The sequence below is a fragment of the Lolium rigidum genome, chromosome 1 (assembly GCF_022539505.1).
Source record: "Lolium rigidum isolate FL_2022 chromosome 1, APGP_CSIRO_Lrig_0.1, whole genome shotgun sequence".
Classification (NCBI taxonomy): Eukaryota; Viridiplantae; Streptophyta; class Magnoliopsida; order Poales; family Poaceae; genus Lolium; species Lolium rigidum.
In genome coordinates this window covers 223,210,245-223,282,333 of record NC_061508.1, presented here as the reverse complement: position 1 = coordinate 223,282,333, position 72,089 = coordinate 223,210,245, and the positions used below count along the sequence as shown (strand labels likewise).

At 43.5% G+C, this 72,089-nt stretch overlaps 1 protein-coding gene across 1 annotated transcript; it reads left to right on the top strand.

The window, feature by feature from the left end:
- Window positions 1-42,804: 42,804 nt before the first annotated feature.
- LOC124683215 (ACT domain-containing protein ACR8-like) lies at window positions 42,805-44,839 on the top strand. Its single transcript, XM_047217774.1, has 3 exons — window positions 42,805-43,113; window positions 43,220-43,402; window positions 43,497-44,839. The coding sequence occupies exons 1-3, from the start codon at window positions 43,015-43,017 to the stop codon at window positions 44,505-44,507; spliced, it is 1,293 nt and encodes a 430-aa protein (XP_047073730.1). The 5' UTR covers window positions 42,805-43,014; the 3' UTR covers window positions 44,508-44,839.
- The last annotated feature ends 27,250 nt before the right edge of the window (window positions 44,840-72,089 follow it).

Sequence of the window (72,089 nt, the reverse complement as noted above, 5' to 3'; positions counted from 1 at the left end):
CATAACAATGCACATACATATATCATGATGAGTACTATGAGATTTAATCGAGGGCATTACGACAAAGTACATAGACCGCTATCCAGCATGCATCTATGCCTAAAAAGTCCACCTTCGAGGTTATCATCCGAACCCCTCCAGTATTAAGTTGTAAACAACGGACAATTGCATTAAGTATGGTGCGTAATGTAATCAACACAAATATCCTTAGACAAAGCATCGATGTTTTATCCCTAGTGGCAACAAGACATCCACAACCTTAGAACTTTCCGTCACATCGTCCCGCATTTAATGGAGGCATGAACCCACTATCGAGCATAAATACTCCCTCTTGGAGTCACAAGTATCAACTTGGCCAGAGCCTCTACTAGGAACGGAGAGCATGCAAGAACATAAATAACATATATGATAGATTGATAATCAACTTGACATAGTATTCAATATTCATCGGATCCCAACAAACACAACATGTAGGATTACAAATAGATGATCTTGATCATGATAGGCAGCTCACAAGATCTAACATGATAGCACAATGAGTAGAAGACAACCATCTAGCTACTGCTATGGACCCATAGTCCAGGGGTGAACTACTCACACATCGATCCCAGAGGCGATCATGGCGATGAAGAGACCTCCGGGAGATGATTCCCCTCTCCGGCAGGGTGCCGGAGGTGATCTCCTGAATCCCCCGAGATGGGATTGGCGGCGGCGGCGTCTCTGGAAAGTTTTCCGTATCGTGGCTCTCGGTACTGGGGGTTTCGCGACGAAGGCTTTAAGTAGGTGGAAGGGCAGGTCAGGAGGCGTCACGAGGGGCCCACACAACAGGGCCGCGTGGGCCCCCTGTAGGCCGCGCCGCCCTATTGTGGCGGCGCCTCGTGGCCCCACTTCGTCTCTCCCTCGGACTTCTGGAAGCTTCGTGCAAAAATAGGACCCTCGGCGTTGATTTCGTCCAATTCCGAGAATATTTCCTTACTAGGATTTCTGAAACCAAAAACGACGAGAAAACAAGCAAGCTGGCTCTTCGGCATCTCGTCAATAGGTTAGTGCCGGAAAATGCATAATAATGACATATAATGTGTATAAAACATGTGAGTATCATCATAAAAGTAGCATGGAACATAAGAAATTATAGATACGTTTGAGACGTATCAAGCATCCCCAAGCTTAGTTCGTACTCGCCCTCGAGTAGGTAAACGATAACAAAGATAATTTCGAAGTGACATGCTATCATAATCTTGATCATACTATTGTAAAGCATATGAGATGAATGCAGCGATTCGAAGCAATGATGAAGATAATGAGTAAACAAATGAATCATATAGCAAAGACTTTTCATGAATAATACTTTCAAGACAAGCATCAATAAGACTTGCATAAGAGTTACTCATAAAGCAATAGATTCAAAGTAAAGGCATTGAAGCAACACAAAGGAAGATTAAGTTTTAGCGGTTGCTTTCAACTTCAACATGTATATCTCATGGATAATTGTCAACACAAAGTAATATAACAAGTGCAATAAGTAAACATGTAAGAATCAATGCACACAGTTGATACAAGTGTTTGCTTCGGGATAGAAAGAATAGGCAAACCGACTCAACAATAAAGTAAAAGATAGGCCCTTCGCGGAAGGAAGCATTGATTACTATATTTGTGCTAGAGCTTTTCATTTTGAAAACAAGAAACAATTTTGTCAACGGTAGTAATAAAGCATATGTGTTATGTATAAGATATCCTATAAGTTGCAAGCCTCATGCATAGTATACTAATAGTACTCGCACCTTGTCCTAATTAGCTTGGATTAACACGGATTATCATTGCATAGCATATGTTTCAACCAAGTGTCACAAAGGGGTACCTCTATGCCGCCTGTACAAAGGTCTAAGGAGAAAGCTCGCATTGGATTTCTCGCTTTTGATTATTCTCAACTTAGACATCCATACCGGGACAACATAGAAAACAGATAATGGACTCCTCTTTAATGCATAAGCATTCAACAATAATTAAAATTCTCATAAGAGATTGAGGATTGATTGTCCAAACTGAAACTTCCACCATTAATCATGGCTTCAGTTAGCGGCCCAATGTTCTTCTCTAACAGTATGCATACTCAAACCATTTGATCATGAAAATCTCCCTTACTTCAGACAAGACGAACATGCATAGCAACTCACATGATATTCAACAAAGGTAAAATTGATGGCGTCCCCAGAAACATGGTTACCGCTCAACAAGCAACTTATTAAGAAATAAGACACATAAGTACATATTCTTCACCACGATAGTTTTTAAGGCTATTTGTCCCATGAGCTATATATTGCAAAGGCAAAGAATGGAAATTTTAAAGGTAGCACTCAAGTAATTTACTTTGGAATGGCGGAGAAATACCATGTAGTAGGTAGGTATGGTGGACACAAATGGTATGGTTATTGGCTCAAGGATTTGGATGCACGAGAAGAATTCCTCTCAATACAAGGCTAGGCTAGCAAGGTTGTTTGAAGCAAACTCAAGTATAAAAGGTGCAGCAAAGCTCACATATGAACATATTGTAAGCATTATAAGACTTTATATTGTCTCCTTGTTGTTCAAACACCTTAACCAGAAAATATCTAGACTCTAGAGATCAATCATGCAAACCAAATTTTAACAAGCTCTATGTAGTTATTCATTAATGAGTACAAGGTACATGATGCAAGAGCTTAAACAAGATCTATATGAGCACAACAATTGCCAAGTATCACATTATTCAAGACATTAAACCATTTACCATATGCGGCATTTTCCGTTTCCAACCATATAACAATGAATGAAGTAGTTCAAATTTCGCAATGAACATTAAAGATGAAGCTAAGAACATATGTGTTCATACGAAACAGCGGAGCGTGTCTCTCTCCCAAACAAAGAATGCTAGGATCCGATTTATTCAAACAAAAACAAAAACAAAAACAAACAGACGCTCCAAGTAAAGCACATAAGATGTGACGGAATAAAAATATAGTTTCACTAGAGGAACCTGATAAGTTGTCGATGAAGAAGGGATGCCTTGGGCATCCCCAAGCTTAGACGCTTGAGTCTTCTTAAAATATGCAGGGATGAACCACGGGGGCATCCCCAAGCTTTGACTTTTCACTCTTCTTGATCATATTGTATCATCCTCCTCTCTTGACCCTTGAAAACTTGCTCCACACCAAACTCGAAACAAACTCATTAGAGGGTCAGTGCATAATTCATATATTCAGATGTGACATAATCATTCGTAACACTTCTGGACATTGCACAAAGCTACCGAAAGTTAATGGAACAAAGAAATCCATCAAACATAGCAAAAGAGACAATGCGAAATAAAAGGCAGAATCTGTCAAAACAGAACAGTTCGTAAAGACGAATTTTAAAGTGGCACCAGACTTGCTCAGATGAAAATGCCCAAATTGAATGAAAGTTGCGTACATATCTGAGGATCACGCATGTTAATTGGCAGATTTTTTTGATTTTTCTACAGAGACTACTGCTCAAATTCGTGACAACAAGAAATCTGTTCCTGCGCAGTAATCCAAATCTAGTATTGGCTTTACTATCAAAGACTTTACTTGGCACAACAATGCAATAAAATAAAGATAAGGAGAGGTTGCTACAGTAATAACAACTTCCAAGACTCAAATATAAAATAAAGTGCAGAAGTAAAATAATGGGTTGTCTCCCATAAGCGCTTTTCTTTAACGCCTTTCAGCTAGGCGCAGAAAGTGTGAATCAAGTATTATCAAGAGATGAAGCATGAACATAGGGATTTGGAGTTTTCTCAACTATGCATTGTATCTTATCTATGTAAGTTTCAGAGGCTCCTTTTTCTTATTCTTAGGCTAGCTATCCTCGTCAAACAAATTTTCAGGAACAAGCCAACCATAGTTATTTTCTAGAGCGTCATGCATTCCTAGAGCTTACAAGGTATTTTTGTCTTAATCTCCCCACCATCATTAACATTATTAGTGTACCTTATTCTATCCATGTCCATCTTTTCAAGGGTACTAGCAAAGTTAGTATAAGAGCCAAGCATCTTATATTTAATAAAGACCTTTCTAGCCTCTCTTGCTACACCACCAAATTCTTTAAGAAGGGTTTCTAAGACAAAATCTTTCTTTTCTCCTTCCTCCATATCACAGAGTGTGAGAAACATGTGTTGAATTATAGGATTGAGATTAACAAATTTAGTTTCCAACATGTGTACTAAAGAAGCAGCAACAATTTCATAAGTAGGAGCAAGTTCTACCAAGTGTCTATCTTCAAAATCTTCAGCGGTACTAACATGAGTGAAAAAATCTTATATATTATCTCTCCCAATTATAGACCCTCGTCCTACCGGTATGTCTTTCAGAGTGAACTTAGGAGGAAACATGATGAAATAAACTAAAGGTAAATAAAGTAAATGCAAGTAACTAATTTTTTTGTGTTTTCAATATAGAGAACAAGACAGTAAATAAAGTAAAACTAGCAATTAATTTTTGTGTGTTTTTGATATAAGAAGCAAACAAAGCAGTAAATAAAGTAAAGCAAGACAAAAACAAAGTAAAGAGATTGGAAGTGGAAGACTCCCCTTGCAGCGTGTCTTGATCTCCCCGGCAACGGCGACAGAAATTTGCTTGATGCGTGTAGTTGACACGTCCGTTGGGAACCCCAAGAGGAAGGTGTGATGCGCACGGCAGCAAGTTTCCCTCGATAAGAAACCAAGGTTTAATCGAACCGGTAGGAGTCAAGAAGCACGTTGAAGGTTGATGGCGGAGGAGTGTAGTGCGGCGCAACACCAGGGATTCCGGCGCCAACGTGGAACCTGCACAACACAATCACAGAACTTTGCCCCAACGTAACAGTGAGGTTGTCAATCTCACCGGCTTGCTGTAAACAAAGATTAGATGTACAGTGTGGATGATGATGTTTGTTTGCGAAGAACAGTAAAGAACAATTGCAGTAGATTGTATTTCAGATGTAAAGAATAGGACCGGGGTCCACAGTTCACTAGCGGTGTCTCTCCCATAAGATAGCAGATGTTGGGTGAACAAATTACAGTTGAGCAATTGACAAATAAAGAAGGCATAACAATGCACATACATATATCATGATTAGTACTATGAGATTTAATCAGGGCATTACGACAAAGTACATAGACCGCTATCCAGCATGCATCTATGCCTAAAAAGTCCACCTTCGGGTTATCATCCGAACCCCTTCCAGTATTAAGTTGTAAACAATAGACAATTGCATTAAGTATGGTGCGTAATGTAATCAACACAAATATCCTTAGACAAAGCATCGATTTTTTATCCCTAGTAGCAACAACACATCCACAACCTTAGAACTTTTTCTGTCACTGTCCCAGATTTAATGGAGGCATGAACCTACTATCGAGCATAAATACTCCCTCTTGGAGTCACAAGTATCAACTTGGCCAGAGCCTCTACTAGGAACGGAGAGCATGCAAGAACATAAATAACATATATGATAGATTGATAATCAACTTGACATAGTATTCAATATTCATCGGATCCCAACAAACACAACATGTAGGATTACAAATAGATGATCTTGATCATGATAGGCAGCTCACAAGATCTAACATGATAGCACAATGAGGAGAAGACAACCATCTAGCTACTGCTATGGACCCATAGTCCAGGGGTGAACTACTCACACATCGATCCGGAGGCGATCATGGCGATGAAGAGACCTCCGGGAGATGATTCCCCACTCCGGTAGGGTGCCGGAGGTGATCTCCTGAATCCCTCGAGATGGGATTGGCGGCGGCGACGTCTCTGGAAGGTTTTCCGTATCGTGGCTCTCGGTACTGGGGGTTTCGCGACGAAGGCTTTAAGTAGGCGGAAGGGCAGGTCAGGAGGCGTCACGAGGGGCCCACACAACAGGGCCGCGCGGGCCCCCTGTAGGCCGCGCCGCCCTATTGTGGCGGCGCCTCGTGGCCCCACTTCGTCTCTCCCTCGGACTTCTGGAAGCTTCGTGCAAAAATAGGACCCTCGGCGTTGATTTCGTCCAATTTCGAGAATATTTCCTTACTAGGATTTTTGAAACCAAAAACAGCAAAAAACAACAACTGGCTCTTCGGCATCTCGTCAATAGGTTAGTGCCGGAAAATGCATAATAATGACATATAATGTGTATAAAACATGTGAGTATCATCATAAAAGTAGCATGGAACATAAGAAATTATAGATATGTTTGAGACGTATCAATGGCGTTGTCGCCGCCGCCGTCTCCTCAATGGCAGCCGAGGAGGACGACATACTCGTCCTCCTCGCACTCTTCTTCCTCGGGACCGGCGCGATCGACGCCGTCCTCATCGTACCGGTCGGCGCCCTACACCATCCCCAAACGGGAGGTCAAGGAGGAGCCGGCGACGCCCGTCAACACGAGGCGTGGCGGCAGCGGCAGCCGGCGGCAGCAAGGGAGGCGTGGCGGCGCCCTCCTCATCCCGAAGCCGGAGGTGAAGGAGGAGCCGGAGGAAGTGATACGTCTCCAACGTATCGATAATTTCTTGTGTTCCATGCCACATTATTGATGTTATCTACATGTTTTATGCACACTTTATGTCATATTCGTGCATTTTCTGGAACTAACCTATTAACAAGATGCCGAAGTGCCGATTGCTGTTTTCTGCTGTTTTTGGTTTCAGAAATCCTAGTAAAGAAATATTCTCGGAATTGGACGAAAAAAAGCCCGGAGGCCTATTTTCTCACGAAGCTTCCGAAGTCCGAAGGAGAGACGAAGAGGGGCCACGGGGCGCCAAACCCTAGGGCGGCGCGGCCCCCCTTGGCCGCGCCGGCCCGTGGTGTGGGCCCCTGTGCCGCCTGTTGACCTGCCCTTCCGCCTACAAATAGCCTCCGTGACGAAACCCCCGCACCGAGAGCCACGATACGGAAAACATTACTGAGACGCCGTCGCCGCCGATCCCATCTCGGGGGATCCTGGAGATCGCCTCCGGCACCCCGCCGGAGAGGGGAATCATCTCCCGGAGGACTCTACGCCGCCATGGTCGCCTCCGGTGTGATGTGTGAGTAGTCTACCCCCGGACTATGGGTCCATAGCGGTAGCTAGATGGTTGTCTTCTCCCCATTGTGCTATCATTGTCGGATCTTGTGAGCTGCCTATCATGATCAAGATCATCTATATGTAATTCTATATGTTGCGTTTGTTGGGATCCGATGAATAGAGAATACTTGTTATGTTGATTATCAAAGTTATGCTTATGTGTTGTTTATGATCTTGCATGCTCTCCGTTATTAGTAGATGCTCGGCCAAGTAGATGCTTTTAACTCCAAGAGGGAGTACTTATGCTCGATAGTGGGTTCATGCTCGCATTGACACTGGGACGAGTGACAGTAAAGTTCTAAGGTTGTGTTGTGCTCGTTGCCACTAGGGATAAAACATTGATGCTATGTCTAAGGATGTAGTTGTTGATTACATTACGCACCATACTTAATGCAATTGTCTCGTTGCTTTGCAACTTAATACCGGAGGAGGTTCGGATGATAACCTGAAGGTGGACTTTTAGGCATAGATGCAGTTGGATGGCGGTCTATGTACTTTGTCGTAATGCCCAATTAAATCTCACTATACTCATCATGATATGTATGTGCATTGTCATGCTCTCTTTATTTGTCAATTGCCCAACTGTAATTTGTTCACCCAACATGCTGTTCGTCTTATGGGAGAGACACCTCTAGTGAACTGTGGACCCCGGTCCAATTCTCTTTACTTGAAATACAATCTACTTGCAATACTTGTTCTACTCGTTTTCTCTCGCAAACAATCATATTCCACACAATACGGTTAATCCTTTGTTACAAGCAAGTCGGTGAGATTGACAACCTCACCAGTTTCGTTGGGGCAAAGTAGCTTGGTTGTGTTGTGCAGGTTCCACGTTGGCGCCGGAATCTCTGGTGTTGCGCCGCACTACATCTCGCCGCCATCAACCTTCAACGTGCTTCTTGGCTCCTCCTGGTTCGATAAACCTTGGTTTCTTTCTGAGGGAAAACTTGCTCCTGTGCTCATCATACCTTCCTCTTGGGGTTGCCCAACGAACGTGTGAAATACACGCCATCAAGCATATTTTCTGGCGCCGTTGCCGGGGAGATCAAGACACGCTGCAAGGGGAGTCTCCACTTCTCAATCTCTTTACTTTGTTTTTGTCTTGCTTTGTTTTATTTACTACTTTGTTTGCTGCACTAAATCAAAATACAAAAAAATTAGTTGCTAGTTTTACTTTATTTACTATCTTGCACTCTATATCAAAAACACAAAAAAATTAGTTTACTTGCATTTACTTTATCTAGTTTGCTTTATTTACTATTGCTAAAATGGCCAACCCTGAAAATACTAAGTTGTGTGACTTCACAACCACAAATAATAATGATTTCTTATGCACACCTATTGCTCCACCTGCTACTACAGCAGAATTCTTTGAAATTAAACCTGCTTTCTTGAATCTTGTCATGAACAATCAATTTTCTCGGTGTTAGTTACGATGATGCTGCTGCCCATCTTAATAATTTTGTTGAACTATGTGAAATGCAAAAATATAAAGATGTAGATGGTGATATTATTAAACTAAAATTGTTCCCTTTCTCATTAAGAGGAAGAGCTAAAGATTGGTTGCTATCTCTGCCTAAGAATAGTATTGATTCATGGACTAAATGCAAGGATGCTTTTATTGGTAGATATTATCCCCCTGCTAAAATTATATCTTTGAGGAGTAGCATAATGAATTTTAAACAATTAGATACTGAACATGTTGCTCAAGCTTGGGAAAGAATGAAATCTCTGGTTAAAAATTGCCCAACCCATGGACTGACTACTTGGATGATCATCCAAACCTTCTATGCGGGACTAAATTTTTCTTCGCGGAATTTATTGGATTCAGCTGCTGGAGGTACCTTTATGTCCATCACATTGGGGGCGGCTACAAAACTTCTTGATGATATGATGATAAATTACTCTGAATGGCACACGGAAAGAGCTCCACAAGGTAAGAAGGTAAATTGCATCGAAGAATCCTCCTCCTTGAGTGATAAGGTTGATGCTATTATGTCTATGCTTGCGAATGATAGGACTAATGTTGATCCTAATAATGTTCCGTTAGCTTCATTGGTTGCACAAGAAGAACATGTTGATGTAAACTTCATTAAAAATAATAATTTCAACAACAATGCTTACCGGAACAATTCTAGTAATAACTATAGGCCATATCCTTATAATAATGGTAACGGTTATGCTAATTCTTATGGGAATTCTTACAACAATAATAGGAATTCACCCCCTGGACTTGAAGCCATGCTTAAAGAATTTATTAGTACACAAAGCTGCCTTTAACAAATCTGTTGAGGAAAAGCTCAATAAAATTGATATTCTTGTTTCTAGAGTTGATAGTCTTGCCTCTGATGTTGATCTTTTGAAATCGAAAGTTATGCCTAATAGGGACATTGAAAATAAAATTGTTACTACAGCAAATGCCATTCAAGTTAGAATTAATGAGAATATAAGACTAATGGCTGAACTGCGTGCTAGGTGGGATAGAGAAGAAAATGAAAAACTAGCTAAAGAGAAGAATATAGCTAAAGTTTGGACTATTACCACCACTAGTAATGCTAATGCTACACATGTTGCTGCACCTCCTACTCATACTAATAAAAGAATTGGTGTTAGCAATGTTTCCACTTCTAATGCAAAGCGCGAAAAACTGCTCGAAGCTGCTAAAGCTACTGAAACTGCACTACGATAAAGTCTGCTGAAATTTTTTCCAACATTGGGGATGATGATCCCATTGCTTTAGATTATAATGGTTTGAATTTTGATGATTGCCACATCTCTGAAGTTATAAAGTTCTTGCAAAAACTTGCTAAAAGTCCCAATGCTAGTGCTATAAATTTGGCTTTCACGCATCATATTACAAATGCTCTCATAAAAGCTAGAGAAGAGAAACTAGAGCGCGAAGCCTCTATTCCTAAAAAGCTAGAAGATGGTTGGGAGCCCATCATTAAGATGAAGGTTAAAGATTTTGATTGTAATGCTTTATGTGATCTTGGTGCAAGTATTTCTGTTATGCCGAAGAAAATTTATAATATGCTTGACTTGCCACCGCTGAAAAATTGTTATTTGGATGTTAATCTTGCTGATCATTCTACAAAGAAACCTTTGGGTAAAGTTGATAATGTTCGCATTACCGTTAACAATAATCTTGTTCCCGTTGATTTTGTTGTCTTGGATATTGAATGCAATGCATCTTGTCCAATTATATTGGGAAGACCTTTTCTTCGAACTCGTTGGTGCTATTATTGATATGAGGGAAGGAAATATAAAGTATCAATTTCCTCTCAAGAAAGGTATGGAACACTTCCCTAGAAAGAGAATGAAGGTACCTTATGATTCTATCATTAGAACAAATTATGATGTTGATGCTTCATCTCTCGATGTTACTTGATACACACTTTCTGCGCCTAGCTGAAAGGCGTTAAGAAAGCGCTTATGGGAGACAACCCATGTTTTTACCTACAGTACTTTGTTTTTATTTTGTGTCTTGGAAGTTGTTTACTACTGTAGCAACCTCTCCTTATCTTAGTTTTGAGTTTTGTTGTGCCAAGTTAAGCCGTTGATAGAAAAGTAAGTACTAGATTTGGATTACTGCGCAGTTCCAGATTTCTTTGCTGTCACGAATCTGAGCCCACTGCCCTGCAGGAAGCTCAGAAAATTATGCCAATTTACGTGCATGATCCTCAGATATGTACGCAACTTTCATTCAATTTGAGCATTTTCATTTGAGCAAGTCTGGTGCCATTTTAAAATTCGTCAATACGAACTGTTCTGTTTTGACAGATTCTGCCTTTTATTTCGCATTGCCTCTTTCGCTATGTTGGATGAATTTCTTTGATCCACTAATGTCCAGTAGCATTATGCAATGTCCAGAAGTGTTAAGAATGATTGTGTCACCTCTGAATATGTCAATTTATATTGTGCACTAACCCTCTAATGAGTTGTTTCGAGTTTGGTGTGGAGGAAGTTTTCAAGGATCAAGAGAGGAGTATGATGCAACATGATCAAGGAGAGTGAAAAGCTCTAAGCTTGGGGATGCACCCGGTGGTTCACCCCTGCATATATCAAGAAGACTCAAGCGTCTAAGCTTGGGGATGCCCAAGGCATCCCCTTCTTCATCAACAAATTATCGGGTTCCTCCCTGAAACTACATTTTTATTCGGCCACATCTTATGTGCTTTTTCTTGGAGCGTCGTTTTGTTTTAGTTTTTGTTTTGTTTGAATAAAATGGATCCTAGCATTCACTTTATGGGAGAGATACACACTCCGCTGTAGCATATGGACAAATATGTCCTTGGTTTCTACTCATAGTATTCATGGCGAAGTTTCTCCTTCGTTAAATTGTTATATGGTTGGAATTGGAAAATGATACATGTAGTAATTGCTATAAATGTTTTGGGTAATGTGATACTTGGCAATTGTTGTGCTCATGTTTAAGCTCTTGCATCATATGCTTTGCACCCATTAATGAAGAAATACATAGAGCATGCTAAAATTTGGTTTGCATATTTGGTTTCTCTAAGGTCTAGATAATTTCTAGTTTTGAGTTTGAACAACAAGGAAGACGGTATAGAGTATTATAATGCTTTCAATATGTCTTTTATGTGAGTTTTGCTGTACTAGTTCATCCTTGTGTTTGCCTCAAATAACCTTGCTAGCCTAAACCTTGTATCGAGAGGGAATACTTCTCATGCATCCAAAATACTTGAGCCAACCACTATGCCATTTGTGTCCACCATACCTACCTACTACATGGTATTTTCCAGCCATTCCAAAGTAAATTGCTTGAGTGCTACCTTTAAAATTCCATCATTCACCTTTGCAATATATAGCTCATGGGACAAATAGCTTAAAAACTATTGTGGTATTGAATATGTAATTATGCACTTTATCTCTTATCAAGTTGCTTGTTGTGCGATAACCATGTTTCTTGGGGAACGCCATCAACTCGTTGTTGAATTTCATGTGAGTTGCTATGCATGTTCGTCTTGTACGAAGTAAGGGCGATCTACACTGAGTTGAATGGTTTGAGCATGCATATTGTGAGAGAAGAACATTGGGCCGCTAACTAAAGCCATGTTCCATGGTGGAAGTTTCAGTTTTGGACAAACATCCTCAAATCTCTAATGAGAAAAGAATTAATTGTTGTTGAATGCTTAAAGCATTAAAAGAGGAGTCCATTATCACGTTGTCTATGTTGTCCCGGTATGGATGTCTAAGTTGAGAATAATCAAAGCGAGAAATCCAAATGCGAGCTTTCTCCTTAGACCTTTGTACGAGGCGGCATAGAGGTACCCTTTGTGATACTTGGTTAAAGCATATGTATTGCGGTGATAATCCAGGTAGTCCAAGCTAATTAGGACAAGGTGCGAGCACTATTAGTACACTATGCATGAGGCTTGCAACTTATAAGATATAATCTACATGATGCATATGCTTTATTACTACCGTTGACAAAATTGTTTCATGTTTTCAAAATCAAAGCTCTAGCACAAATATAGCAATCGATGCTTTTCCTCTATGAGGACCATTCTTTTACTTTCAATGTTGAGTCAGTTCACCTATTTCTCTCCACCTCAAGAAGCAAACACTTGTGTGAAGCTGTGCATTGATTCTTACATACTTGCTTATTGCACTTATTATATTACTCTATGTTGACAATATCCATGAGATATACATGTTACAAGTTGAAAGCAACCGCTGAAACTTAATCTTCTTTTGTGTTGCTTCAATACCTTTACTTTGAATTATTGCTTTATGAGTTAACTCTTATGCAAGACTTATTGATGCTTGTCTTGAAATGCTATTCATGAAAAGTCTTTGCTTTATGATTCACTTGTTTACTCATGTCATACACATTGTTTTGATCGCTGCATTCACTACATATGCTTTACAAATAGTATGATCAAGTTTATGATGGCATGTCACTCCAGAAATTATCTTTGTTATCGTTTTACCTGCTCGGGACGAGCAGAACTAAGCTTGGGGATGCTTGATACGTCTCCAACGTATCGATAATTTCTTGTGTTCCATGCCACATTATTGATGTTATCTACATGTTTTATGCACACTTTATGTCATATTCGTGCATTTTACGGAACTAACCTATTAACAAGATGCCAGAAGTGCCGATTCTTTGTTTTCTGCTGTTTTTGGTTTCGAAATCCTAGTAAAGAAATATTCTCGGAATTGGACGAAATAAAAGCCCGGAGGCCTATTTTCTCACGAAGCTTCCGAAGTCCGAAGGAGAGACGAAGAGGGGCCACGGGGGCGCCAAACCCTAGGGCGGCGCGGCCCCCCTTGGCCGCGCCGGCCTGTGGTGTGGGCCCCCTGTGCCGCCTCGTTGACCTGCCCTTCCGCCTACAAATAGCCTCCGTGACGAAACCCCCGATGCAGAGAGCCACGATACGGAAAACATTGCGAGACGCCGTCGCCGCCGATCCCATCTCGGGGGATCCTGGAGATCGCCTCCGGCACCCTGCCGGAGAGGGGAATCATCTCCCGGAGGACTCTACACCGCCATGGTCGCCTCCGGAGTGATGAGTGAGTAGTCTACCCCTGGACTATGGGTCCATAGCGGTAGCTAGATGGTTGTCTTCTCCCCATTGTGCTATCATTGTCGGATCTTGTGAGCTGCCTATCATGATCAAGATCATCTATATGTAATTCTATATGTTGCGTTTGTTGGGATCCGATGAATAGAGAATACTTGTTATGTTGATTATCAAAGTTATGCTTATGTGTTGTTTATGATCTTGCATGCTCTCCGTTATTAGTAGATGCTACTGGCCAAGTAGATGCTTTTAACTCCAAGAGGGAGTACTTATGCTCGATAGTGGGTTCATGCTCGCATTGACACCAGGACGATGATGAGAAAGTTCTAAGGTTGTGTTGTCTTGTTGCCACTAGGGATAAAACATTGATGCTATGTCTAAGGATGTAGTTGTTGATTACATTACGCACCATACTTAATGCAATTGTCTGTTGCTTTGCAACTTAATACTTGGAGGGGTTCGGATGATAACTCTGAAGGTGGACTTTTTAGGCATAGATGCGGTTGGATGGCGGTCTATGTACTTTGTCGTAATGCCCAATTAAATCTCACTATACTCATCATGATATGTATGTGCATTGTCATGCTCTCTTTATTTGTCAATTGCCCAACTGTAATTTGTTCACCCAACATGCTTGTTCGTCTTATGGGAGAGACACCTCTAGTGAGCTGTGGACCCCGGTCCAATTCTCTTTACTCGAAATACAATCTACTGCAATACTTGTTCTACTGTTTTCTCTGCAAACAATCATATTCCACACAATACGGTTAATCCTTTGTTACGGCAAGCCGGTGAGATTGACAACCTCATCTGTTTCGTTGGGGCAAAGTAGCTTGGTTGTGTTGTGCGAGGTTCCACGTTGGCGCCGGAATCTCCGGTGTTGCGCCGCACTACATCTCGCCGCCATCAACCTTCAACGTGCTTCTTGGCTCCTCCTGGTTCGATAAACCTTGGTTTCTTTCTGAGGGAAAACTTGCTGCTGTGCTCATCATACCTTCCTCTTGGGGTTGCCCAACGAACGTGTGAAATACACGCCATCAGGAAGCGTCGCAGGCGGCGCTGCTGGCGGAGTACGAGCGGCAGCAGCGGCTCATCGCCAGCAGCGACGACCCCGTGGACTGCCCAGGGCTGCGGGCGGCGTTCTTGGCGTCCATGAACGACAAGGACGCTCGGAGGGGCGACCTGGACGCGGCGATCGCCATGTCCATCCGCGACTCCGGCAAGCCGGCGGTGGACCTCACCGACGACGGCGAGGCGGGACCAAGCGGCTTGGTGAAGGACGAGCCCGTCGACGAGCCCGTCGAGGAGCGCGTCAGGCGGAGGTCGTCACCGACGACATGTACAACTTCCGAGCGAGTACTACGACGCCTCCGGCCGCCGCAAGTGGTTCTAGATTAGGTTTAGTTTAAATTTAGTCAAATTTCGTTCGAATCTATGTAAGTTTGGACGAATCTAATCGAATCTCGTTAAGTTTAAAATTTCTGAAATTTTATTTGGGGGACGCGACTGGGGAGCGACGTCCCCCAAACGCGGAACGAACAAAACACGTCCCCCAAACGCTCAATCCGGCGCGGTTTGGGGGACGCTTTGGGGGACGCGGCTGGAGATGCTCTTAATGGCATCCTAGTTTTCCCAGGCGACGCAGGGACGCGTCTCGTCGTGCATGGCCGCGTGGCCATCCGCGCAGGCGTTATTGCGTGCAACCACCCGCTGCCGCCGTTGTACATTAAGAGGCCCTGCGGTTCGTCCCAATCTCTCGCCGCCCCAGATCTCCTCCTCACCGTTCCAAGCAATGTCATCGTCCTCCAGCAAGATCGCCGCGGCGAACGGCTTCGGTTGCCGCAGCCTCACCGCGAAGGAGGCGTGGGCGATGTACCACACGGGATATCCCATCCCGCCGGACATGCGCCTGCCAAGCAGCGGCGGCTGGAAGATGGTCGTGAACGGCATAGCCGTCCCGCCGCCGCCGACGCCGGGCACGGAGCGCTGGAAGGACGCCATCAGGACCCGGCGGGCTGAACTCGACGCCGAGGGGCGGGTGATACGTCTCCGACGTATCGATAATTTCTTATGTTCCATGCCACATTATCGATGATATCTACATGTTTTATGCACACTTTATGTCATATTCGTGCATTTTCTGGAACTAACCTATTAACAAGATGCCGAAGTGCCAGTTCCTGTTTTCTGCTGTTTTTGGTTTCGAAATCCTAGTAACGAAATATTCTCGGAATTGGACGAAATCAACGCCCAGGTTCCTATTTTGCCCGGAAGCATCCAGAACACCCGAGAGCCGCCAGAGGAGGTCCTTGTGGGCCCCACACATGCAGGTGGCGCGGCCCAGGCCCTGGCCGCGCCACCCTAGCGTGTCACCGCCCCTTCGACCTTCTGACGCCACCTCTTCGCCTATATAAAGGTCCCAGACCTAAAACCTCGGGACGGAAAAGCCACGGTACGAGAAACCTTCCAGAGCCGCCGCCATCGCGAAGCCAAGATCTGGGGGACAGGAGTCTCTGTTCCGGCACGCCGCCGGGACGGGGAAGTGCCCCCGGAAGGCTTCTCCATCGACACCACCGCCATCTTCATCAACACTGCTGTCTCCCATGAGGAGGGAGTAGTTCTCCATCGAGGCTCGGGGCTGTACCGGTAGCTATGTGGTTCATCTCTCTCCTATGTACTTCAATACAATAATCTCATGAGCTGCCTTACATGATTGAGATTCATATGATGATGCTTGTAATCTAGATGTCATTATGCTAGTCAAGTGGGTTTTACTTATGTGATCTCCGGAGACTCCTTGTCCCACGTGTGTAAAGGTGACAGTGGTGTGCACCGTGTGGGTCTCTTAGGCTATATTTCACAGAATACTTATTCACTGTTATGAATGTCATAGTGAAGTGCTTATTTATATCTCTTTATGATTGCAATGTGTTTTGTATCACAATTTATCTATGTGCTACTCTAGTGATGTTATTAAAGTAGTTTTATTCCTCCTGCACGGTGTAATGGTGACAGTGTGTGCATCCGTGTTAGTACTTGGCGTAGGCTATGATTATGATCTCTTGTAGATTATGAAGTTAACTATTGCTATGATAGTATTGATGTGATCTATTCCTCCTACATAGTGTGAAGGTGACAAGTGTGCATGCTGTGTTAGTACTTGGTTTAGTCGTGTTGATCTTTCATGCACTCTAAGGTTATTTAAATATGAACATTGAATTGTGGAGCTTGTTAACTCCGGCATTGAGGGTTCGTGTAATCCTACGCAATGTGTTCATCATCCAACAAGAGAGTGTAGAGTATGCATTTATCTATTCTGTTATGTGATCAATGTTGAGAGTGTCCACTAGTGAAAGTGTAATCCCTAGGCCTTGTTCCTAAATATCGCTATCGCTGCTTGTTTACTGTTTTATCGCGTTACTACTGCTGCGTTACTACCGCTTGTTTACTCGTCCCGGGCAAAGCACTTTTCTCGGTGCCGTTGCCACTGCTCATACTTATTTATACCACCTGTATTTCACTATCTCTTCGCCGAACTAGTGCACCTATTAGGTGTGTTGGGGACACAAGAGACTTCTTGCTTTGTGGTTGCAGGGTTGCATGAGAGGGATATCTTTGACCTCTTCCTCCCTGAGTTCGATAAACCTTGGGTGATCCACTTAAGGGAAACTTGCTGCTGTTCTACAAACCTCTGCTCTTGGAGGCCCAACACTGTCGACAAGAATAGAAGCACCCGTAGACATCAAGCTATTTTCTGGCGCCGTTGCCGGGGAGGAAAGGTAAAAGGTACTCACACTCCGGATCTCGGCTACTAAGCTATTTTCTGGCGCCATTGTGTGTGTGCTCGAAGCTATTTCCTTTAGATCCTGCAATTGCATCTTTTTGTTTCTTGTTTACACTAGTTTGGCATAATGGACGACAATGAGCTTCTTATTCTATTTCCTGATTTAAGACATGGATGGTTTGATGCGAAAATTAAAAAACCCATGGAACATATTAGCATGAATACTTTGAATACCATTGTTGCTAATGATATGGAAAATTCTAAGCTTGGGGAAGTTGGCTTTGATGAGCATGATATTTTTAGTCCCCCAAGCATTGAGGAGAAAATTTTTTTTGATGATACTTTGCCTCCTATTTATGATGATTATAATGATAGTGGTCTTTTGGTGCCACCTACTATGGAGAGTAAATTTTGTTGTGATTATACTATGCCTCCTACACTTGATGAGAATAATAATGATAGCTACTTTGTTGAATTTGCTCCCACTATTACTAATAAAATTGATTATGCTTATGTGGAGAGTAATAATTTTATGCGTGAGACTCATGATAAGAATGTTTCATTTGATAGTTATATTGTTGAGTTTGCTCATGATGCTACTGAAAGTTATTATGAGAGAGGAAAATACGGTTGTAGAAATTTTCTTGTTACTAAAATGCCTCTCTATGTGCTGAAATTTTTTAAGCTACACTTGTTTTATCTTCCTATGCTTGTCACTTTGCTCTTCATGAACTTGTTTATTTACAAGATTCCTATGCATAGGAAGCATGTTAGACTTAAATATGTTTTGAATTTGCCTCTTGATGCTCTCTTTTGCTTCAAATACTATTTCTTGCGAGTGCATCATTAAAACTGCTGAGCCCATCTTAATGGCTATAAAGAAAGAACTTCTTGGGAGATAACCCATGTGTTTATTTTGCTACAGTACTTTTATTTTATATTTGAGTCTTGGAAGTTGTTTACTACTGTAGAAACCTCTCCTTATATTAGTTTTGTGCTTTGTTGTGCCAAGTAAAGTCTTTGATAGTAAAGTGAATACTAGATTTGGATTACTGCGCAGTTTCAGATTTCTTTGCTGTCACGAATTCCGACCTGCCTCTCTGTAGGTAGCTCAGAAAATTAAGCCAATTTACGTGCGTGATCCTCAGATATGTACGCAACTTTCATTCAATTTGGGAATTTTCATTTGAGCAAGTCTGGTGCCTCAATAAAATCCATCTTTACGGACTTTTCTGTTTTGACAGATTCTGCCTTTTATTTCGCATTGCCTCTTTTGCTATGTTGGATGAATTTATTTGATCCATTAATGTCCAGTAGCTTTATGCAATGTCCAGAAGTGTTAAGAATGATTGTGTCACCTCTGAACATGTTAATTTTTATTGTTCACTAACCCTCTAATGAGTTGTTTCGAGTTTGGTGTGGAGGAAGTTTTCAAGGATCAAGAGAGGAGTATGATGCAATATGATCAAGGAGAGTGAAAGCTCTAAGCTTGGGGATTCCCCGGTGGTTCACCCCTGCATATTTCAAGAAGACTCAAGCGTCTAAGCTTGGGGATGCCCAAGGCATCCCCTTCTTCATCGACAAATTATCAGGTTCCCTCTCTTGAAACTATATTTTTATTCGGCCACATCTTATGTACTTTACTTGGAGCGTCTGTGTGCTTTTATTTTTGTTTTGTTATTTTCATTCTCTGAATAAATACATGCTTGTGTGGGAGAGAGACACGCTCCGCTGGTTCATATGAACACATGTGTTCTTAGCTTTTAATTTTCATGGCGAAGTTTCTTCTTCGTTAATTTGTTATATGGTTGGAATTGGAAAATGATACATGTAGTAAATTGCTATAATGTCTTGGATAATGTGATACTTGGCAATTGTTGTGCTCATGTTTAAGCTCTTGCATCATATACTTTGCACCCATTAATGAAGAAACACATAGAGCTTGCTAAAATTTGGTTTGCATATTTGGTCTCTCTAAAGTCTAGATAATTTCTAGTATTGAGTTTGAACAACAAGGAAGACGGTGTAGAGTCTTATAATGTTTACAATATGTCTTTTATGTGAGTTTTGCTGCACCGGTTCATCCTTGTGTTTGTTTCAAATAGCCTTGCTAGCCTAAGCCTTGTATCGAGAGGGAATACTTCTCATGCATCCAAAATCCTTGAGCCAACTACTATGCCATTTGTGTCCACCATACCTACCTACTACATGGTATTTCTCCGCCATTCCAAAGTAAATTGCTTGAGTGCTACCTTTAAAATTTCCATTCTTTACCTTTGCAATATATAGCTCATGGGACAAATAGCCTAAAAACTATTGTGGTATTGAATATGTACTTATGCACTTTATCTCTTATTAAGTTGCTTGTTGTGCGATAACCATGCTTCTGGGACGCCATCAACTACTCTTTGTTGAATATCATGTGAGTTGCTATGCATGTCCGTCTTGTCTGAAGTAAGAGAGATTTACCACTTTAATGGTTAGAGCATGCATATTGTTAGAGAAGAACATTGGGCCGCTAACTAAAGCCATGAATCATGGTGGAAGTTTCAGTTTTGGACATATATCCTCAATCTCATATGAGAATACTAATTGTTGTCACATGCTTATGCATTAAAGAGGAGTCCATTATCTGTTATCCATGTTGTCCCGGTATGGATGTCTAAGTTGAGAATAATCAAAAGCGAGAAATCCAAAATGCGAGCTTTCTCCTTAGACCTTTGTACAAGCGGCATGGAGGTACCCCATTGTGACACTTGGTTAAAACATGTGTATTGCGATGATCCGGTAGTCCAAGCTAATTAGGACAAGGTGCGGGCACTATTAGTATACTATGCATGAGGCTTGCAACTTGTAAGATATAATTTACATAACTCATATGCTTTATTACTACCGTTGACAAAATTGTTTCATTTTTTCAAAATAAAAGCTCTAGCACAAATATAGCAATCGATGCTTTCCACTTTGAAGGACCATTCTTTTTTACTTTTATGTTGAGTCAGTTCACCTATTTCTCTCCACCTCAAGAAGCAAACACTTGTGTGAACTGTGCATTGATTCCTACATACTTGCATATTGCACTTGTTATATTACTCTATGTTGACAATTATCCATGAGATATACATGTTATAAGTTGAAAGCAACCGCTGAAACTTAATCTTCCTTTGTGTTGCTTCAATACCTTTACTTTGATTTATTGCTTTATGAGTAAACTCTTATGCAAGACTTATTGATGCTTGTCTTGAAAGTACTATTCATGAAAAGTCTTTGCTTTATGATTCAGTTGTTTACTCATGTCATTACCATTGTTTTGATCGCTGGATTCATTACATATGTTTACAATAGTATGATCAAGGTTATGATGGCATGTCACTCCGTAAATTATCTTTGTTATCGTTTACCTCGCTCGGGACGAGCATGAACTAAGCTTGGGGATGCCGATACGTCTCCGACGTATCGATAATTTCTTATGTTCCATGCCACATTATTGATGATATCTACATGTTTTATGCACACTTTATGTCATATTCGTGCATTTTCCGGAACTAACCTATTAACAAGATGCCGAAGTGCCAGTTCCTGTTTTCTGCTGTTTTTGGTTTCAGAAATTCTAGTAACGAAATATTCTCGGAATTGGACGAAATCAACGCCCAGGTTCCTATTTTGCCCGGAAGCATCCAGAACACCCGAGAGCCGCCAGAGGAGGGCCTTGAGGGCCCCACACATGCAGGTGGCGCGGCCCAGGCCCTGGCCGCGCCACCCTAGCGTGTCACCGCCCCTTCGACCTTCTGACGCCGCCTCTTCGCCTATATAAAGGTCCCAGACCTAAAACCTCGGGACGGAAAAGCCACGGTACGAGAAACCTTCCAGAGCCGCCGCCATCGTGAAGCCAAGATCCGGGGGACAGGAGTCTCCGTTCCGGCACGCCGCCGGGACGGGGATGTGCCCCCGGAAGGCTTCTCCATCGACACCACCGCCATCTTCATCAACGCCGTTGTCTCCCATGAGGAGGGAGTAGTTCTCCATCGAGGCTCGGGGCTGTACCGGTAGCTATGTGGTTCATCTCTCTCCTATGTACTTCAATACAATAATCTCATGAGCTGCCTTACATGATTGAGATTCATATGATGATGCTTGTAATCTAGATGTCATTATGCTAGTGTTGCGGTCAGAAACCCACCGGCGGGCAGCGACGGGCAACACCGTAGAGCCGGGAATCTCCCAGGACTGCGGCTGCCCCTGGTCCCTCCGAGCGACGGCCCGCAAAGCCTTCTGCACGCACGTACGATGCTGATGCAAGGGCGTGCCACCTGACCTATACCTGGTCAGGAAGGTGTTGGATGATGCCTCGCTTAGTTTCCTGCATGGCATACACGTAAACATTAAATACGAGCCTCGATCGGCTCTCAGGTTGTCCTGTGAATTGGCTCAAAGATCCGATCCACCCATGATACGTACGAGGTGTACGATCAGGTGGTGGTCCTGCTTGATCAAGATAAAGCTAAAACGACCTACTACGATCTGGGGTTTTCACCGCATAATCGGAACATCCTACTCGTGATCGAGCCTGGCGGACACGCACGGTGATCGTAAACCGACCCTAGACAAGGCCTAAAAACCAACACGAAGTTGATCCTCGGAACATCCTGCCTAGGGCTAGCAAACTACACCCTACGCGCCACTGGATCCTTCGACCCGTTTGTAAGGCCTAACGATGCAGATATTAAACTAATCCTTGAAGAATCAAGGAGCAATCATAACGGATCGGATCTACTAAACAATGATCAAGCGGGGTGCCGCCCTTACACCCGTGATAGGCGTAAGGGCGGCTAGATGCCTAAGGGTTGCACGACGATAGCATATGATACGAAGAACAATGCTAACCCTAAGACATCTATGATAACTATGTTGCTCGCCATCAAAAAGGCTTCAGTACGAGCAACACATGAACGACGAATAAACGTGTGCTGCCTAGATCGCAAGATGCGATCTAGGCAGCATGGTGCTTACCCGGAAGAAACCCTCGAGACGGGGAGTTGGCGATGCGCCGAGATTGGTTTGTGGTGAACGTTGATTGTTGTTTATTTCATAAACCCTAGATACATATTTATAGTCCGGGGACTTTCTAATTCAGGCGTGCACCTAACCGTGCACGGGTTAAACTCTAACTTCTAACCGACACGTATCCTACTAGGGTACAGATACACGGGCAATTAGCCCAAACTTGGTACACAAGGCCGATTCATGTATTTCTTCTATGTATATTCTTCAAACCCATCTTCAATCGCGGCCCACCTCTGATCCGGTCAAATTCTGGTGATAACACATGCCCCCTGGTTTTGGAAATGACATTTCCAAAATCATTACGCTTTTCCTTCGTCGGGTCATGTCGTGGCGGAGCGGAAACTGCGCGCAGAATCTTCCATCATTTCGCCTCGCCTCCTGGGTTCCTCTGCACGAATTTATAATTTCGGCATCACGTCCTCGAGAACCGTCATGGCATTAAATCTCCAGTACACCCCCTTTATTTATCTATGCCGAACGGTTCGTCCCTCCATCCCCCTGCTCTGTTCTGTCCACCAGCGCCCAAAAAACCCTCTTCCCCTGTAGCAATGTCTTCCTCTTCCTCGTCCCCCTCAGGCCTCCCCCTCCCATCTTCGCCGAAGAGCAAGAACGAAGACGACCTCCACTCCGGAGCGAACCCCATCTCCTCCGACAAGGAGGAGAAAGAAGAAGAAGCAGAGAAGACAGAGGCCTCCCCCTCCGCCAGGCACCCGCCGAAGAAGCGCTCCCGCATGTGGGCGGACAGCGAGGACGAGGATGATGACGAGGAAGGAGAAGAGGAGGAGGAGGAGGATGATTCCTCCTCTTCCGCCGGGTACCCGCCGACGAAGCGCTTCCGCGCTTGGGCGGACAGCGAGGATGATGATGATGACGAGGAAGAAGAAGCTCCGGCCGAAGGCTGGGGCAGCAGCGACGAGGAATTCTCCGGCAGTAGCGCCGACGGCGACTCCGACGCCGACGATGATGCTAGCGAGGATTAGCAATGTAGGATTAGTAGTCCCTGAGCAATCGGCTCTTCTTTTGTTCTTCCTCGCTTGAGCAATCGGCTCTTCATTGTAAAAATCCTCTCTTATTAATGAAGAAGACTTTTCCTTAACTTGATTTTGCCGATTTCCTTTCGTACTGATTCTGCCGATTGTTAGTTTGACCAACGCTCAATGAGCCGACGGCAACGCATCGGCCTCTTTACGATAAATTTTGAGATAGACGAATTTAGCCACCTCCTCAAACGGTAATCTGCGAACCTTGCTCAAACTCAGATCCCCAAACTTCCAACCGAACAGGTCCAAACCGCGGCCATTGAGCGCAGCGTTAGATTTAACGGCAAAACTTCTGAAATAACGCCTGGTCTCACCATTAAGCTTAGGTTTCCAGACGTTCTCCTGCCGAATCCTTCTTTTCCAAATCCCTTTTGCCTTCGGGAGAACTCTAGGACCATTGCTGAATCAACCCGGAGGCCGGAGCTGATACTTCTGCAGGACAGGCATCACTTATCCACAAATTTTCTTTCGATAATCTATAGCGATGTTTCAAATCCTGCTCTGTTTTCCCGCAGCGGCCATTCCTCAAAAAGGTTGAGATGCAGAGCCAGCCGATTTCAACCAAATCGGCTTCCTATAGCAAAGGGTCCTTCAGGGAAAGCTGCCCCCCGAGCCTCAATCAAGGCGAGAAAAGAGGTAAGCCAACCAAATGTGCCACCATCGGCTTCCAAATTGCAATACAGAGCCAGCCGATTTAAACAAAATCGGCTCCCCAGAGGAGAGAACCTTCAGGGTGAGCTGCCCCCCGAGCTTCCCCAGTTCAATTCTTGCGTCTTGCTGATCAGATCGGCTCATCATCTTTGGTGGATTGATGCAACCCATCCTTAACCTGATCTGCACGTCCATGCCGTTCTTGTTGTTGATCAGGGTTGTGATCCCTCAAACTTGCCCCAGCTGATATTGCGGACTCAAATACTTGCAAAAGGAAGTTGGAGGTTCTTGGAGAGAGGATCTAAGCCACCAAACAATTCCATTGAGGAGTTCTTCCAATAGAGCCTCTCCATGTAACTCGATACCTGCTCCATTGGGCCTCTGCTTATAACAGTCGTACCTCTTGAGTCGATGGCCATGCATCGGCTGTGCTTAAAAAATTTCAATTTTTTACGGCCGATTTATGTATCGGCCCCCATACTTCAATACCCATCATCAAAGAATATCTTGGGCTGCTGGGCATTTGAAAGCCACTTCAACTTCATATCCTCATGTTTTATCCACCTAGGTGCCCCCGAGCCGATTCTTTCAAGTAATTGAGGGTATCGGCTCTTCGAGTATTCCCTTGTTGGATCAAATGCTGAACCCAGGCAGAATATATGGTGAGGATAATTTTGGCCGATTGCTGGAATCGGCCTCCATGTCGAATTGCTCAATGAAGGTTGTGCAATGCTCCTCCATAGATCCTTGGGGCCGATCACATGGATCGGCATCGCCACGTTTGTCCATCGATGTTGCTTTTGTTACACGGTCAGGCCGGTGGATAAAACCAGCCTAACCCCGTCCTTTGTCACGTCGATGCGCTCGCAGTCGTCCAAATTGATGCCTGAGAGTGGCTCTTGGCCTGATGTCTCCCAAACGTTCATGCCGGCCGTTGAAATCTCGGCTGAATCATCTGCGTGGACGACTTCTACTTCATCTCCATCCCATTGTATTAGGCATTGGTGCATCATGGATGGAATGCAACGGTTGGCGTGGATCCAATCTCTCCCTAGTAGGACGAGCATAGGAGCTCTTGCTTGTCGACAATAAAGAACGTTGTAGGGACGAGTTTTCCTTCCTACGGTCGGATCCACGTTCGGAACACCTTGTGCGTCGGATGCTTGGCCGTTGAAATCGCTCGGTGTCACATTGGTCTTGATCGGATACGAGCTAGAGCGTCCCAACCGACGTAGCATGGAGTATGGCATAATGTTAATCGCCGCTCCGGTGTCCACCAACATCTTGTTGACGGGCTGCCCATTGATGTAACCTCGCAAGTACGGGGCCTTCGGATGCCTGTAGCTTTTCTCTCGTGGCTTCTCAAAGATGACCGGCCGTGGGCCGTAGTCAAGTTGTGCCACAGGTGCTTCGTCTAATCCTGGAGCACTAAACTCCGTTGGAAGGATGAAGACCATGTTTGTGCTAGCCGATGTCTCATCATCGGCTTTCTTTTGTCTGGGGCGCCATTCTTTCCTTTGTGGCCGACCTTCTTCGTCCAGGGTTCGTTGAATTTTAGCGGCCAGATCAGTCCGCGCCTTCCTCAACGTGTGCACGTATAACCTTTCAGCTTCCTCCAACCCACGTAGACGCTGAACCCTTCGCTTTTGGGAACGGCTGAGCCCATCAGGGCACCACCTTGGCCGATGATACTTGTCTTCTTCTTCATCATCGTCCTCTAGTTCCTCGAGATCTTCCACCCGAGCGGACTCGAGCATGCTTGTTCCGAGGCGGGAGAGGCCCTAGACGTTTGAACACGGACACGTTAGCTGCATCCTTCTTCTTTTGTTTACATTCGGGCGGTTGCCGATTGTAGGCAATCGGCTCATTCCTGAATCCCAGCGGTAGTCCGAAGAAGGGGCAGTCCCGGTGCCTATCCACGTCGTCTTGCTCCCTCGACTTTTCCTTGGGCGTGGCGCTCATATCGCTCCTCGTCGCGATCATGCCGACGACGTCTCTGTCGTCCCTAGCCGGACGATCTTTTTCATCATCGTCGTTGTATCGCCGGCGTTGGTCGTATTGACCCACATACTTGTTGAGGAGGTGATCGAGAGAGGTCGCCGATATCTTACGTTCCTCACTTCTCCCTGCGTGATGTAGCGCTTGCCATCGTGGCGGAGCCGATCGCGTGGAGCGGCTTCCTCTGTATCCTTGCTATGAGAGCAGCTGCCCTCATCTCGGTCCTTACCAGAGTGGTGCCCAGGTCCTACCATGTTGATATTGCACGAGAAATCCGGCTGGCACCCTCCATGGTAAGTATACTCCACCGTGTTAACGGCGGGGAAGGGGTGTGTGTCGACCTTCATGGCGTACTGGCTGAAAATTAGCCGCCCTTGTTCTATCGCCATTTGGACCTGTTGACGCCACACCCTGCGGTCGTTGGTGGCGTGGGTGAACGTGTTATGCCATTTGCGGTATGGCTTTCCGTTCAGCTCTTGCATCGTGGGGATCTTGTGGCCTTCGGGTAACTTTAGCTGCTTCTCCTCGAGTAAGAGGTCGAAAATCTGCTCAGCTTTGGTCACGTCGAAGTCAAACCCTTTTGGAGGACCTTGTGGCTTAACCCACTTACAGGACACGGGGCTTGCCCCCGAGTCCATTCAGCCATTGCTACCTCTTGATCTCCCGCAGCACCTTCATCTTCATCCGCCTCAACCAGGACCACCGCACGCTTGAATTTATCCCGGTAAACATCACGGGTGGCGCTGTTCATATGCGCGACGCCTACGCACCATGTGCGCCGGTGAAGGGTAGTCCGCTTAGGAGGCCACGTCCTTGATCGATGATGAGAGACCCACCACCGCCAACTCGATCTGCTTCTTTTTCACTTACATGAACCGAATAGCATCGGTTCCTAACGGTCTCGAAGCGGCTGGACGTATTCGCCACTGTTTCCCCGCGCTTCGTCGTACTTGTGCTAGATCGGCAAGGCCAGCCTCGGAAGCCTGCGAGTGATACCGCACGTGGAACTGTTCTTCCAACCGCTTCCAAGTCCGGATTGAGTTTGGTGGTAGCGATGTGTACCACCCGAAAGCCGATCTCGTGAGGGACTCGTGCGAAGAACCTCACACGTATCTCGTCCGATCGCTGAGATCGTGCCCGGCTGTGCCAAATATCGGCTCACATGCTCGATGGAGCTGGAACCATCTGATCCACTAAACTTTGTAAAATCAGGGAGCCGATATTTGGGTGGTAGCGGGATCAATTCGTACTCGTTGGGGTACGGCTTGGAATAGCCGATTGTCCTCCTTTTCGGCATCATGCCGAACTGGTCTTTCAGAATTGTACAAATCTGATCCACGGTGATGGCTGCAGGCGTCGAACTCTGAAGGTTCGCCGGGGTGGCATACTTAGCCAGCCATGCTTGCTTTTCCAGCTCTGAGCCAACTGCAGGAGCTGAGCTCTGAAGGTTTGTCGGAGTGGCGTACTTAGCTAGCCACGTCTGCTTCTCAAGATCTGTTCCCGAAGCTCCTCCTCGCTGTTCCGAAGTCCTCGTCGTTGCAGCCTGGTTCGAGAGTCCCCGATTCTGCGAGTCCGGCACGTATGCGCACGTGTATCCGTGGGGGATCTCCTTGGGCGCCTCATGTAAGAATTGGTAGTCACTAGGGTCACCACCAATCTTGTAGACGACGTATGCCGATGAATTCGGCACTTCTGGTGCTGCCAACGCGAACGGCAGCGGCGGACGGGACTGGAGTGGCATCTCTCCTTGGTAAGTCCCCAGAGCTGGTCCTGACGGAGAATACTGATGGCTCATGATTTCCTGGATCACGCGCAGAGCGACACGCTCTAAAGTGTTCACCAGGCTTTCAGAATGGCGGTGCAGCGAATGAGCCACCATGAAGTTGATCTCTCGACGCGAGCGACTCGGTGCGTTCTTCGACGGGGAGGACAGGTCCACTCCATCGAGCGCGCCTTCAGGTGAGAACCCCTTCCACTCGATGCCATGTGAGCGGGTTACGTGGAAAGAGCCGATGAGGTCGGATTCGAGGACTGCTTTGATCTCGTCATGCTTCTTCTTGAGGTCCTCAGTCAGATCCTCGTACTTGACCGGAGTGCCTTCCGCCATCTCAGATGTAGATGGCGATGCGGTGGATGTCGAAGATTGTCCCACCGGGCGTGCTGATACGTCCCCGACGTATCCATAATTTCTGTCGTTCCATGCTTGTTTTATGACAATACTTACATGTTTTGCTTGCACTTTATGATGATTTCATGCATTTTCTGGAACTAACCTATTAACAAGATGCCACGGTGCCAGTTCTCGTTTTCTCGTTGTTTTTGGTTCCGGAAAGGCTGTTCGGGCAATATTCTCGGAATTCGACGAAACGAAGACCAAACCTCCTATTTTTCCCGGAAGCGTCCGGAACACCGAAGAAGAGTCGGAGAGGGCCGAGAGGGCCACCACACCATAGGGCGGCGCGGCCTGGCCCGGGCCCGCGCCGGCCTGTGGTGTGGCGCCCTGAGTGCCCCCTGCGCCGCCTCTTCGCCTATAAAATCCCTTTCGACCTAAAAACACCGTAACTCTTGACGAAACTCCGAGAAAGACTCCGGGGCGCCACCGCCATCGCGAAACTCCAATTCGGGGGACGAAGTCTCCGTCCCGGCACCTGCCGGGACGGGGAAGTGCCCCGGAAGCCATCTCCATCAACGCCATCGCCTCCATCATGCTCCGTGAGTAGTTCCCCCATGGACTACGGGTTCTAGCTGTAGCTAGTTGGTATTCTCTCCCCCATGTACTTCAATACAATGATCTCATGAGCTGCCTTACATGATTGAGATTCATCCGATGTAATCGGTGTTGTGTTTGTCGGGATCCGATGGATTGTTACGTTATGATTGTCTATCTACAAAGTTTATGAAGTTATTGTTGCTGCAATCTTGTTATGCTTAATGCTTGTCACTAGGGCCCGAGTGGCATGATCTTAGATTTGAGCTCTATACTTATTGCTTAGATTGTATCTACAAGTTGTATGCACATGTCACTGTCCGGAACCAAAGGCCCCGAAGTGACGAAATCGGGACAACCGGAGGGATGGCGGTGATGTGAGGATCACATGTTTTCACGGAGTGTTAATGCTTTGCTCCGGTGCTCTATTAAAAGGAGTACCTTAATATACGATAGATTCCCTTGAGGCCGGCTGCCACCGGCTGGTAGGACAAAATATGTTGTGCAAGTTTCTCATTGCGAGCACGTACGACTATTATTGGAAAACATGCCTACATGATTAATGATCTTGATATTCTGTCTTAATGCTATTTCAATCCTATCAATTGCCCGATCGTAATTTGTTCACCCAACACTTGTTATTGGAGAGTTACCACTAGTGTAGATAGCTGGGAACCCCGGTCCATCTTTCATCATCATATACTTGTTCTACATGTCAACTGTTTTCTCGGTGCCATTGCTCTCATATTACTATTACTCGTTCTGTCGTGTTATCAGTTACTACTGCTCTCATATCATCGCTACTTTCACATTACCCCTGTTATTAGTGTTTTTCCAGGTGCGGCTGAATTGACAACTCGAGTTGTTAAGGCTTATAAGTATTCTTTACCTCCCCTTGTGTCGAATCAATAAATTTGGGTTTTACTTCCCTCGAAGACTGTTGCGATCCCCTATACTTGTGGGTCATCAAGACTATTTTCAGGCGCCGTTGCCGGGGAGGCATAGCTCTACTCATAAGTTCACCTGGGGAGTACACTCTACATCTCTCTCTGTTTTATTTTGTTTTGTTTTGCTTAGTTTACTTTTGTCTAGTTTATTTGTGCTTAGTTTATTTCTGTCTAGTATTAGTTTGCTTAGTTTACTTTTGCTTAGTTTATTTTTGTCTTGTTTTATTTGTCTCATATACCCAAAAATCCATAAAAATTTGAAAAACCAAAAAATTAAAAACTGCTGTTATGGGAGAACCAACAACCTACTTGGAGCTTATAGAATGTTATAATTGTTATAGAGAATCAAGAAGCTGGTAAAATAATGAGTGCTATGATAGAACAATTGAATACAATTGCTAAAATCTTGCTTAAATGCCATGATATAAACTGTTGCTCTCAACAGGATACTAAACATCTTAAATTTCAATGTGGCTTTAGTGAGGAATTTTTAATTAAGAACTATAATCGGAATTGCTATATTCATTATGGGTTCGAAGAGGTAGAACAATTTGTCTTATTTATGGGAGCCTCCGAGATAGAATCCTTCATGGTTGAGAATTATGAAACTTGTGTTGTTTGTAAGGACCTTAAAGATTATGTCTCTACTATCCTTAATTCTTGCATAGAATGCTACGGTAGGAATCCTTATATCCTTGATTATAAAGAGAGACACATTAATGCACAAGAATGCACTCACAATTTGCGAGGAACCGATGGAAGAAGAAATTGATGAACCTGAAAGCTCATTGGATGAAAAAGAGGAGGAAATTGATGAACCTGAAAGCTCATTGGATGAAAAAGAAGAGGAGAGCGATGAACAAAAGGAGGAAGAATGGATTAGCTACCCATGACAACCCTCTGATGAGAGTAACTCTTTATCTCTTACACTATTTGATTGTCCTCCATGCTTACCGGAAGAAGTTGAATGTTATGTTCCTGTGGATTCTCTTGAAATAGTACCTATGAGTAATACTTGTGAGAATAATTATGCTACTGTTATTTATGATAATCCATGCTACTTTGATAAATCTTATGATAATGCTTTGTTTGTGCACTGATGTCGAAATGCATGGTACTAAAGAATTTTGTTTGGCAAATGTCTATGATAAAGCTCTTGATGATGGTCCTATGTTACTTGATAATATTAATTGTACTACTAATGAAAATGGGATTGGAGAGTTCTTGACTTATTCTATGAGTCCCATATCTATTGAGATTGATCACCTACCTTGTTATATTATTAATAAAAGTAAGTTTGAAAATTTTAATTCCACTATTCTTGAACTTGATAAAAATTATGTGTTTGGAAATCATGAAAAGTATGCTGCATGTTATAGCTATATTGTTGAGTTTGTTCATGAAACTACTGAAAATTATTATGAGAGAGGAAAATATGGTAGTAGAAATTTGCATGGTACTAAAACACCTCTCTATATGCTTAAAATTTTGAAGCTACACTTGTTTTATCTTCTTATGCTTGTCACTTTGTTCTTCATGAATTTATTTGTGTACAAGATTCCTATGCATAGGAAGCATGTTAGGCTTAAACTTGTTTTGGATTTGCCTCTTGATGCTCTCTTTTGCCTCAAATACTGTTTCTTGCGAGTGCATCATCAAAGCTCGTCGAGCCCATCTTAATGGCTATAAAGAAAGAACTTCTTGGGAGATAACCCATGTGTTATTTTGCTACAGTACTTTGTTTTATATTTGTGTCTTGGAAGTTGTTTACTACTGTAGCAACCTCTCCTTATCTTAGTTTTGTGTTTTGTTGTGCCAAGTGAAGCCTCTAATCGAAGGTTGATACTAGATTTGGATTTCTGCGCAGAAACAGATTTCTATCTGTCACGAATCTGGGCTGTTCTCTCTGTAGTTAACTCAGAAAAATATGCCAATTTACGTGCGTGTTCCTCCGATATGTACGCAACTTTCATTAGTTTTGAGTTTTCTGATTTGAGCAACGGAAGTATTTTATTAAAATTCGTCTTTACTGGCTGTTCTGTTTTGGCAGATTCTGTCTCTGTTTTTTGCATTGTCTCTTGTGGACTTTAAGCGAGGTTTTCTAGACGTAGAGGGCTGTAGCTAATGTTTTATTGAGTTCTTTCAATGTGCCACTACAGGACCAAGGTGGATTCAAATTTTTTGAGTACTAACCCCTCTAATGAAGTTTATGAGAAGTTTGGTGTGAAGGAAGTTTTCAAGGGTCAAGAGAGGAGGATGATATATGATCGAGAAGAGTGAAAAGTCTAAGCTTGGGGATGCCCCCGTGGTTCATCCCTGCATATTTCAAGAAGACTCAAGCGTCTAAGCTTGGGGATGCCCAAGGCATCCCCTTCTTCATCAACTTATCGGGTTCCTCCCCTGAAACTATATTTTTATTCGGTCACATCTTATGTGCTTTACTTGGAGCGTCTGTGTGTTTATTTTTGTTTTGTTTATGTTTGAATAAATTCGGATCCTAGCAATACTTGTGTGGGAGAGATACACGCTCCGCTTTTTCATATGAACACTTGTGTTCTTCATTTTACTTTTAATGTTCAATGATAAAAGTTGGAAGCTACAATACTTATTTGGTTGGAAAAGGAAAATGCCTCATCATGTCTTGGATAATTTGACACTTGGCAATTGTTTTGAGCTCTCAAGTAGATCATGATTAAAGTTTTTTCATGTAGTCTAAGCCTATTAGTGGAGAATTACTGTAGAGCTTGTTAAAATTGGTTGCATAATTGATCTCTCTTAAGGTCTAGATATTTTACGGTAAAAGTGTTTGAGCAACAAGGAAGACAGTGTAGAGTATTATAATGCTTGCAATATGTTCTTATGTAAGTTTTGCTTGTACCGGTTCATACTTGTGTTTGCTTCAAATAGCCTTGCTAGCCTAAGCCTTGTATCGAGAGGGATTACTTCTCATGCATCCAAAATACTTGAGCCAACCACTATGCCATTTGTGTCCACCATACCTACCTACTACATGGTATTTCTCCGCCATTCCAAAGTAAATTGCTTGAGTGCTACCTTTAAACAATTCAAAATGCTTCTCAATTTGTGTCAATGTTTTATAGCTCATGAGAAAGTATGTGGTGTTTATCTTTCAATCTTGTTGGGCAACTTTCACCAATGGACTAGTGGCTTCATCCGCTTATCCAATAATTTTGCAAAAAGAGCTGGCAATGGGATTCCCAGTCCCAAATTAATTAACAAAAATAGACACTCCTCCATGGTATGTGATTGTTGGACGGCACCCGAAGGATTCGGTTAGCCATGGCTTGTGTAAGCAAAGGTGGGGAGGAGTGTCATCATAATAAAACTAAAATAAAAAGGCACTCCTTCATGGTATGAGATTGTTGGCGGGCACCCGAGGATTCGGTTAGCCATGGTTTGTGAAAGAAAGGTTGGAAGGAGTGCCACCCAAAAATAAAAATAATTCATGGGAGCCGCTCTTGAAGGTTTGTCTAGCAAGGGGGTTAGAGTGCCCACTACCATTCGTTGACAACAATAAACACCTCTTAAAACTTTACTTTTATGCTCTCTTTATGTTTTCAAAACCAAAGCTCTAGCACAAATATAGCAATCGATGCTTTCCTCTGCGAAGGGCCATTCTTTTACTTTATGTTGAGTCAGTTTACCTACTTCCTTCTATCTTAGAAGCAAACACTTGTGTCAATCGTGCATTGATTCTTACATACTTGCATATTTGCATTCATCATATTACTTTGTGTTGACAATTATCCATGAGATATGCATGTTACAAGTTGAAAGCAACCGCTGAAACTTATATCTTCCTTTGTGTTGCTTCAATGCCTTTACTTTGAACTTATTGCTTTATGAGTTAACTCTTGTGCAAGACTTTTGATACTTGTCTTGAAAGTACTCTTCATGAAAAGTTTTGCTATATGTTATCTATTTGTTAGCAACTATAGATCATTGCCTTGAGTCACTTCATTCGTTTCATATGCTTTGTAATAGTATGATCAAGGTTATGTAAGTAGCATGTCACTACAGAAATTATTCTTTTTATCGTTTACTCCGCTCGGACGAGCAGGAACTAAGTTTGGGGATGCTGATACGTCCCCGACGTATCCATAATTTCTGTCGTTCCATGCTTGTTTTATGACAATACTTACATGTTTTGCTTGCACTTTATGATGATTTCATGCATTTTCCGGAACTAACCTATTAACAAGATGCCACAGTGCCGGTTCTCGTTTTCTGCTCGTTTTTGGTTCCGGAAAGGCTGTTCGGGCAATATTCTCGGAATTCGACGAAATGAAGACCAAACCTCCTATTTTTCCCGAAGCGTCCGTAACACCGAAGAAGAGTCCGGAGAGGGGCCGGAGGGCCACCACACCATAGGGCGGCGCGGCCTGGCCCGGGCCCGCGCCGGCCCGTGGTGTGGCGCCCCAGTGTGCCCCCGCGCCGCCTCTTCGCCTATAAAAACCTTTCGACCTAAAAACACCGTAACTCTTGACGAAACTCCGAGAAAGACTCCGGGGCGCCGCCGCCATCGCGAAACTCCAATTCGGGGGACGAAGTCTCGTCCCGGCACCCTGCCGGGACGGGGAAGTGCCCCGGAAGCCATCTCCATCAACGCCATCGCCTCCATCATGCTCCGTGAGTAGTTCCCCCATGGACTACGGGTTCTAGCTGTAGCTAGTTGGTATTCTCTCCCCCATGTACTTCAATACAATGATCTCATGAGCTGCCTTATATGATTGAGATTCACCTGATGTAATCGGTGTTGTGTTTGTCGGGATCCGATGGATTGTTACGTTATGATTGTCTATCTACAAAGTTTATGAAGTTATTGTTGCTGCAATCTTGTTATGCTTAATGCTTGTCACTAGGGCCCGAGTGGCATGATCTTAGATTTGAGCTCTATACTTATTCGAAAATGCCAATCTGAACCCGGGCTCACATGCTCCTCTTTTCTGGACCACCCATTTCCGCTACCATTGGTGGTATCAGGCAGTATTCTATGTCGTATGCCTTTTTAATAGAGCAGCGTTTGCAGTGATGCGGCCACCTCTCCATTACGTATTCAAATCAGTATCGACCGGTTCAGGATGTTTGGACGGAGTGGACCGCTGCACCTTCTGCATGTCGATTCATGTGCCGTATGTACTGTAGAAGACGGTGGGCGCACACGCCATGGCCATTAATGGCGACGCTCTCCCCAGGATCAGACTCTTCCTTCTTCCAAAGCCCACCAGGATTCTCCTTCACCTCCCACCGCACCAGCATGTTGTCCTCAGCTTCGAGCGCATGGGAAAGGATCTCACTGCCGATTACTTGTTCTACTTGGTGCCTATCCTAATCTATCAATCCACTCATCGCAGGACAGTGGCAGCTCGTTCTTCATGCGGCCTCCCTGGACGACCCACGAGCAGCTCCTCCAGGCCGCCCCACCAGGCGCTCAAGCCCAGCAGCCACCCAAGGCCGCCCCAATCGGCGCACAAATCGATGCGACTGTATCTGCCACGACGACGGACTCCTCGCCATCCAGATCCTGCACCAGCGTGTCCTGGTTCAGATTCATGGGAGCAGAGCTCTCTCCGGCGCGTTCGTGCACTGGCCAGCTGCCGCAGAATGCAAATCTAAGCTCGATTAGATGTAAAATCAATGCCCGAGACCACCTGTATAGCGATACAACAGCGCAGATCAACTTACCCAGTAGCTGGATCCGAAATCCATCTATTTCACCTCTCCTCGGCGGCGAGCTCGAACTTTGCATGTTCCGTCACTTCCGGCTGCAGGAACGGTCTCCCTCGCGGAGATGCCGAGTTTACTCTCACCGGCCAAGAAAATCTTTTGACCAAATGCACACATTCTGGCCATCTGACCACTTAACACGTGATTTCCGTCAAACAGCCATGGGTCCCCCGCAAACGTCCGTCACACCCTGTTCCTGCGTATACCTTTTTAGCATATACTCGTATCCTGTTCCATCATTTTAAGTGGGTTGTATCTGTTCTAAAAAAATCTAGCGGGCCCACATCCCAGACCAAGTGAGTGGTCCATAAAAAGAGCTCATATGAGCTCGGGACTAGAAACACCATTCCCATACTTATTGCTTAGATTGTATCTACAAGTTGTATGCACATGTCACTGTCCGGAACCAAAGGCCCCGAAGTGACAGAAATCGGGACAACCGGAGGGGATGGCGGTGATGTGAGGATCACATGTTTTCACGGAGTGTTAATGCTTTGCTCCGGTGCTCTATTAAAAGGAGTACCTTAATATCCAGTAGATTCCCTTGAGGCCCTAGCTGCCACCGGCTGGTAGGACAAAAGATGTTGTGCAAGTTTCTCATTGCGAGCACGTACGACTATTATTGGAAAACATGCCTACATGATTAATGATCTTGATATTCTCGTCTTAATGCTATTTCAATCCTATCAATTGCCCGACTGTAATTTGTTCACCCAACACTTGTTATTGGAGAGTTACCACTAGTGTAGATAGCCGGGAACCCCGGTCCATCTTTCATCATCATATACTTGTTCTACATGTCAACTCGTTTTCCGGTGCCATTGCTCTCATATTACTATTACTCGTCGCCGTGTTATCGTTATCTACTGCTCTCATATCACCGCTACTTTCACATCACCCCCGTTATTAGTGTTTTTCCAGGTGCAACTGAATTGACAACTCAGCTTGTTAAGGCTTATAAGTATTCTTTACCTCCCCTTGTGTCAAATCAATAAATTTGGGTTTTACTTCCCTCGAAGACCGTTGCGATCCCCTATACTTGTGGGTCATCACGTGCCGGAATGTGTTGCGGTCGAGAAACCCACCGGCGGGCAGCGACGGGCAACACCGTAGAGCCGGGAATCTCCCGAGACTGCGGCTGCCCCCGGTCCCTCCGAGCGACGGCCCGCAAAGCCTTCGCACGCACGTCCGATGCCGATGCAAGGGCGTGCCACCTGACCTATACCGGTCGGAAAGGTGTTGGATGATGCCTCGCTTAGTTTCCTCGCATGGCATACACGTAAACATTAAATACGAGCCTCGATCGGCTCTCGGGTTGTCCCGTGAATCGGCCGAAAGAGCCGATCCACCCATGATACGTACGAGGTGTACGATCGGATGGTGGTCCCGCTTGATCAAGATAAAGCTAAAACGACCTACTACGATCCGGGGTTTTCACCGCATAATCGGAACATCCTACTCGTGATCGAGCCCGGCGGCCACGCACGGTGATCGTAAACCGACCCTAGACAAGGCCTAAAAACCAACACGAAGTTGATCCTCGGAACATCCTGCCTAGGGCTAGCAAACTACACCCTACGCGCCACTGGATCCTTCGACCCGTTTGTAAGGCCTAACGATGCAGATATTAAACTAATCCTTGAAGAATCAAGGAGCAATCATAACGGATCGGATCTACTAAACAATGATCAAGCGGGGTGCCGCCCTTACACCCGTGATAGGCGTAAGGGCGGCTAGATGCCTAAGGGTTGCACGACGATAGCATATGATACGAAGAACAATGCTAACCCTAAGACATCTATGATAACTACGTTGCTCGCCATAAAAAAGGCTTCAGTACGAGCAACGCATGAACGGCGAATAAACGTGTGCTGCCTAGATCGCAAGATGCGATCTAGGCAGCATGGTGCTTACCCGGAAGAAACCCTCGAGACGGGGAGTTGGCGATGCGCCGAGATTGGTTTGTGGTGAACGTTGATTGTTGTTTATTTCATAAATCCTAGATACATATTTATAGTCCGGGGGACTTTCTAATTCAGGCGTGCACCTAACCGTGCACGGGTTAAACTCTAACTTCTAACCGACACGTATCCTACTAGGGTACAGATACACGGGCAATTAGCCCAAACTTGGTACACAAGGCCGATTCATGTATTTCTTCTATGTATATTCTTCAAACCCATCTTCAATCGCGGCCCACCTCTGATCCGGTCAAATTCTGGTGATAACAGCTAGTCAAGTGGGTTTTACTTATGTGATCTCCGGAGACTCCTTGTACCACGTGTGTAAAGGTGACAGTGTGTGCACCGTGTGGGTCTCTTAGGCTATATTTCACAGAATACTTATTCACTGTTATGAATGGCATAGTGAAGTGCTTATTTATATCTCTTTATGATTGCAATGTGTTTTGTATCACAATTTATCTATGTGCTACTCTAGTGATGTTATTAAAGTAGTTTTATTCCTCCCGCACGGTGTAATGGTGACGAGTGTGTGCATCCGTGTTAGTACTTGGCGTAGGCCATGATTATGATCTCTTGTAGATTATGAAGTTAACTATTGCTATGATAGTATTGATGTGATCTATTCCTCCTACATAGTGTGAAGGTGACGAGTGTGCATGCTTGTGTTAGTACTTGGTTTAGTCGTGTTGATCTTTCATGCACTCTAAGGTTATTTAAATATGAACATTGAATTGTGGAGCTTGTTAACTCGGGCATTGAGGGTTCGTGTAATCCTACGCAATGTGTTCATCATCCAACAAGAGAGTGTAGAGTATACATTTATCTATTCTGTTATGTGATCAATGTTGAGAGTGTCCACTAGTGAAAGTGTAATCCCTAGGCCTTGTTCCTAAATACTGATATCGCTGCTTGTTTACTCGTTTTATCGCGTTACTACTGCTGCGTTACTATCGCTTGTTTATCGTCCCGGGCAAAGCACTTTTCTCGGTGCCGTTGCCACTTGCTCATACTTATTTATACCACCTGTATTTCACTATCTCTTCGCCGAACTAGTGCACCTATTAGGTGTGTTGGGGACACAAGAGACTTCTTGCTTTGTGGTTGCGGTGGTTGCATGAGAGGGATATCTTTGACCTCTTCCTCCCCGAGTTCGATAAACCTTGGGTGATCCACTTAAGAGAAACTTGCTGCTGTTCTACAAATCTCTGCTCTTGGAGGCCCAACACTGTCTACAAGAATAGAAGCACCCGTAGACATCAGCGGGCCGATCCGACCTAGGTGGCCAAAAACAACAGCGCCTGGTGGGGCACCTACTTCCAGGAGAATTACGACATGGAGATATGCAGCACCACCGGCCTCGTTGGCGGGCCGAACAACTGGAACAGGGAAGGGCGCGCCCTGTTCTGGGGCGTTCCGGGGCGCACCCTGCAGAGTGTCATCCACGGCATCCGCAACGGCGCTCCAAGGTTGGAGGCGCCGTCCTCACCGCCACCGTCTCCCGCAGCGCAATGACAACCGAGGAGGACGTAACTCGTCGTCCTCCAACTCTTCCTCCTCAGGACCGACCCGATCGATGCCGTCCCCGTCGTACCGCTCCGCGCCCTACACCGTCCCCAATCCCGTTAATCCGAGGCGCAGCGGCAGCGGCAGCCGACGTCAGCAAGAGAGGCGCGGCGGCTCCCTCCTCATCCCGAAGCCGGAGGTGAAGGAGGAGCAGGACGACAAGGACGCGGGGAAGGCGGCGCGGCTGGAGGAGTATGAGCGGCAGCAACGGCTCATCGCTAGCAGCGATGATCTCGAGGACTGCCCAGGCCTGCGAGAGGCGTACTTGGCGTCGCTGAACGACAAGGACGCCTGGAGGGGTGACCTCAACACAGCGACCGCCATTTCCATCCGCGACACCGGCAAGTCGCTCGTGGACCTCACCAACGACGGTGAGGCGGGACCAAGCGGTTTGGTGAAGGACGAGCTCATCGACGAGCCCGACGAGCACGTCAAGTAAGAGGTCGTCATCGATGATATGTAATACTCCAAGTTTGGATGAATTTAAGCGAATCTCGCTGAAGTTTAAAAGTTCCAAAAATTTGTTTGGGGACGCGACTAGGAGCGACGTCCGGTATGAATAAAACACGTCCCCAAACCTCAATCCTGCATCGTTTGGGACGCGACTGGAAACGCTCTAAAACCGGTGAACTCCAGGGATGTGGTGGAAAAACAGCGAACGTTGGAAGTGCGCAGTTCCAAAAGATCCGGATCCATTGTCTCGTGGCGTCCAGCGGCGGGCCGGCAGGGACAGGACAGCAACGCGACACCACGGGCGGGCAGGCCGGCCGGCTGCGCAGATGAAATGACAGGCACGTCCCTGCCTATTGCCAGCTCCTCTGCCGCTGAACAAAAGGGTAGTTTGGTCCCTCAGCGACGGCAGCTTTGACCTGGGTTCGTTGCTGGTACAGTGGTATACGCAGCACGTTGCAGCCGAAGCGGGCCCACTACCCGACCGAACATGTCTACGTGTCGGTAGCTAAAATGCAAGTTTTCTACGTACTACTTCCCTCTTTCATAAAAAAAAAACTTCCCTCTTTCATAAAAGGGATGTCTTAACTTTTCATAAATTTAGATAAATTCAAAATTTAAAATTTAGTCTTGGTACTAAAATAAGTCTAGATAAATTCAAAATTTAAAGAGTCATATGGTTTAAACGGAAAATTATGGGCATGTCTCTATTATATACTCTATAAATGTGTCAAATAGACCTACGGGTTACAAAGAAAGGAAATACTCGCTCCTTCTCGAATTAGGATGCATATTTGTTTTATTTAAAATCAAACTTTGTAAACTCTAATTAAATGTATGGAAATGTATCATAACCCCAACACTAAGTTAATGTTATTAAAATCATCATGAAATATATTTACATACAAATGCATTTGACTAATAAAGTTGATATATTTACATATATGGTTAGTTAAACTTTGTAAAATTGGATTTTGACCAAAACTAATATGCATCCTGAATTGGGAAAGAGGGAGTATTATATTTGGTTGGGTCATGGTATTTTTCTTGTGGGCTAGCAAGGAAAGAGATAAGTAAAGGAAAATATCAAGAGCTTTTTTCAGAGAATACAACACTTTTTATCACATAATTCCAAATTGAGAAAGTCCATATGGGATAAGGGGAAAACTATGGGCACGCCTCGTTTGCATATAAATGTGTCAAATGGAGCTATACAATCACGTAATTGATAATATTTTGTTAAATCATAGCCACTATTTTTAGAGCTAACTGTTAAAATAATTATATGGTGAGGCTTATCATGGTGGCTCTATTAAACATTCATACATTGCTTTTAAAATGTAATAGATAATAGATGGTAGTCTGGTTTTACCAATGTGAAACACCTTGGATATTGTCTCGGTGGAGTCGAGATTCTTAGTACACGGTGAAGAGAGATCCTCAAGGACGATTCCTCATGTTATTGGTGCGTGGACAAGAATACAACGGACGATCAGCAGAAAGATTGCTCTAGTTCGTCGGCAAGTCAGAATGCGACCCACAATAAATTGTGGTATTATGTTCTCAAAGACAAAACTTTATCAAAATATCGTTCGTTTTTGTTTCTGGTCTTCGTTGGAGTATCTCGATGCCCTCGTTTAACTTGTTGTTTCAGCCAAAAGATATATCATCAACATATCAAACTAAGGATAGTTATGCACTTTTTAGTAAAGAATTTATAAACTAGCCACATAAGAGCACAAACTAGCGTATGAACCCAAAAAAAAAGTACGAGAACCAATGCCCACCCTCGTTTATCAATGTACAAAACCTTGGATGTTGCCCATGTGGACACCTTAGTAGAGGTTGAAGAAATCCTCAAGGACGATTCCCACGTTATTGGTGAACAAACGAGGATTCCACGAACGGTTAGACATCAGAGACAAGTGTTAGAACGCTGGGTGATTTCTCTAGTTCCTCGGCAAGTCAGAATGCAACCTATAAATCATGGTATTATATTCTCAAGACGAAACTATGGCAAAACATCATTTTCTTTTGATTTCTCGTCTTCGTTGGAGTACCTTGTTGCCGTCGTTTAACTTGTTGTTTTAGATTTTGATCAACCTCTCTAAGGATTGTGATGCACTTTTTATTAAAGAACTAAATAAAGCAGCCACAGAAAAAATACAAACTAGCATATGAGCCAATTTTTACGATAACCAATGCCCGCCCTCGTTTATGAGTGTCGAAAACCTTCTATGTTTCCCTTGAGGACATCTTAGTAGAGGTTGAAGGAGTTCTCAATGCCAATCCCCATGTTATTGGTGCACTAACAAGAATACGATGGGCATTTAGACGTCGGATACAAGTCCTAAACGTGGGGTGATTGCTCTATTTCTTCGGCAAGTCAGAATGCTATCCACGATAAATCATGATATTATATTCTCAAGACAAAACTGTGTCAAAAGATCTTTTGTATTGTTTTCTCGTCTCAGTTGTACTATCTCGATAGCCTCATTTAACTTGTTGTTTCAGGCAAAAGAAATTTTGATCAACCTCTCTAGCTAAGCATAGTTTTGCACTTTTAAGTAAAGAACTAAAGAAACCAGCCACCAAAGAGCACAAACTGGCGTATGAACTATTCTTTTTTACAATAACCAATGCGTCATGCGTGCCCTGGTACCAATGTTCGAAACCTTGGTTATTGCCCCTGAACACCTTAGTAGAGGTTGAAGGAATCCTCAAGGACAATCCCCATGTTACTGGTGCACAAACAAGAATACAACAGAAGATCGAACGTCTAATACAAGTCCTAGCACGCCAGATGATTGATATAGTTCATCAACAAGATGGAAAACGACCGGCAGTCCAATTCTAGTTACTGTTGTTGCACATCGAACACAATATAGAGAAACGAAACTATGTCAAAGGAATTGTTCAGATGGAAAATAACCCCTCAACCAAAGACAACAACACCTAGTTTCAATGGCAAATAGGGTAGATAAAAAGCAATTGTTATGCTCTAAGCACACCGCTTACCTTTTATAGAAGTGGCAGGAGAACACAAGAAGAAGAATTATTTTGATTAAGCCTGACGCAAAGGGTGAGAGGAGAGTGCGATTGAAAGCCAAGGAACACCTCCACGTGGCGTCCCACCTGGCTGCCATGAGCCATGTGGACTCGGGCCCACCACCTGCCCACCGTTACATAAACACCGTTCTCAACCCCCATTCCCCGCATTCCATCCCCAAATTCCAATTCGAACCAACCAAAGCGAAACAAGACGAAGAAGCCTCCAAATCGCGGGCGATCCCTCCCAAGCTCCTCCCATCCTCGCTCCCTTCGTCCTCTTCCTCCCTTGCCTATATACAGAGAGGACGGATTCGTGGTGGTGCCGCGTCCGAGGAGCAGAACCAGAGCAGGAGTCAGGCTGAGAAAGAGGTGGTGCTGTGGTCACAGAGCTGTTTGAGAATCCGGCGATGGAGTGGCTAGATGAATACGAGAAGCTGGTGATCAGGATGGACACCCCCAAGGTGGTCGTCGACAATGCGGTCTGCCCCACGGCGACGCTGGTCCAGGTGTGTGACCGCCCAAGTCCTTCGCTTCGGTTTCGGGCGACTTCTCCCCTTTCTTGGTTCATGGACAGCGAGCGAGGTGCTGATTTTTGTTTGGTGATCTGTGTAGGTTGACAGCGCCAGGAAGAGGGGCGTCCTGCTTGAGGCGGTACAGGTGCTCGCCGACCTCGACCTGTCGGTCAAGAAGGCCTACATCTCGTCGGACGGCAGGTGGTTCATGGACGTCTTCCATGTCACCGACCGCCTCGGCCGCAAGCTCACCGACGACAGCGTTATCTCCTACATCCAGCAGGTAGGAGATAGTTTCTTCGCTTTCTTGTTTTGGCCTCGCCGGAGGAGCCGAAAAGGGGCAGCATTTCTTACCGGATTTCTTGATCTGGCTGCAGTCTTTGGGGACCTGGACCAAACCGTCGCAACCGTCGGCGCTCGAGGGGCTGACGGTGCTGGAGCTCACGGGCGCCGACCGCACGGGGCTCATCTCGGAGGTGTTCGCCGTGCTCGCCGACATGGACTGCAGCGTCGTGGACGCCAGGGCCTGGTCGCACCGCGGCCGCCTGGCCTGCCTCGTGTACCTGCGCGACGAGGACGCCGACGCCGTCCGGGTGGCGAGCATCGAGTCCCGCCTTGCCCCGCTCCTCCGCGGAGACTCCGACGCCTGCGGCGGCGTGGTCGCCTTGCCCGCCTGCGCCGTCGCGCACGCCGACCGGCGCCTCCACCAGCTCATGTACGCGGCCAGAGACCAGGACCGAGCGTTCCCCACTCCGTCCGTGTCCGTCGAGAGCTGGGCCGAGCGCGGGTACTCGGTGGTCACCGTCCAGTGCCCGGACCGCCCCAAGCTGCTCTACGACGTCGTCTGCACGCTCACCGACATGGACTACCTCGTCTTCCACGGCACCATCGACACCAACTGCGGCCAGGCGCGCCAGGAGTTCTACATTCGCCACGCCGACGGGAGCCCCATCAGCTCCGAGCCCGAGATGCAGAGAGTGAGCCAATGCCTCCAAGACGCCATAGAACGGAGATCGTTCGAGGGAGTGAGGTTGGAGCTGTCTACGCCAGACCGGCCTGGGTTGCTCTCAGATGTCACAAGGACATTCCGGGAGAATGGAATGCTCGTCGCGCAGGCCGAGGTGTCGACCAAGGGCGACATGGCCAGCAACGTGTTCTACGTGACCGGCACCACGGCCGGCCAGGCCGTCCACCAAAGCGCCATTGAGGCCGTGAGGGAGAGGGTTGGCATTGACTGCCTTGTCGTCGAGGAGCACCGGCCGCAGCTCTACCAAAAGACACAGGCAGACGACCGGGATGACCGCAACGGCGGCGGCATTGGTCTATTCCATCTTGGCAACTTCGTGAAGAGGAATCTGTACCACCTGGGCCTGATCAGATCTTGGTGATGCCCTGTTGCTTCTGCGACACTCGACAATCTTTCTTTGTACATTGAAGATTCTGAGGGGCAAAGATGATGTGACAAGATTCAGCTCATCCAGCCTGAGAAAGGTCAGACAAGCAAGGCCCATTCTGATGAAGATAAAGAGTTGCCAGAATGTTGGTGAGGTGAAACAAACGGTGAAGATGATCCAGAAAAAGCCTGAGCTGCACAAGGGGGCAGGATCACGATCAGGAGGAAACAGGATGATGAAACCTAGCAGTAGACAAGTGAACCCATGTACATATGCCATTCGATTAGATGTAATTAGTTAGGGGATTAGTACTAGCGTCAGTGTGTAGTGAGTGCATTCATGATGATTTATTCTCTGTACCTTGCTGTTGTTGCCTCCATCTTTGGCTAAAAATTCTTTGGGGAACTTTGCTTTGCTTCTTCCTGTCTTCCTTCTGCTGTGTCTGGCTGTGTGTGTAATTAGTGACCCCTTTTCAGCTTTGCTGATGATGTGCTGCATCTGCGATCCTGCATCTCACGGTCTCAGCCTCACCTAGTATTCAGACCAAATAAGCCTACCACCTTTCTTCAATTATGATGTGGTTCCTTTGCTGGAATTGTGGTTGATCATTTTGTGTTGCTTGCAAGGGAAACAAGGTGCTGCTTTGTTTGGGCGGTCGTCGTGAGGAGAGAGTGATTTGTAATCACAGACGTGAGCCGTGAGGTCCCTTTCTTTTTATGGAATGAGTATGAGGTTGTACCGGCGGTGAGCTGGTGATGCACATGCACACAAATGAAGTTCTTCAGAAAATCGATGGCCCAACTGAGCGCCATATGCAGTGATAAATGAGGCGAAAACTGGAAATAAAAAGGAGGTAGCAAGAGCTATCATCAACCAAATCCTTTTTTTTAGGCCTATCATCAATCAAATCTTTGTATTGTTGGAACTTGCAAGATATGAACGGCAGATTTTGTCTTTATTGTCGTTGTAACAAGCTAATATAGTAGAGTAAGAAAACAAAATTAGAATGTCATGGCAGGGTACGTCGATTGAGCACATAGCATAATGTCATACATGGATAACAAAAATTCTAAGAGGCCTAACCTATCGCAAGAGATCCTACAAATAATAGTGTAGGAAAAGCGAACCATAGGAATTTTGATTCATTTGTTAGCTTGGACAAAATGGACTCTATAGGAAAAAATTCAATTGTATTGGAATCCTATAAACTTTCTTTGAAGGTACTTTGTATCGAGATTCTAGGGTTGGAACCGTACCCTCTTCCTGAGCCGGGTTACGTGTTTATATAGGTGTAGAAAAGCCCCACACGTGGCACATACAAACTCTTTAAAACAAGGTTTAACACCCTCCCTTAATCTAACCTCGGGAGAGGTTAAGATTACGCTTAAACTCATCTAGGTCCTTAACACCTAAAGCTTTGGTAAGTCCATCAGCTATTTGATCCTTCGTAGAAATAAACTTTATGTCAAGAAGTCTATTACTAACTCTCTCACGAACAAAGTGATAGTCGATCTCTATGTGTTTGGTTCTGGCATGGAAGATTGGATTTGCAGACAAATAAGTAGCTCCCAGATTGTCACACCAAAGGGTCGGTCTTTGATAAAACAGTACTCCTAGCTCACGGGCCAGGGCTTCCACCCAAATCAGCTCAGCTGTTGCATTTGCTACAACTTTGTATTCTGCTTCAGTAATTGACCTTGACACTGTTAAAAAGCTTGTTTTCTCGCACTCCATGATATTAGATTTGGACCAAAGAATATGGCAAAACCACCAGTGGACCTTCTATCATCAAGACATCCTGCCCAATCTGCATCTGAGAAGGCACTGAGAAGAGAGGATCTAGATCTCTCAAATGTGAGTCCAACCTGTATTGTACCTCGAATATACCTCAAAATGCGTTTCACAACTGTCCAATGTACAGTGGTGGGAGCATGAAGATACTGACATACTTTGTTAACTGAGAAAGCCAAATCAGGCCGTGTTAGTGTCAAATACTGCAATGCTCCAACTATGCTTCTGTACCTTGTACTATCCTCTGTACCAAGAAGATCTCCATCTGTTAAGGACAGCTGTTCTGTGACTGACAAAGGTGTTGTACAAGTGGTACATTGTAACATGCCAACCTTTTTGAGTAAGTCCAAAGCATATTTTTCCTGAGTTAAAACAATACCATTCAAACTCCTTTTAACTTCTAGGCCCAGAAAGAAGTGCAAATCACCCAGATCCTTGAGTGCAAAGTCATGATTTAATTTTCGTAAAAGGGCAGTGGTCGCCGCATCAGAAGAGCTTGCAACAATTATATCATCAACATAGACAAGAATAAACATAGTGATATCCGAATTCTTGAAGAGAAATAATGAAGTGTCTGCCTTTGATGGTATAAACCCAAGCTCCTGTAGTTTGGAGCTCAAGCGAGAGTACCATGCTCGCGGGGCTTGTTTAAGACCATAAAGAGATTTATCTAGTTTGCAAATGTAATGCGGAAAGCGAGGATCTTCATACCCAGGTGGTTGCTTCATATATACTTCCTCCTCCAGAACGCCATGAAGAAACGCGTTCTTAACATCTAGATGTCTAAGGCTCCATCCCCTAGACACTGCAACAGAGAGAACAAGACGAACGGTTGCTGCTTTAACAACAGGGCTAAAGGTATCTTCATAGTCAAGACCATATCTCTGTTTAAAACCTTTTGCAACCAAACGAGCCTTGTACCGTTCAACTGTACCATCGGCATGTTTCTTAACTCTATAAACCCACTTACAATCAATGAGATTCTTTGTTGAGTTTGGAGGTACTAAGTGCCAGGTTTTATTTTGCATCAGTGCCGTGTGTTCTTCATTCATGGCCTGACGCCATTTTTCATCTCCAAGTGCCTCCGCCAAACTATCAGGTTCACCTGTTGAAGAGAACATACCATACCGAATTGTACCATAAGTATATTGACGGGGTTTGCGAATACCTCTCTGAAGTCTCGTGCGGATTTGCGGTGATTCAGGTAAAGGATCACTGTCAGAATCTGTGTTCGAAGCAGAACCAGCAGGAGAATCAGCATCTGGATCATCATTATTAAAACCTGCATTGTCTTCTGGTGCGTCATCATGTTCTGCGTCGTTTTCTTGCACAGGTGGCGAGCCAGGAGAGGCCGGTGGAGATTCCATGGGCCCCACGCTGCCACTGTCGGAACGGTCATCATGGCGGCCATCATTGCGACGCACAGGCGACGAGACAGAGCCAGGCTCTCCGCGCTGGTCGCAGACGCATGTGAGCGGGTCCCCACGCTGTCGGCCACGAACGGAGACGTGGCAGGAGGAGAGCGGCCAGGCACAGGGCAGAGGTTGAAGCTGACGAAGGCTGCAGATCCGAGGAGGATCGCCTGGCGGGAGAAGCAGCCTGAGATTCTGTGCCATTTTGTCTTGACTCCAGATTTTGTGTTTGGGCACTGTTTTGAGTCAAATTTCCACCAGTATTTTCAGAATTTGAGCCTGCATTTGCTGCACTATCACCAGACACTTGCAAGGCATCAGTAACTGGGACAATATGCATATGATCATCAACAGTTACTCCCTCATGTGCATGCGATGACAGAGTGTCAGATAATAAAAGAATTTCAGCTCTAAGACGTGCACCAGCATTTGGATGAAGTGACTTGAAAGGAAATATGTTCTCATCAAATACTACATCACGAGATATGTAAATGCGACCGGTGGAAACATCAAGGCATTTTACACCCTTATGAAGAGGACTAGCCAATTAAACCAAAAGTCCGTACTGATGGAAAGAGACTAGGCAGTGTATTTATATTCAACACTCCCCCTCACGTCTAGGCTATTTTAGTCCTTAGCGTGGATTCGGTGCGGGCCGCAGAATCTTTTTTTCTTTTGTTTTTAAAACTGCGTGATCAGGGTCTTGAACTTGAGACCTCTTGGCTCTGATACCATATCGAGATTCTAGGGTTGGAACCGTACCCTCTTCCTGAGCCGGGTTACGTGTTTATATAGGTGTAGAAAAGCCCCACACGTGGCACATACAAACTCTTTAAAACAAGGTTTAACACTTTGAACTAAAAAAACCGTAGGATATAGTGGTATAAATCAGATTTCCATTATGCTAGGTAAATATCATTCGAATCACCTGCTCCAGTGGTGCACATAAATATTGGTAAAGCATATACCAAGCACATACTCAATCAACGCACAACTACAAACTCCTATCCTTGATAATGAAAATCACGAACATATCATACTAAAGAACTCATGAACCAAGAAGGGCATATAAGACAAAATAATTATATTTGGTATGTTAATCTTGTAACCACAAAACTAAGCAAAAAGTCCGTCCAATGTTAGGCGTTGTTAGGTGTAGAAAACTATAATAACCAACATAAAGTGTGGCCCGATCGCAATGAGAATCCTATAGTCCAGTACAATGCCAATGTAGCAAGAGCTAAGAGCGGCATTTGAGGGAACGGACCGCTAGAAGTTGCCACATGGCAACGTAAGGAAATGGAAGTACCATCACACCGGCAAGTGAAAAAACGAAGGAAATTCGTTCGGTCCGGTCAGGATGCATATATAGAGACGTTCTTTCGATATAATTCTCGGAAAAAAATTCTTACACCACAGAAATATTACCTATTTGGAAACTAGGCCTTTGGAAGAGCATAAATTGAGAAAAACAAGCAAGTTCTTGAATTTTTTTAGCGTGCACAATAGCTGGATCTGATTCCCATTTACTACCTTTTCAAATGCTGCGCCAACTGAGGGGCTCTTTGGATTGAAGGATGTTCAAAAGTATGGAGGAACATCGAATCCAAAGATTTTTTTTTACCTAAGGAAGTCGTTTGGATCAAAGAAATGACACCTCCAAAATTCTCATGTATTGCATTTCTACCCCACAATTCTACAGGAATTTTCAACATCAACTCTAGCTTCTTTTTACACCCATTGGCATAGGACCGTGGCCTGTCATTTTTCTGTGTTCCGTCCAAATGACTATTACTGCAATTTTCCCTCTCTTTTGCAATCCTCTACATTGGTACATGCAATTCTATATATCAAAATTCTGTGTTTTATAATCATGTGATGCACTGAAGCCGTGAGATAACATTGGAGCTGTGCGTTGCCGCTAAGTCTGGTTGCTGCATAGCAAGATTCCATTAGTCAAATGCGTCACTGCAAAAAGCTACTCTTTGGCTTTTCCTGGAGACCAGCGCGCATGTCTCATGCAATCATTCAGGTTAGTCTAGTGGCAGCCCGTCTAGTCACTAGCTCGATCCACCATCTATCTAAGCTCTGAATAAAAAACCAGCGTGACATCTTGTCCAAACCACCACCAGTTAGCAACCCCAATCAAGCATGCTCCAAGCCTCCAAAACATATTGACTAACCAAGCTCGAGGAGGAAGATGACGATGCCATGTCCTGTCGATGTTGGTATGCCGAGTCAGTTTGGTTAAAATAAACAAACACTACTTGATTGATTCCTCTACCAGTTTCAGTTCTGAACTTATTTCTTGCTAAACATAATAAACACTTAAATCACTGTCTGAACCTGTGATCAGATGGGAGTTATGTAAGAACAAAACGGGCATCTGCATCCAGCAGAAACTCCAGGCCGTCTGCACGGCCGGTAGCATCTCGATCGAGACCGGCAGCGTTTTGGTTTTATTGTTGGCTTGGGTATTTTGTCTGTATGTTTGGTCTGCATGAGTTGTCCTGTACTGTTTGTGTTCTTGCTGCTTGGCTGCATGACCAGTGCTTGCTTCGATGAAGGGCTTGTCTGGTTCTCCCTGCCATGTGGTATCGGATGAACACAGTAGCATTTGTAACGGAATGGAAAGAAGAACTGACGGTAGAAGTCAAAGATGGGCCCTGGAGGCGTGCTCCGAACATGTCACCTGTACCGCGGTGTCCAGTTTGATGTTCGCGGCTGATATGGGGTGGGCTACATATGCTTAATCGATTTAGTGGTAGTAAATCCGAGATAACCACTTATGCATGCAGAACATCCTCAATACAAGAAACTTATATGAATTCAGAGATGGATTTTTTGCAATGTTTAGTCACACATCATTAGCTTAAAATATTTTTTCACGAGTTCCTTACCATGTTCAACTTGCATTGAATGGAAATTTTAAAAGTCCACTATGAAGAAATCTGCTTCTACAATAACTGTTTATGGTTCCTGATAACCACCGAATAATTTGCTTCCGTAGGGAATGACATGATCAAAAGGTTTTATGGAGACGATTTTTTATTTTGAGAATAAATTAAATCAAAAATAAAGGAGAGCAAAAATGGTTTAATCGTCGAGAAAGAGACATGTGTTTCATAGGTTCACTACTAGCAACTTTCATGATCTATGTGGATGGTAATCCGGATGGACCAGATGGTGCCGGATTTGCATTTTAGGGATTGGTCAAGCAGAAGATATTCCCTCAAGGAAACACTTCTTCCGACCTACGCCATCCATGATCCGTGCACCGCTCAGTATCCTCCTTCCCGCCCCAACATTCCTACGAGTGTGCACAAGTCCATAACGAAATATGAGTTGGGAGTGTTCCCCTGCACTTGGGTTGTGGTTTTCTTCACTGTTCTTCACGGAATTACAATTATATCCGTCAATCTCCTTGACGGGATCCTTTCTTCGTCGAGTTAAGGCAAGGGAGGACATGGATTCCATTAAGATTGTGTTGCTCTTCTCCCATATTTCCATTATCCCCTATAAATTTTAGATTTGGGATACCGGATATTTAAGGGTAGAACATGATATTAGTTTATACTTTTAAAAAATAACATGGTTTACAAGGTGTTAGTGCGAAAAAATAACTTATGGAATAGACAATGTTCTCTAAAATAGACGGAATTTTAAGGGTAGAGCATGATATTAATATTTGTTTCGTGATGATTTAGAGATGTGCTTGTTGCCTTTTTGCAATATACTTTTTCACATGTTTATAATTTTTAAAAATAACATGGTTTACAAGATGTTAGTACACAAAGATAACTTTTCTCTAAAATTCCGCTAGGTTATCTAACTTACTGGCCTTGTACAAGCTTGTACGCACTACATTCTAACATAGAGGGAGTACATATTTAGTCTGCTTTAAAATATCTAGTACGTATTACATTATTGTACAGAGGAAGTACAAATTGATTCAAAAATTGAAGCTTACGAAACTTGGCCAAATATATAGAAGAAAATATATGAACAACCAAAACATTAAGTAAGTACATTATGGAAATATATCCTAACAATCTTATGATAACTCTATTAATATTGGTTTGGTGTTTTAGTTCTTTATATTTTTCATATATGCTTGGTTGAACTTGAGCATAATTGACTTCACTTGCAAAATAGCTGAGTTTTAACTAAATTTAGAGGTCACATTTTGTGATGTAGGGAGTAAAAACATGCAACTAGCAAGCCTGGTTAGACCTTCATGCAACGCAGCCGGTCAAGGAGGATAGAAACCTCATGTTGAGATAAAAAAAAATCGAAGGCAGGCCGCACGTCGTCGCATGCATCACGCGCGTCGGCTCAGCTCTGAAGAAGAGACGCATGCGTCGGTGCTGGAGAATTGGCGCGAAGCTAGCTGGCGGCGCGAAGCGGGGAGAAACCCGGGGCGCGCGGCTTTGACCAGCTCCCGCTTAAATCCACTCGATTCCCGCTCGGTGTCTCCGTCCCTGTGTTGTTCTTGGATCCTAGCTGCTGTCTGGCTGCGCTGTCGAGTGTCGACGGTCGAAATAGTGCAGGAATAGCTCGCTGTAATTTGTTAGTACTAATCTGTGTAGAAGCATTCAGGTAACAGCTGGGGTTAGTTGGTTAACTATACTACAGTATGCAGATGCAGGCATGAGCTGGGCGGCCAGCTCCTCTTTCGAAATCTCCGATGCTACAGTTCCAGCAGCCAGTGTATAGCTTCGAGGCTCCTGCGTCTTCTCGAATCTCAATCTCGGCAGCGCGTATACGTTGATTCTTCCAATACTCCTTCAAATAATTTACAGTATGGCTTTAGGAAGAGAGGCCTCACGAACCCCCTCCGGTACCCCCTCCCAACCCTAAACGCCTCCCGCCGCCGCTACCGGTAGCGCCGCCGGGCAAAGACCGCGGGACGTGGCGGCGGCGGGCCTTACTCGTTGCTGCGTTGGGGATGACGGCTGGGATCCCTCCTCGACGCTGCGACCGGATCGGACGTGGATGGTGCTGGGCGGCGGCGGCCAGACCTTGATCTGCGCTCTGGTCTCCCGCCTCCCGTCGGTTCCTCACCGCGGCACGCCGGAGGTGGCTGGTGGTGGGCGGCGGCCAGGTCCTTGATCTGCGCCACTATCCCCCCACCTCTCGCCGGTGCGTGGAGGTGATCTTGGGCTTCTCCCGTGGCACGAGGTCGCCCGGGCAGCAGCCTTGGGTTCGACGGTGGAGGCGGCCCTCTTCTTCGCCGGAGATGGTCGGCCTGCGGATGGTGGTGGTGGGTCTTTCGATCTGTCACCGCGTTCTGGCGGCGAGGTGGAGAGGCGTGGAAGCTAGCGACGGCTGATGTCGCTGGTGGAGGGCTGGCTATCGGCTGCGGCGGTGCCCAAGGCGTGTGCGGTGTCTCCGGACAACGAGATCTTCGCTTGGTGTCTCCGGCGGCAACTGTGGCCAGCCTGGGATGGTCGCCGGCGTGGGGGATCGACCTGAATAAAGGTCGCGGTCCTAGGGTCTCTCTTAGGCGAAGATGAAGACTTACGTGAGGTTCGCTCTTCTCGATCTGGCAGGAGTGTTGAGTTCCGGAAGGTGCGGCCGACGAATGTAACAATGCCTTTTTTGCCTGGAGTTTGCTGGATCGATGGTATTCGGTTGAACGCACCCATGCTTTTATTCCGGCCGATTGGTTCTGAAGGAAATGGCGCGAAGTTCTGGTTTGTGTTAGCATCAAGAGACATTTTGGTCCATGATGCAGTTAGATGAAGGGAATAACATGAAGGCCGGAGCGAAGGACTAGGTAAGGGAGGTTCAAGTCTCCGCGTTGTTGAGGGGCTTGCTTGGTGTCCCGGGCTTCGCAGCAGTCATATGGAAGTGGGGGCGGCAGCACAGGTGAAGTTCAGAGTCCTACCTTTCAGGGTGAAAATCCAAGGTCTGGTCTTAACTGGTTGTGCCTGGCAATGACCTTGTTGGAGACATTGTTTTGAGAGCGGGGACTATCTTCAGGGTGAAAACCTAAGATCTTTGGTCGGACGACAACGGTGTTGGTTGATGCGTGTAGCTGACACGTCCGTTGGGAACCCCAAGAGGAAGGTGTGATGCGCACAGCGGCAAGTTTCCCTCAGTAAGAAACCAAGGTTTAATCGAACCAGTAGGAGTCAAGAAGCACGTTGAAGGTTGATGGCGGCGGGATGTAGTGCGGCACAACACCGGAGATTCCGGCGCCAACGTGGAACCCGCACAACACAACCAAAGTACTTTGCCCCAACGAAACAGTGAGGTTGTCAATCTCACCGGCTTGCTGTAACAAAGGGTTAACCGTATTGTGTGGAAGATGATTGTTTGCAAGAAAACAGTAAAACAAGTATTGCAGCAGATTTGTATCTCTACTACTTAAAAAGAATGAACGTGTTCCCCCTTCTCCCCCTATTTTCGTCGTCCTTTTGGTCGTCCTTACCTTCCCAGAATATCAAGGAAATTAAAAGGAAATCACAAGGAAATCAAATCAATCAAAGCATTTTGGCCGTCCATACCTTCCCAGAATATCAACTCGCGCATTTAATCAGCCTGGCTGCTTTAGGAATCATCAGCCCAGAAATCACGCTATGGTAATCTAACAAATTACCTTTCTCAGGTATGTAATCTCCACAGTAATAGAATATCACCTTCCCACAAATTACATAATAAACCCCTAAATTTCAGTGAACAGATAATTTAAATCAACTCGCCCCAATACTTCTCCGCGGGCCAAAATTAACTCTACTCATACATTACGCTATGGTAATTAAAACATTTCCCATAATCACCCCATAATTGCGAGAAGGAATCAGTCATATAAAGGGTACACAGAACCATGGCTCGGGCTAGAGATCTCGTGTATCTGGAGTTCAACCTATCCCTCCCAAATTTCATTGTGTCACAAGGCGGATCATCAGAGAAGTTCAGGGAGTTCAGGTATGTAACACCCTCTCCCCCTCTCAAATGAGGCATGCTTTTTCTGAAATACTTTTGAAGAATTAGAGAATTAGAGACTACAATAAAAATTAAACTGCCTTAGCATTACCACAGTACCGGAGATACATAGATTTTCCAATGGTAAAAACATTAGTAGAGCAATATGTACTTGGTAAAATATTCGGAGAGATTAAAATTACTTATGATGGTGACATGTGAGAAAGATCTTCCATTATGTACAACTGCAGCTATAACACTTTCATACATAGTTTATGTGCATTGTACAGGAGATGAACCAATTGTGCAGGTATTAAATTTAACTTGGCAGAACTAAGCAAACATTTGTTATTATATGTAGTGCATATTTGCTTAGTTAGAGAGGAAGTACTATAGAGTGAGTTAGAATGTTAAAATGGAACAATGATCGACATGTTAGCTGCAGATTAACTAGGGCCAAACTGATCTGGATTCTGTTTCTATTCTCTTCCATGTTGACACCGGCCTTATAATTATTTCAATTTATTATTATCTTCATGTATGTTTGCAATACAACCTTTTGTACTCTCTGTTGAATCTGGGTACCGAGTTCATTATTTGCAATACAAGCTTTTGTACTCATCAGTCACGAGGACATATTAGAATGAATACTTTTGATTTTATTGTCTGAATTTCATTTCCACTAGGTAAGCCATTCAGATATGAGATAATGGTACTGCCATATTCACCTTATCTTTAGTTATCTGCCTAAGATACAACACACAAAAAATGATCATGTTACAACTGTTGTAAACTATTTGTTACCACAAATCAACATGTGCACGAAGAGAATTATGAAAAAAAAAGTTACATCCTACTATTGTGCTTGTATATATAAGTACAAACTAAGGCTCAAGGGACATACCATTGCTATCATCCACTTTTGGATTCAACATCTTAAAAGTAGTCATTTGAGTTGCAGTCAAACTGGATTATAATGCTTTTTTTTAGAAGAACTGGATTATAATGCTGCATCTTAACTAGGGGCAAACTTAAGAATTAGAGAAGAAATACAACAGTATAAATTAAACTATGCACAAACTAATTCATCATGTTCCTAACTATCTAATTATTTTTAACTCCATGACTACCTTTCACATATGTGTTCAATTGATATTTGGATGGGAGAGATTGTGGAAAATGATAAGAAAGAGAGTGAATCAGGAGACATCGCTCAGGTAAGGCAATTCATCATCTTGCTTATGCTTTTTATTTTATTTTTTTAACTCTATGATACCGTTCAAAAATGATGTTAATGCATGTCAAGGCAATCATCGTCTTGATGACTATCTTTAGTTTTTTTAACTCCATGACTACCATATGTTCATAGGTGAGCTCAACAGATGTTCAGGGTAGTGCCGGTGCTATTGGAAAGCGTACAATGTTGTCGAGAACATCTATCGGTGGTCCACGTGACAAGAGGCGTCGCTACATGGGTGCTATGGTCTTGGTGCGTAAGTACGACAAACGGACATCTTTTTCACCAATGATTTATAATTAGATATTCCTATATGAAAATGGGTTTCTATAAAACCCTACATCTCGGAAGGTAGTGAGTACATGAGATGGGTTCCTATTCTCCTAAACAACAAATACTATATGTGGTCATGGATTATTGTTAGAACAGAATACTTTGTAATTCTTGTATCAATCCTTGTTCTCTGTGTGTTGTGCTTCTATATATAAGTACAAACTAAGGCTCAAGGGACAAAAATATTTCTAATTAGGCACCAATTTAGTCCTACTACTTGCGTGGATAATGGAAGACATGATTTACCTTGAAGCAATGTGCCTAACAACAGCTGTATAGCAGTTCATTTTGTGTTCATTTTGATGACATTTTGTGTTCGTGGCTTGAATTTGAATGCTGGATGCTAGGTGAATGATATTTGGTTACCCTATAATGTCATCAAATTTTAATGCCATGTATCAGCTTATGCCTCTGATTTGTAGTAAAGATATATGCTCATGTGAGGATGATTTGGTGGGAATGAGGTTTCATTAATCAAAATTGCTTCATCACACAATTAATCAAAAAAAGAGATTTCAGTCAAGTCAGTAGGTGTGCATGCTTACAGTAGTATGTGTGATTCACTCAAGCCAGTACGATGCTTGAGCATGTCGGTCCACAGAGGTATGTTTTTAGGTGTGAGCCTGTCTGTGTAGACCCAAAGTTGCAAGGCACAAGAACATATGGCAAGCCCATAAGTAAATCCGAGACCAAGACCTTGCACCAGGCTTATCAGAATCCCATAGCGCAGAGTTGTTTGAAGCGAAGAACCTTCAGTGAGGGTCTCATCATCTACACGGTACATGAGAGGACAAGGTATAAGAGCATTTTTCTTATTTACACCTTCGGGCTTCAGGTGCTCACTAACCAGAACTAAATAAATGTGTTGACAAGGAATGCATCAAAAGTCCAAAAAAAAATACTCACTCTTTTAAGATTTTGTAGAACACGAGCAAGGATCCCAAGAACAACATAACTATATCCATCATCATGCACAAGTTTAGCATCAAATTCAGCAACCCTTTGTCCCGAAAGCACAAGTTTAAGCTCAATGTTGGCACAAGTTTAGCATCGAATATAAGGTACGTAATGGAGTTGGTGGGGCCCAAGGTAAGAACGTAGAGGGATGCAGGAATCTGGACGCAACCTCCGGAGGAAATACATTATTTTCCTTTTATTAACGCTAAGTGAGATTTATTTACAGCTACAGTATATATCTCCCTCCCTTTTAAATTAACAAAGTTGTGTAAATTAATTTAAAATAGATTTTTTTGAGATAAATAATTTAATTTACAATAGATGAAGTATAAAATTTATTACTATAGTTTTTATTGGAAGAGTAAATTTTGTATCATCAAAACATTGTAATCATCATTGGATAATATTGTACGATAACAAATTTTATGTGAAGATTTAGGAATTGTGCTTCTCACATGGTAAGGCATTAGCTAAAAAAGAAATAAGATTTGAAATAAAAAATTATTAAGGTTATTTCTTGATAATTTTTTATAAAAATTGTATATCATAAAAGAATATCAAGAAATTCTATACAAGAATTATTTTGTCTAACACCCCTAGATGGATACATCTCACTCGGTATCATGACATTTTTTTATTTGAAACAAATTCTTATTACTACTTGCTAGGGTCATATGATGCATTGTTAAAAATTAAGTTTTCTCGACTTAAAACTAAATGACGACGACATGAGAAACTGAGACTTGAAAGATGACAAATTGGTTGTGTGATTGTGGATTCTAATGTCGGCCTTCTATTGTAATCATTGGTCATTTTACCATATGTCGATCCACAAAATGCCAACCTAATAGATAGATTTTGAATATTGTTCAAATGCAAGTTTGTTGGGCTATGAGACCTATTCAAGTGAACCAAAATAATAAAACACAACTCAGTAAAAAGAGATTGAAGTTAAAAAAACATGTGTTTTACTAAAAGGCAAGTTAAATTCAAAATACAAGCCATATATTTTTAGTGTATCTTCTACATCTTAAAAAACTAATTTCATTTCTCATCTAAATCTTGCAGGTGACAAGCCATGTATTCACAGCCGCGGTAAATGCACTCTTCTACATCTTCAAAACATGCAACCGCAGCGGATTCCAGGTGCAGACAAGCCATGTATATGTACTCTCTTACATTTTGAAAAACTAATTTGTAGCTTATTTCAGGACTCAAGATCAATTGTATTCACAACAACGGAAATTAAGGAAATTAAAATTGCAGGTGACTGAATTTATGATTTCAGACAACAATCTGTTTACACAAATATTAAAGAAACAATAGGAACAATGACTCTATTTTTTATGCAGCTTGCAACAAATATGACATATCGTTACAAGGTTGTATTACATTTATGCACCGCACCCGTGGCAACGCACGGGCATTTATACTAGTTCAGTATAAAAGAATGGACCGGGGTCCACAGTTCACTAGAGGTGTCTCTCCCATAAGATAAAAGCATGTTGGGTGAACAAATTACAGTCGGGCAATTGACAAATAGAGAGGGCATAACAATGCACATACATGTCATGATAAATATAGTGAGATTTAATTGGGCATTACGACAAAGTACATAGACCGCTATCCAGCATGCATCTATGCCTAAAAAGTCCACCTTCAGGTTATCGTCCGAACCCCTTCCAGTATTAAGTTGCAAAACAACAGACAATTGCATAAAGTATGGTGGTAATGTAATCAATAACTACATCCTCGAACATAGCATCAATGTTTTATCCCTAGTGGCAACAGCACATCCATAACCTTAGGGGTTTCTGTCACTCCCCGCATTCACGGAGACATGAACCCACTATCGAGCATAAATACTCCCTCTTGGAGTTAATAGCGAAAATTTGGCCAGAGCCTCTACTAATAACGGAGAGCATGCAAGATCTTAAACAAAACATAGGTAATAACTTGATAATTAACATAACATAGTATTCTCTATCCATCGGATCCCGACAAACACAACATATAGCATTACAGACAGACGATCTTGATCATGTTAGGCAGCTCACAAGATCCAACAATGAAGCACAATGAGGAGAAGACAACCATCTAGCTACTGCTATGGACCCATAGTCCGGGGGTGAACTACTCACTCATCACTCCGGAGGCGACCATGGCGGTGAAGAGTCCTCCGGGAGATGAATCCCCTCTCCGGCAGGGTGCCGGAGGAGATCTCCAGAATCCCCCGAGATGGGATTGGCGGCGGCGGCGTCTCAGTAAGGTTTTCCGTATCGTGGCTCTCGGTACTGGGGTTTCGCGACGGAGGCTATTTGTAGGCGGAAGGGCAGGTAAAGAGGCGGAACGAGGGGCCCACACCATAGGTCGGCGCGGCCAGGGCCTGGGCCGCGCCGCCCTGGTGTGTCGCCACCTCGTGGCCCCACTTCGACTCTCCTTCGGTCTTCCGGAAGCTTCGTGGCAAAATAGGACCCTGGGCGTTGATTTCGTCCAATTCCGAGAATATTTCGTTACTAGGATTTCGAAACCAAAAACAGCGAAAACGAAGAATCGGCTCTTCGGCATCTTGTTAATAGGTTAGTTCCGGAAAATGCACGAATATGACATAAAGTGTGCATAAAACATGTAGATATCATCAATAATGTGGCATGGAACATAAGAAATTATCGATACGTCGGAGACGTATCAGCATCCCCAAGCTTAGTTCCGCTCGTCCCGAGCAGGTAAAACGATAACAAAGATAATTTCTGAAGTGACATGCCATCATAACCTTGATCATACTATTTGTAAACATATGTAATGAATGCAGCGATCAAAACAATGGTAATGACATGAGTAAACAAGTGAATCATAAAGCAAAGACTTTTCATGAATAGTACTTCAAGACAAGCATCAATAAGTCTTGCATAAGAGTTAACTCATAAAGCAATAAATCAAAGTAAAGGTATTGAAGCAACACAAAGGAAGATTAAGTTTCAGCGGTTGCTTTCAACTTGTAACATGTATATCTCATGGATAATTGTCAACATAGAGTAATATAACAAGTGCAATATGCAAGTATGTAGGAATCAATGCACAGTTTACACAAGTGTTTGCTTCTTGAGGTGGAGAGAAATAGGTGAACTGACTCAACATAAAAGTAAAAAAGAATGGTCCTTCAAAGAGGAAAGCATCGATTGCTATATTTGTGCTAGAGCTTTTATTTTGAAAACATGAAACAATTTTGTCAACGGTAGTAATAAAGCATATGAGTTATGTAAATTATATCCTACAAGTTGCAAGCCTCATGCATAGTATACTAATAGTGCCCGCACCTTGTCCTAATTAGCTTGGACTACCGGATCATCGCAATACACATGTTTTAACCAAGTGTCACAATGGGGTACCTCCATGCCGCCTGTACAAAGGTCTAAGGAGAAAGCTCGCATTTTGGATTTCTCGCTTTTGATTATTTTCAACTTAGACATCCATACCGGGACAACATGAACAACAGATAATGGACTCCTCTTTAATGCATAAGCATGTGGCAACAATTATTATTCTCATATGAGATTGAGGATATATGTCCAAAACTGAAACTTCCACCATGAATCATGGCTTTAGTTAGCGGCCCAATGTTCTTCTCTAACAATATGCATGCTCCAACCATTAAAGTGGTAGATCTCTCTTACTTCGGACAAGACGGACATGCATAGCAACTCACATGATATTCAACAAAAAATAGTTGATGGCGTCCCCGAAACATGGTTATCGCACAACAAGCAACTTAATAAGAGATAAAGTGCATAAGTACATATTCAATACCACAATAGTTTTTAGGCTATTTGTCCCATGAGCTATATATTGCAAAGGTGAATGATGGAATTTTAAAGGTAGCACTCAAGCAATTTACTTTGGAATGGCGGAGAAATACCATGTAGTAGGTAGGTATGGTGGACACAAATGGCATAGTAGTTGGCTCAAGGATTTTGGATGCATGAGAAGTATTCCCTCTCGATACAAGGTTTAGGCTAGCAAGATTTATTTGAAACAAACACAAGGATGAACGGTGCAGCAAAACTCACATAAAAGACATATTGTAAACATTATAAGACTCTACACCGTCTTCCTTGTTGTTCAAAACTCAATACTAGAAATCATCTAGACTTTAGAGAGACCAAATATGCAAACCAAATTTAGCAAGCTCTAGGTGTTTCTTCATTAATGGGTGCAAAGTATATGATGCAAGAGCTTAAACATGAGCACAACAATTGCCAAGTATCAAATTATCCAAGACATTTTAGAATTACTACATGTAGCATTTTCCAATTCCAACCATATAACAATTTAACGAAGAAGAAACTCTGCCATGAATACTATGAGTAAAGCCTAAGGACATACTTGTCCATATGCTACAGCGGAGCGTGTCTCTCTCCCATACAGTGAATGCTAGGATCCATTTTATTCAAACAAAACAAAAAACAAAAAGAAACCGACGCTCCAAGCAAAGCACATAAGATGTGACGGAATAAAAATATAGTTTCAGGGGAGGAACCTGATAATGTTGTCGATGAAGAAGGGGATGCCTTGGGCATCCCCAAGCTTAGACGCTTGAGTCTTCTTAGAATATACAGGGGTGAACCACCGGGGCATCCCCAAGCTTAGAGCTTTCACTCTCCTTGATCATATTGTATCATACTCCTCTCTTGATCCTTGAAAACTTCCTCCACACCAAACTCGAAACAACTCATTAGAGGGTTAGTGCACAATAAAAATTAACATGTTCAGAGGTGACATAATCATTCTTAACACTTCTGGACATTGCATAAAGCTACTGGACATTAATGGATCAAAGAAATTCATCCAACATAGCAAAAGAGGCAATGCGAAATAAAAGGCAGAATCTGTCAAAACAGAACAGTCCGTAAAGATGGATTTTATTGAGGCACCAGACTTGCTCAAATGAAAATGCCCAAATTGAATGAAAGTTGCGTACATATCTGAGGATCACTCACGTAAATTGGCTTAATTTTCTGAGTTACCTACAGAGAATTAGACCCAGATTCGTGACAGCAAAGAAATCTGTTTCTGCGCAGTAATCCAAATCTAGTATTCACTTTACTATCAAAGACTTTACTTGGCACAACAAAACTCAAAACTAAGATAAGGAGAGGTTGCTACAGTAGTAAACAACTTCCAAGACTCAAATGTAAAACAAAAATACTGTAGTAAAAACATGGGTTGTCTCCCATAATCGTTTTTCTTTAACGCCTTTCAGCTAGGCGCAGAAAGTGTATATCAAGTAACATCAAGAGATGAAGCATCAACATCATAATTTGTTCTAATAATAGAATCAAAAGGTAACTTCATTCTCTTTCTAGGGAAGTGTTCCATACCTTTCTTGAGAGGAAATTGATATTTAATATTACCTTCCTTCATATCAATAGTAGCACCAACGGTTCGAAGAAAAGGTCTTCCCAATATAATGGGGCAAGATGCATTGCATTCAATATCCAAGACAACAAAATCAACGGGGACAAGGTTATTGTTAACCATAATATGAACATTATCAACTCTCCCCAAAGGTTTCTTTTTAACATTATCAACGAGATTAACATCCAGATAACAGTTTTTCAATGGTGGCAAGTCAAGCATATCATAGACTTTTTTAGGCATAACGAAATACTTGCACCAAGATCACATAAAGCATTACAATCAAAATCATTGACCCTCATTTTAATGATGGACTCCCAACCATCCTCTAGCTTTCTAGGAATAGAAGTTTCAAGTTTTAGTTTCTCTTCTCTAGCTTTTATGAGAGCATTTGTAATATGTTTTGTGAAAGCCAAGTTTACAGCGCTAGCGTTGGGACTCTTAGCAAGTTTTTGTAAGAACTTTATAACTTCAGAGATGTGGCAATCATCAAAATCTAAATCATTATGAGCTACAGCAATGGGATCATCATCCCCAAGGTTGGAAAAAATTTCAGCAGCTTTATCACAAGCAGTTTCAGCAGCTTTAGCAGCTTCGAGTAATTTTGCGCGCTTTGCACTAGGAGTAGAAACATTGCCAACACCAATTATTTTACCATTAATAGTAGGAGTTGCAGCAACATGTGAATCATTAGCATTGCTAGTGGTGGTAATAGTCCAAACTTTAGCTACATTTTTCTCTTTAGCTAGTTTTTCATTTTCTTCTCTATCCCACCTAGCACGCAATTCAGCCATTAATCTTATATTCTCATTAATTCTAACTTGGATGGCATTTGCTGTAGTAACAATTTTATTTTCAATATCCTTATTAGGCATAACTTTCGATTTCAAAAGATCAACATCGGAGGCAAGACTATCAACCTTAGAAGCGAGAATATCAATTTTATTGAGCTTTTCCTCAACATGATTTGTTAAAGGCAGTTTGTGTACTAATAAATTCTTTAAGCATAGCTTCAAGTCCAGGGGGTGTATTCCTATTATTGTTGTAAGAATTCCCGTAAGAATTAGCATAACCGTTACCATTATTATAAGGATATGGCCTATAGTTATTACTAGAATTGTTCCGATAAGCATTGTTATTGAAATTATTATTTTTAATGAAGTTTACATCAACATGTTCTTCTTGGGCAACCAATGAAGCTAGCGGAACATTATTAGGATCAACATTAGCCCTATCATTCACAAGCATAGACATAATAGCATCAATCTTATCATTCAAGGAAGAAGATTCTTCAACAGAATTTACCTTCTTACCTTGTGGAGCTCTTTCCGTGTGCCATTCAGAGTAATTAACCATCATATCATCAAGAAGCTTTGTAGCCGCCCCCAAGGTGATGGACATAAAGGTACCTCCAGCAGCTGAATCCAATAAATTCCGCGAAGAAAAATTTAGTCCTCGCATAGAAGGTTTGGATGATCATCCAAGTAGTCGATCCATGGGTTGGGCAATTTTTAACCAAAGATTTCATTCTTTCCCAAGCTTGAGCAACATGTTCATTATCCAATTGTTTAAAATTCATTATGCTACTTCTCAAAGATATAATTTTAGCAGGGGGATAATATCTACCAATAAAAGCATCCTTGCATTTAGTCCAGGAATCAATACTATTCTTAGGCGAGAGATAGCAACCAATCTTTAGCTCTTCCTCTTAATGAGAAAGGAAACAATTTCAATTTAATAATATCACCATCTACATCCTTATACTTTTGCATTTCACACAATTCAACAAAATTATTAAGATGGGCAGCAGCATCATCGAACTAACACTGGAAAATTGCTCTCGCATAACAAGATTCAAGTAAAGCAGGTTTAATTTCAAAGAATTCTGCTGTAGTAGCAGGTGGAGCAATAGGTGTGCATAGGAAATCATTATTATTTGTGGTTGTGAAGTCACACAACTTAGTATTTTCAGGGGTGGCCATTTTAGCAGTAGTAAATAAAGCAAACTAGATAAAATAAATGCAAGTAACTAATTTTTTTTTGTATTTTTGATATAGCAAACAAGATAGTAAATAAAGTAAAGCTAGCAACTAATTTTTTTGTATTTTGATATAATACAGCAAACAAAGTAGTAAATAAAATAAAGCAAGACAAAAACAAAGTAAAGAGATTGGGAAGTGGAGACTCCCCTTGCAGCGTGTCTTGATCTCCCCGGCAACGGCGCCGGAAATTTGCTTGATGCGTGTAGCCGACACGTCCGTTGGGAACCCCAAGAGGAAGGTGTGATGCGCACAGCGGCAAGTTTCCCTCGCAAGAAACCAAGGTTTAATCGAACCAGTAGGAGTCAAGAAGCACGTTGAAGGTTGATGGCGGCGGGATGTAGTGCGGCGCAACACCGGAGATTCCGGCGCCAACGTGGAACCTGCACAACACAACCAAAGTACTTTGCCCCAACGAAACAGATGAGGTTGTCAATCTCACCGGCTTGCTGTAACAAAGGGTTAACCGTATTGTGTGGAAGATGATTGTTTGCAAGAAAACAAGTAAAACAAGTATTGCAGCAGATTTGTATTTCAAGTATAAAAGAATGGACCGGGGTCCACAGCTCACTAGAGGTGTCTCTCCCATAAGATAAAAGCATGTTGGGTGAACAAATTACAGTCGGGCAATTGACAAATAGAGAGGGCATAACAATGCACATACATGTCATGATAAATATTGTGAGATTTAATTGGGCATTACGACAAAGTACATAGACCGCTATCCAGCATGCATCTATGCCTAAAAAGTCCACCTTCAGGTTATCGTCCGAACCCCTTCCAGTATTAAGTTGCAAAACAATAGACAATTGCATTAAGTATGGTGCGTAATGTAATCAATAACTACATCCTCGAACATAGCATCAATGTTTTATCCCTAGTGGCAACAAGCACATCCATAACCTTAGGGGTTTCGTCACTCCCCGCATTCACGGAGACATGAACCCACTATCGAGCATAAATGCTCCCTCTTGGAGTTAATAGCGAAAACTTGGCCAGAACCTCTACTAATAACGGAGAGCATGCAAGATCTTAAACAACACATAGGTAATAACTTGATAATTAACATAACGTAGTATTCTCTATCAATCGGATCCCGACAAACACAACATATAGCATTACAGACAGACGATCTTGATCATGTTAGGCAGCTCACAAGATCCAACAATGAAGCACAATGAGGAGAAGACAACCATCTAGCTACTGCTATGGACCCATAGTCCAGGGGTGAACTACTCACTCATCACTCCGGAGGCGACCATGGCGGTGAAGAGTCCTCCGGGAGATGAATCCCCTCTCCGGCAGGGTGCCGGAGGAGATCTCCGGAATCCCCCGAGATGGGATTGGCGGCGGCGGCGTCTCAGTAAGGTTTTCCGTATCGTGGCTCTCGGTACTGGGGGTTTCGCGACGGAGGCTATTTGTAGGCGGAAGGGCAGGTAAAGAGGCGGAACGAGGGGCCCACACCATAGGTCGGCGCGGCCAGGGCCTGGGCCGCGCCGCCCTGGTGTGTCGCCACCTCGTGGCCCCACTTCGACTCTCCTTCGGTCTTCTGGAAGCTTCGTGGCAAAATAGGATCCTGGGCGTTGATTTCATCCAATTCCGAGAATATTTCGTTACTAGGATTTCTGAAACCAAAAACAGCAGAAACAAGAATCGGCTCTTCGGCATCTTGTTAATAGGTTAGTTCCAGAAAATGCACGAATATGACATAAAGTGTGCATAAAACATGTAGATATCATCAATAATGTGGCATGGAACATAAGAAATTATCGATACGTCGGAGACGTATCATTGGTGCACCGTTTTCTTCTTGGAGGCGTCGTTTTTTGGACATTCTGTATTTCAGGTGTTGTCTTGGTGGTGGTTTGTATTGTTGTTGCTAAGCCTAGGATGCTATAGCGAGACTTTTGTTTCTTAGTTTTCTTTTCTTTTTTTTGGCTATGTGTATCTGTACCGCCATTAGGGTTTGCGTTGTTGCAAAGGCTGGATGTAATTGGTATCTTTTGATATTAATATATTTCCTTTATCGAAAAAGGAAGAGAGGCCTTAAAAGTAGCACTAATAACTGCGGAAAACTCAAAGTGTAGTCCGAGCTACACATCTCCTGTTTTCTTTTACAAAATCATTTTTTTTAGTTGTGTGCATATGTACCGCTATTAGGGTGCTGCGTTGTTGCAAAGACTGGATGTAATTGGTATATTTTGATATTAATATATTTCTTTTATCGAAAAAGGAAGAGAGGCCTTAAAAGTAGCACTAACAACTGCGGAAAACTCAAAGTGTTGTCCGAGCTACACATCTCCTGTTTTCTTTTACAAAATCGAATTCAACATTTAAAGTTTTAAAATAATCAGAAAACAAATCTGAATGTAGCCAACGATGTATTCTACCACTGTGCAAATTTTCAGGGTGAAATACTTATATTAGAGGCTACACAAAAATGACAAATTCTGACAAATGTTGGAAGTGTCAAAATCTGTACTGTTCACGTTTTTAGATTCATAGATTTGTGAATTTTGCACAGCCCAAAATATTAAGTCTTTCGCATTGCTCTTTTTTCAAAGTCGTAGAGTACATCATTATTTACCTATAGAATTTTCGTTCCTAATTTTTCGAAAATATAAGATGCCATTTTTTGAATTTTTTAAAAAGCGAGCTGCATGTAACCTGAGCTACAAAATGCCACACTCTAACAACTGCCTGATACCATGCATTTTAGAGGCAAATCATATATCATTATCACATGTTTGACAATGCTACATGACTCCCAACATACCGATTTACAGAGCTACTACGCATTTCGAGAAAAAGATTAACTACTAATTTGATCAACAAAATATAAGATGTATATCATAAAAATTATTATTGAAAATATGTTTTGAATACGAATCCAATGGTATAATTTTTATGGCATATATTTCATATTTTGTTGACCAAATTTCTAGTTAAACTTATTTCTCGAAGTGTGTAATTAGATGTAAACCGGTATGGAGGGAGTACTACCCACTATGATTAATTTAATTGCTACCCCCGTATATATTTATTCTACTTCCTTTAATCTATAATTGTTATCGGTATAGTACCAATTTGATGTAAAGTTTGTACTTTCTCCGTTGATAAAAGAATGTTTTGGATTTGTCTAAATTCAGATATATTTGTACACTAAATAATACTATATCCATATATTATATTTTAAGTAAATCTAAGATATCTTTTCATGAATAGAGGGATATCTAAATTATTGACACTTATTTTGGATCCCAAGGAGTAAAATGTATCTTTTGACAACCGTGCATACGACACCATGGTGTCTCGTGTCTATCCCACAATTAATCTAGTGGTTGCTACGCTTCTTTCACACATGTTAATGGTTCGATGGTCCGTCCAAGTACGAAAATTGTAATGATGTACTCTCATCGTTTCATATTACTCCACATTAGGGTTTAATCAAAGTTAAAATTTGTAATCTTTAACCAACTATCAATAATAAAATATTAATAGTTAAATGTAAATGATACGATGGTACATTCCATTACGGTACTAATCACATCATTTTTATTTTCTAATTAGTAATATATTTTTACATATAACTAGTCAAATGTGGCAATGTTTGACTTTGATCATGCGGAGTACTTCCTTCGTTTTAATATATACGGTCACTAAGTATTCCAAGCTAAAACTTGACTAGCAATTTCATTAATAAAATATAGGTTATATAACACCAAAAGCATATCGTTGGAAACAACCTTATAATATGGATCCAATAATGTATTTTTGGTGTCATATAACTTATATTACGGTACCGATCATATTATTTGGATTATCTAGATAATAATATACTTTTACATATAACTAGTCAAACGTGGCAATATTCGACTTTGATCATATAGAGTAATGTGAAACACAGATTAGCTAGGGATTGCTAAGGGCCCAAGAACACAAATTACAGCTAAACTTTGAGTAATATTTAAAAAATTAGCATAAATATGAAAGATATCTTTAAGAAAATTTTCGGAGTAGGGGGGCATGCCCCCTCCCCACCTCTTCCTCCTCTTCCTCTTCCTCTCCCTCTTCCTATCTTCCCCTCTTCCTCTCTATCTCCCTTCCACTGTCCCTCTCTCTCCCTCTCTATCTCGCTCTATGTATCTATCTAACAAATTTACCCTCTTGGTCTCCATCTTCCTCTCCGTATCTCGAGTGCCCTGCTCCTACTAGCAATGGCTTTTGGATAACCATGTATAGTCGTTCTTGCGTCTGCTTTGACATTTGTCCTTGGCTACAGAGGGAGAGAACGCGACATGCGTGCCAACAATAACAACATGGGCTAACTGTGTGGCGGCGATATGGTTGCGCGGGCTTGACATCAACGGTGGCAGTGTCCGACACTGCAACATGATCAACAATGGTCAGTGTCGGCCCATAGGGCAGGGTAGAGGGACTCGCCATGGGCCCCAATACATTTGTTTGTAGGGCGTGACTATTTCTCAGTCTACTGAGAACTAACTTCGTTTTCACACTAGTAGGAAAAGCCTCATCAGTGGCGCACCAAAAATGGATTCTGTGGCGCATGGGAGGTGCGCCACAGAAACTTCGCCACAAAAATAAGGTTTCTGTGGCGCACCGGCCCATGCGCCACAGAAATAAGATTTCTGTGGCGCACGTGTTCTTAGGTTCGCCACAGAAAAGCGTGCGCCACAGAATTGGTTTTCAGTGCGCCACATAATTTGCTTGTATTATACACGATTTTGTGCTGCCTGCTATACACATGCAGTTTATAGACAGCAATATACAGATATACAGGTTATATACAACAACATTCAGATATAATATAAATATCATGTACATTGCACAGATATAACATAGACATCATCATCACATTACTTAGAGCCCGATCGAGATACATATATAGTGGCAAGTGTCAAATGTTTTGCATACAACACTTAATTCATACAAAATTCACAATTTCGAGATACAAAGTAGTCTTCATCCGGTTCCTCCTTTGCTCCCTCATCTCTACCCACCAGGCTCGCTTGCATCGGGTCCTTCATCCAGTTCCTACTATGATGAAAATGGAAGAAAGTGAGACCAACAAGTCCGATGCACAAGAGAAATGGAATAAATGCCTCATATATTGTTGGTCAACACAAATATTAACATTCAGGGACGGCGTAAGTGAGACCAAGTCCGATGCACAAGAGATTGATATTTGTGCTATCTTACCAGGCTCACTTACGCTGCCCCCGAGTGTACGGTGACCAAACATTTTAATCATCGGCATTTTGAAAATCTCAAAGCAAATGGAATGACAAAATGGAATAAGTGCCTCGTACATTGTTGGTCAACACAAATACTATGGTCGAAACCATAGTTGCAGTATACACCGCAATATACTTTGCGAAGGGCCCCTTTTCCCGGCCGCCGTTCGTGAACGGGTGCTTGACGACACAACGACGCCGATCCGCCTCTCGGCGCGGAACCACGGCAGTCCCTCGCCGTCCAGCTGAACGAGTCCTTGATGCAAAGACCGTGCCGGCCTGCCCAACATTATGCCGGGCCGTGCTGCCGCGCTTCGGCCGTGTGTCCCGCGCCCGCACCGTTCATCTTCTTGCCCGGTGAACCAATAGATCGATCGTTGGAATAAGGAAACCGATGACGGCCGGTCGCAAGATTAAATTGCGATCGGCCGTCATCGGCTTCCTTATTCCAACGATTAGTCTATTCGTTCACCGGGCAAAAAGGCGAAGAGTGCAGTGGCGCTCGAGACACGGCCTGAAGCACGGTAACAGGGGTCGGCATGATGCTAGGGAGGCCGACACCGTCTTTGCATTAAGGACTCGTTCACGCATCGGACGGCGAGAGAAGTGGTGATGCACCGGAGAGGCAGGTCGGCGTTGTTGTCTCGTCAAAGACTCGTTCACGGAACGGCGGCCGGGGAAAGGGGGGCCCGTCTACAAAGTATATTGCGGCGTATAGGTGACCAAACATTCTAATCATCGGCACTAAAATGGAAGAAAGAGCCAAGTGGTATCTCAACTAGATATCATATGCCTCATACTTTGTTGGTCGAAAGAAATATTAACATTCCGGGATGGGGTCAGTGAGGCCAGGTAGAATGCACAAGAGATTGATATTTGTGCCATCGCACCAGGCTCACTGGCCCCACCCCAGAGTGTACAAGTGACCAAACAATTTAATCATCGGCACTAAAATGGAAGAAAGGCCAATGCAATTAAGAAGTAGCTAGTATGAACTAAATGGAATGCCTCATACTTTGTTGGTCGAAACAAATATTAACATCCAGGGATGGAGTAAGTGAGGCCAGGTAGGATGCACAAAATATTGATATTTGTGCCATCACACCAGGCTCACTTGCTCCACCCCCGAGTGTACGAGTGATCGACCAACCATCTAATCATCGGCAAGTACAAAAACACCAACAAACCAGCAACCATGGTGACATAAGTCAAGATGCTCAAACACACATAGCATGCATGGGGCAGATGCTCAAGGGATTATTCATCACTTGGTATATAGACCAAGTGATGCTGGCAAAAGAGAGGCCAATCAAGAACCAGTAAATCTAGTAAGTGATAGATATGCCTAAACAAGCAACAACACATAGCATATCCCAGCTAACCAAATGAGACAAGTCTTGGTAGCCAACTGAATCACCTAGCACCACCTAGCCTTTTAAAACCATCAGAAACAGTCCTTTTTCTTCAAAGGATACCACAGATGGCATTCATTTACATGATCCCCTACCGTGGATATCTCTATTTTCATCAAAGCCAACAAGAAATAGAAATTTATCATTACTCGGTTGAGTTCAAAACAAAGCTCGGGGTACCATAAGGGATTATTCATCACTTGGTAGTAACCAAGTGATGTCGGCAAGAGAGAGGCCAAGCCCGAGCTAGTCAATCCAAGTAGAGATGGATATGCATAAGTAAGCAAGAACACATAGCCTATCCAAGTTAACCGTGATAAAACCAACCTTGACAGACCAACTTAATAACCTAGCATCACCTAGTCTTTTAAACCATCGAAACTTCCCATTTTCTTCAAAGGATACCACAGCTGGCATTCATTTACATGATTCCCTAATGTGAATATCTCTATTTTAGTATCTGTTCTTATCCAAGTTTTTGCCTCAGCCTTTGCATCATTGGCTGAGCCAAGACATCAAGCATCTGGCCAGGGAGCATTCTTTCTTTTTAGGGAACTATATGAACTATATGCACATGATCCAAGTAAGCATCCCCACTAATCGTAGCATTATAAGCATAGTAGCATACCATAAGCTCACAACAATCCATCAAGTAAATCTTCACAAGGATACCACAGGAGCATAGTAGCATACCATAAGCTCACAAGAATCCATCATTTTCTTCACAAGGATACCACAGTAGCATACCATAGTAGCATTTAATGCATTTAAATGAACCAAGTAGCATCAAAACCA

Excerpts from the sequence above, each read along its gene's own strand:
- LOC124683215 (XM_047217774.1), top strand. The coding sequence starts at position 43,015 with ATGGAGTGGCTAGATGAATACGAGAAGCTGGTGATCAGGATGGACACC. Across the intron at positions 43,114-43,219 it reads CCACGGCGACGCTGGTCCAG|GTTGACAGCGCCAGGAAGAG; the intron begins GTGTGTGACCGC and ends TGATCTGTGTAG. Across the intron at positions 43,403-43,496 it reads TTATCTCCTACATCCAGCAG|TCTTTGGGGACCTGGACCAA; the intron begins GTAGGAGATAGT and ends ATCTGGCTGCAG.